The sequence below is a fragment of the Triticum aestivum genome, chromosome 1A (assembly GCF_018294505.1).
Source record: "Triticum aestivum cultivar Chinese Spring chromosome 1A, IWGSC CS RefSeq v2.1, whole genome shotgun sequence".
Classification (NCBI taxonomy): Eukaryota; Viridiplantae; Streptophyta; class Magnoliopsida; order Poales; family Poaceae; genus Triticum; species Triticum aestivum.
The window spans coordinates 349,911,430-349,983,518 of record NC_057794.1 but is presented as its reverse complement, the minus strand read 5'-3'; the positions used below and the strand labels follow the sequence as shown (position 1 = coordinate 349,983,518).

General features: G+C 45.9%; 1 protein-coding gene across 1 annotated transcript; it reads left to right on the top strand.

Annotated features, from left to right (window-relative positions):
• Positions 1-39,352: 39,352 nt before the first annotated feature.
• Positions 39,353-41,591, top strand: LOC123050176 (uncharacterized). Its single transcript, XM_044473013.1, has 2 exons — positions 39,353-39,662; positions 40,286-41,591. Exons 1-2 carry the CDS (start codon positions 39,603-39,605, stop codon positions 41,036-41,038), a joined length of 813 nt encoding a protein of 270 aa, XP_044328948.1. The 5' UTR covers positions 39,353-39,602; the 3' UTR covers positions 41,039-41,591.
• Positions 41,592-72,089: the final 30,498 nt, after the last annotated feature.

The following is a 72,089-nucleotide window of genomic DNA, read 5'->3' as shown; positions in this document are numbered from 1 at the left end:
AGACTATGCATCACCCCAGTACATCGGTAGATGCACGTGGTGCTAGTGTGTCCATTGTCCCGTGCAACTCTTTAGCTGTTGTTAATCTAAGGCCATGTTTGGTTAAAAACTTCCTAGTCCCTACCTGCTCGGTTCTAGGCACTAAACATGGACTAGAGGTTATTAAATGACATGCTAAAAGACCATGTTACCCCTAGTAATGAACTAATAGAGACAAGGTGCGATGCATGGCAGGGGTAACTGTTGGAAGAAGTCCTAAAAAGACTCTCCCTCGAGGTCTTCTTTCTTTTGTCCCAAATGCCCACTTTTAGTCCCTAAAAGTCCCTCCTGTTTGGTTTAGATGGGACTGACATGGAGTTTTTTTAGTCCCTCCCCCAATATGTCCCTGTAAAAAAGCACCCTCTAATAATGTCGTTGGAAAATTGGTGCAATGCCACAGTTAAAAGTAAATTACATGTTTAACGAATTTTATTGTTAATATAATCTCTCTGTTAATATTAATCAATGCCACCGTTTGAGAAATGCTATTGTCTTGCTTTCTTTCCCATTTAGATAAGGTAGATGCTTCTTTTTGTTGGCTTCTGTGTCATCCACCGTTATTGACCACTAGTTATTTCCTTTGCACCTCTGTGTAAACAGGGTTTTCTACTTCAGCTTGTTGCCATTGTGACCTTTTGTTGCACTGCACAAAACACTTTTGTTTTAAGAGTGTTTTGTGCAGTTCAACCAAAGTGTCACACCGACAATGTTGCTTGATTGCTTGATCTTAGTGGAACTGCACAAGAGGAGATCTTACATCCTATCCATGTTGGCAAATTTGGTTCAGATCTTCTTCTTGTGAGTTGTTTGAATTCCGCGCCATGAGAGGTCAGTACTAGCCTTCTTTCACATGATTCTGCAGTGTGCTTTCATATGTTGTGCTACTTGTACGGTAATGTTGCTTGATTTTAGTGAACTGCACAAATGGAGACAAGACTTCGAATTTGTATGTGCACCGCAATATCCCATTGAGGTAAGATAAGGATATTTCACAACTGTTGGCCTGTATTTTGCCACTTTCATCAGAAAATTAATGTCATTGTTTAGTGCTATACTTGTGCAACCTAATTGACATGCCAAATCTTACATTGAAGGCAAACCATGTCTGTTATTGAACCAAGTGATGAAGGGGACGAACAAGTGGAAGAAAAACAAAAATCAACTCCTGGTGCTGTAATGAAGTACTGGAACTGTGATGACACAACTAATGATATAGTTTTGCATCTTAATTTATTGCTATGGCTAGAACGAGCAATTGTTTTGCCACTGATTTGATGCCACTCTTAATGTAATACGTAATTATCTCTACTTGTGCAAATAGGGATCTTCTTTGAAGATACCATATATTTTGGTGGAACTGCACAAGAAGATGTTGGAACATTAATCTAATCGAGGAGTATATAGTAAGCATGGCCACCATAGTAGATAGCAATAGATGGTTCCGGAGAAGTGCTTCATCTGTATGCTCTACACAATAAGCCTCCTCACAAAAGTTGGTACTCGCCCACTGATTTCATCCATATGATTGAGCTTTGTCATCTCTATTGGTGTTGTGCTACTATTTAGATACTGTCATCAAAAAGTGGTATTGTCCTTGAGAAGTGCTTCATCTGTGTTGTTTTAAATATTTCCTTTCCTTTTTTCGAGCAAACAGGGATGCTAGTATTTAGTTATCCTCTTGTCTTTGCACAACAGGATCATCCTCCTCTGAAGAAGAATATGGAGTATGTGAAGTGACTAGTTCCGATTATGCCAGGATGAAGAAGCCATGTCTATCTTCTCATCAGAAGGAGCAGTTGAAGGATGGTTACATTACCCCCCACAAGACCAAACTAACTTCAGCTCAGAAGGACCGACAAATCTCCATTTTCTTAATGTGATGCACGAGTACAATGTTGTTCTAGGATTCTTTCCGGTGAGTTCCATTTTTCTAAAAGTGTGATCTACATGTACCATGTAGGTGCCTGTTTAAACTGTCAATTCATAGTACAGTTTTCTTTATACTAATCAATTTTTTTGTATTTGTGCAAACAGGGGTGCTTAGCTTAATTTCAATGGGAACTGCACAAAATGTTCATGAATACATCGAATCATTCATTTCCACCACAAGAAAGGAGGTGCCGATAAGTTCAAGGCGTTGCAACATATAAGGGCGAAATCATACAAGCTACGTGCGAATTTGGTTGATTTTGGTGGAACTGGACAAAAAGAACAGCTGGTTTATTTAGCACGAGGTGCCATGTCAATGTACGAACTGATGGCAAACCATGCCCATTCCACAATCGCAGGCATTTGATATTTTGGAATGGGAAAACCTTGCCAAATTTTGCTCATTGATTTTATCAAGAAGACATGCGTTTGATATTTTCAAATGGGACGCCCTTTGCTGTCAGCAGCGTCGGTCCATTTTTTCTTTATTCTTTAGTTGTGAAATAAATATTGGCTCTGACATGTGAATTCCTGAGATGCATAATCATCGATTGTTTTGAATGTTCTCTATGAATTGCCATACATGTGTGTCTGATTGCAATGTACAGGAATGCTAAAAAGCTGCTCAAACTCTTTGTACTCCTTCTGTTCCTTTTTACTTCGCACGTTGTGAAAGTGCATACTTTTTTCTATAAGATTGGTCAAAGTAGAGATACTTTGACTGCAGACAAAACTTGTATGCAGACTAGAAAGGACCGAAGGGAGTACATGTGAAACTGCCGCAAACGAGGTGATCACCCTGGGAATAATGCTAGTATGTATTGTTTTGCATGTTCATCCAATGCTGGTGATACAAGAATTTGAACTAATCGAAATAAATTCATTCATACACGGTCAGATTTCATATAAACATGCCGGATTTTATTACATTTCATACATTCTTCAACTAAAATGGGGTGCGCTGGAGGTATAATTAATTAACCGAAGCTACCCACCTGTGTCCGGCTGAGCCGAACAGAAGCTTCAGTGACTTAATTGCAGGTGCGGTTGCGTAACTGACATGTGGCCCGGATGCCTATTGGACCCACGTGTCAGTCAGCCAACTGCACCAGTAGTTAAGTAGAAGCAGCGTCTTTCTCCAACATAGCTCTCCGACTGCACGTCACCGCCAAGAAGCTAACTAGCCGTCAGTGGTCAACCCGCCTAGCTTGTCATAGCGATTAGGGCAACTAGGAGCCCAATGATCAGGATCCCCACATGACAAACACCTTTCTTCTTGTCATTCTTATTCTTGAAGTTCGTGTGTTGCACAACCTTGTTCTTCCCATCAAACTTTGCTTTACCACCAAACTTTGCTTTACCATCAAACTTGCCCTTGTTCTTGAACTTGTGGGGCTGGAAGTTCTTCTTCTATACCAGATTGGCACTAGATCCTCCCTCAATTCCTCGAGCATGTGTGTCCTTTTCTATCGCCTTTTCTTCCACATCAAGAGTGCCAATGAGATCCACGAAGGAGGAAGCTTAGTGATGATACCTCCGGCAACAAACTTGTCTGGTAGCATACAACTGAAGTGCTCAAGTTCTCTAGAAAATGACTGTATCTCATGAGCTTGCTCAACCACAGAGCGCTCTTCAATCATCCTGTAATCATAGAATTGCTCCATGATGTACAGCTCAGTGCCAGCAACCGGAGGGTAGCAGCGGTGGCCTTACTTGGACCCGAGCGGCGGCGACCTACTGTGTTCTACTCTTTCTCACTTTCTATGTAGCGCGGCCTCGTTGGTAGTGGGGCGGGGCCTTGGCGGAGCCGGCGATGTCCTCTGTCTCGTTGTCGGTGGGCGGCGCCTCGACGGAGCGGGGGAAATCCTCCCCCTCGTTGCCGGCAAGGTGGGGCCTCGGCAGAGCTGGCGCTGTCCTCTGCCTCGTTGTTGGCGCCGCGGGGCCTCGGTGGAGCAGGGCCTCGTCGACGCCAGCGAAGCGGGGACTCATCGGCGCCGGCATTGTCCTCTGCCTCATCCTCGGTCTCGCCAAACAGCATCTCGCATGCTTCATCGCCCTCTTTGTAGGCGGCTGCACCCTCCGCCACCCGCATGCGGTACCGCCAGTGCTCGAGGCGGCCCTCGCGGGCGGAGAGGTACGAGTCGAGCAGCGCCTCTTGCTCCGCCCGCTCCGCGGCGATCTACTCCTCCGCCTGTAGGTGCTCCTGGAGGAGATGGTGGTTTAAGGCGGCGGCGGCATGCGCCTCCTGGAAGTGCTCCTCACGCTTCTGCCTCACCGTGTCCATATATTGGGCACAGGCCTCGCCGATGGTCATGGTGCAAATGCACCGGTGAGGATGGCGCGGAGGAGGGGGTTGGCACCGGATCATCGACTACCATGTTCTCCATTGGGATGTCGTCGTCCTCCGGTTGCCTGCCGGCCAGCCAATCGGCAGCAATGGCTGCCATCTCCTTGTGGTCCGTCATCCGCCCATCACGAAGAGCGCAGGAGCACGAGGAAGCCATGGTGGGCAGTAGTGGTGTGGACGGGAGAATAGGAACGGACGCGGATGACTGCGGCTATGAAAGGCGCATCAGTTTATATAGCAATGGCGGGCAGCGGAGGGACGGACTTGTGGCGCCGGAGTAGCCGCCTCAGCAACCACGTATCATTAATGTGGGCGGCAGAAGAACAGACGGACGGCACTTCTGTCATTTGAAGGCGGAGCAATCGCATGCACCGGGAAGCGGGGCGGACGACGCTGACCGTTTTGGGCGGAAAGCGCGCGCGGGCGAGGGAGGCGGTCTGGGTGGGCCAGGGCAGTCGGACTCATGCTTGGCAGTGGGTCGGTCCAGCAGCCGGACATGTGATACGTCTCCGTCGTATCTATAATTTTTGATTGTTCCATGCCAATATTCTACAACTTTCATATACTTTTGGCAACTTTTTATACTATTTTTGGGACTAACATATTGATCCAGTGCCCAGTGCCAGTTCCTGTTTGTTGCATGTTTTTTGTTTTGAAGAATATACATATCAAACGAAGTCCAAATGGGATAAAAAGTGACAGAGATTTTTTTGGAATATATATGATTTTTTGGAAGAAAAATCCACGCGAGACGATGCCCGAGGGGGTCACAAGGCAGGGGGGCGCCCCTGACCCTCGTGGCCACGCCGTAAGGCATTTGGTGCTCTTCTTTCGCCGCAAGAAAGCTAATATCCGGATAGAGATCGTGTTAAAATTTCAGCCCAAATGGAGTTACGGATCTCCGGGAATATAAGAAACGATGAAAGGGTAGAATCTAAGAACGCAGAAACAGAGAGAGACAGAGAGACAGATCCAATCTCGGAGGGGCTCTTGCCCCTCCCATGCCATGGAGGCCAAGGACCAGAGGGGAAACCCTTCTCCCATCTAGGGAGGAGGTCAAGGAAGAAGAAGACGAAGGGGGCCCCTCCCCCCTTCTCTTCCGGTGGCGTCGGAACGCTGTCGTGGCCAACATCATCATCACCGCGATCTACTCCAACACCTCCGCCATCTTCACCAACATCTCCATCACCTTCCTCCCTCTATCTATAGCGGTCCACTCTCCCGCAACCTGTTGTACCCTCTACTTGAACATGGTGATTTATGCTTCATATTATTATCCAATGATGTGTTGCCATCCTATGATGTCTGAGTAGATTTTCGTTGTCCTATTGGTGGTTGATGAATTTCTATGATTGATTTAATTTGCTTGTGGTTATGTTGCTGTCCTTTGGTGCCCATCATATGAGCCCGCGCGTGGATCACACCATAGGGTTAGTTGTATGTTGATAGGACTATGTATTGGAGGGCTAGAGTGACAGAAGCTTCAACCTAGCATAGAAATCGATGCATACGGGATTGAAGGGGGACCAATATATCTTAATGCTATGGTTGGGTTTTACCTTAATGAACGTTAGTAGTTGTGGATGCTTGCTAATAGTTCCTATCATAAGTGCATAGAATTCCAAGTCAGGGATGACATGCTAGCAGTGGCCTCTCCCACATAATACTTGCTATCGGTCTAGTAAAGTAGTCAATTGCTTAGGGGCAATTTTGCAACTCCTACCACCACTTTTCCACACTTGCTATATTTACTTTATTGTGTATTTACTTACAACAGCCCCTACTTTTTATTTACTTGCTCTTTATTATCTTGCAAATCTATCCAACAACACCTACAAAGTACTTCTAGTTTCATACTTGTTCTAGGTAAAGCGAACATCAAGCGTGCGTAGAGTTGTATCAGTGGTTGATAGAACTTGAGGGAATATTTGTTCTGCCTTTAGCTCCTCGTTGGGTTCGACACTCTTACTTATTGAAAACTGTTGTGATCCCCTATACTTGTAGGTTATCAAGACCTTTTTCTGGCGTCGTTGTCGGGGAGCAATAGCGTGGGGTGAATATTCTCGTGTGTGCTAGTTTGCTTTATCACTAAGTAATTTTTATTTTCTGTTCTTAGTTGTTTTCTATCTTTAGTTATGGGTAGGAAACGCAAAATACCAAGAAAAAATAGTTGTACCTACTAAACCAATGGTTGAAGAACCACTCAAAATCTATCACACTGCTGAAGCTTATTATTTGGATCATCTTCGATCCCTATGTGCTCGTGCTGAAACCCCAACTAGCTTAGTTGAGGGCAAATCTTTATATGAGCATGCTTGTTATGTGCGACACCGAATATCTGAAAAAGGGAATTTTTACTGGGTCAAATTCATCTTTTGCAATGCTATGCTTGGAATTTATGCGAAATATATGATATTACTTGTTGTTCTGAAAACCCTAAGAAACACCTTCCCTATCAATGTGAGTTTAGTGATAATGGAATCGTATCTTCGTATTCTAAGGGTGTTTATAGTTACTATGATGTTCAACAAATTGAAGAATTTTTTGCTTTTAAGGGTGCTTATGAAATTGCTTCTTTGATTGAAATGTATGATGCTACTCTTTACAAATCAGAAAATTTTGACATACTTAAATATTGCTATGATAATTATGCTTCTAATGCCTATGTTGAACCATATATTGAGGACTACCCCGCTGTCCAAGAAGAGTGTAATATTTTGCAGGAGTCTATGGAAGAAGAAATTGATGAAACTGTGAGCTCATTGGATGAAAAAGATGAGGAGGAGAGCGAAGAACAAAAGGAGGAAGAGTGGATTAGCTACCCGTGCCCACCTTCTAATGAGAGTAACTCTTCAACTCATACATTGTTTAATTTCCCTTCGTGCTTACCGAAGGATGATTATTATGATCCCGTTGATTCTCCTGAAATATCCCTTTTTGATGATGCTTGCTATGCTTATGGCCAAGATGCCAATATGAATTATGCTTATGGAGATGAACTTGCTATAGTTCCTTATGTTAAACATGAAATTATTGCTACTGCACCCACACATGATAGTCATATTATCTTTTTGAATTCTCCCGACTACACTATATCGGAGAAGTTTGCCCTTATTAAGGATTATATTGATGGGTTGCCTTTTACCGTTGCACATGATGATTTTGATGAATATAATATGCATGTGCTTGCTGCTCCTACTTTCAATTATTATGAGAGAGGAACTATATCTCCACCTCTCTATGTTTCCAATACAATAAAATTGCAAGAAACTGTTTATATTATGCATTGGCCTTTACTTTGTGTGCATGAATTGTTCTTTTATGACATGCCTATGCATAGGAAGAGAGTTAGACTTCGTCACTGCATGATATATGTTACTTTGTGCTCACTACTAAATTACAAATCATTGTTAATTAAAATTGGCTTTGATATAGCTTGGGATCCGGGTGGATCCATTACTTGAGCACTATATGCCTAGCTTAATGGCTTTAAAGAAAGCGCTGCCAGGGAGACAACCCGGAAATTTTATAGAGTCATTTATTTCCGTTGAGTGCTTTCATATAGTTTAAAAACAACAAAAATAAAGAGGGGAACCCAAAACTTTTTCAAAAAGGAAAGTGAAAGTGAGAAAGACAAGCATTGTTGAAGTGGGAGAGCTCCTTGAACTTTGTTCATGCTCACGGCAACTTTGTGAATCTTGATTACAGAAACTTTTCAACAAAAATAATTATCCCCTTGTACAATTCCATTGTATTATAAAAATAATGTACCAAGGTTTGCCTTTAGGATGTTTACATTTGCTTGATGGTCTATATGGTGCAGGACAGAAAATTTGGCTGTAGTGCGCGATTTTACATTTTTAGCTGGAACGTCAGATGGTTCTGATTCTTTTTTAAATGCCTTTCTATATAATTTTTTTATTTTTCCTAATTTTTGCAGAATTTTTCAAGCATCAGAAGTATGGTGAAAGTTCTGATTATTACAGACTGTTCTGTTTTAGACAGATTCTGTTTTTGATGCATAGTTTGCTTGTTTGGATGAAACTATCAATTTATATTAGTGGATTAAGCCATGAAAAAGTTATATTACAGTAGACACAATGCAAAAACAAAATATGAATTGGTTTGCAACAGTACTTAGAGTAGTGATTTGCTTTATTATACTATCGGATCTTACCGAGTTTTCTGTTGAAGTTTTGTGTGCATGAAGTGTTCGATGATCGAGAAGGTCTCGATGTGAGAAAAAGGAAGAGAGGCAAGAGCTCAAGCTTGGGGATTCCCGAGGCACCCCAAGTAAATGTTCAAGGAGACTCAAGCGTCTAAGCTTGGGTATGCCCCGGAAGGCATCCCCTCTTTCTTCAACAAGTATCGGTATGTTTTCGGATTCGTTTTTTTCATGCGATATGTGCAATCTTGGAGCGTCTTTTGCATTTAGTTTTCATTTTTATTTTATGCACCATGCAGGTATGAGATAGTACTTGGTTGATTTATAGAATGCTCTATGCACTTCACTTATATCTTTTGAGTATGGCTTTATAGAATGCTTCATGTGCTTCACTTATATCATTTGAAGTTTGGATTGCCTGTTTCTCTTTACATAGAAAACCGCCATTTGTAGAATGCTCTTTTGCTTCACTTATATTTGTTAGAGTGTGGGCATATCTTTTGTAGAAAGAATTAAACTCTCTTGCTTCACTTATATCTATTTAGAGATATGACAGGAATCGGTCATTCACATGGTTAGTCATAAAATCCTACATAAAACTTGTAGATCATTGAATATGATATGTTTGATTCCTCGCAATAGTTTTGCGATATAAAGATGGCGATATTAGAGTCATGCTAGTGGGTAGTTGTGGATTAGTAGAAGTACTTGTGTTGAGGTTTGTGATTCCCGTAGCATGCACGTATGGTGAACCATTATGTAACGAAGTCGGAGCATGATTTATTAATTGATTGTCTTCCTTATGAGTGGCGGTCGGGGACGAGCGATGGTCTTTTCCTACCAATCTATCCCCCTAGGAGCATGTGCGTAGTACTTTGTTTCGATGACTAATATATTTTTGCAATAAGTATGTGAGTTCTTTATGACTAATGTTGAGTCCATGGATTATACGCACTCTCACCCTTCCACCATTGCTAGCCTCTATAGTACCTTGTAACTTTCGCCGGTACCATAAACCCACCATATACCTTCCTCAAAACAGCCACCATACCTACCTATCATGGCCTTTCCATAGCCATTCCGAGATATATTGCCATGCAACTTCCATCATCATCATATACATGACTTGAGCATAGTTGTCATATTGCTTTGCATGATCGTAAGATAGCTAGCATGATGTTTTCATGGCTTGTCCGTTTTTTGATGTCATTGCTACGCTAGATCATTGCACATCCCGGTGCACCGCCGGAGGCATTCATATAGAGTCATATCTTTGTTCTAGTATCGAGTTGTAATATCGAGTTGTAAGTAAATAAAAGTGTGATGATCATCATTATTAGAGCATTGTCCCATGTGCTATGTCCATGGCTCACGCTCATGTATTGCATGAAAATTGAAAAGGTTTGAGAACGTCAAAAGTATGAAACAATTTCTTGGCTTGTCATCGGGGTTGTGCATGATTTGAATATTTTGTGTGGTGAAGATGGAGCATAGCCAGACTATATGATTTTGTAGGGATAGCTTTCTTTGGCCTTGTTATTTCGAAAAGACATGATTGCTTTATTAGTGGGCTTGAAGTATTATTGTTTTTATGTCAAATGATAGACTATTGCTTTGAATCACTCGTGTCTTAATATTTATGCCATGATTAGATTACATGATCAAGATTATGCTAGGTAGCATTCCACATCAAAAATTATCTTTTTTATCATTTACCTACTCAAGGACGAGCTGGAATTAAGCTTGGGGATGCTGATACATATCCGTCGTATCTATAATTTTTGATTGTTCCATGCCAATATTCTACAACTTTCATATACTTTTGGCAACTTTTTATACTATTTTTGGGACTAACATATTGATCCAGTGCCCAGTGCCAGTTCATGTTTGTTGCATGTCTTTTGTTTCGCAGAATATCCATATCAAACGGAGTCCAAACGGGATAAAAACTGACGGAGATTTTTTTGGAATATATATGATTTTTGGGGAGAAAAATCCACGCGAGACGATGCCCGAGGGGGCCACGAGGCAGGGGGGCAGGCGCGCCCCTGACCCTCGTGGCTACCCCGTAAGGCGGTTAGTGCCCTTATTTCGCGCAAGAAAGCTAATATCCGGATAGATATCGTGTTAAAATTTTAGCCCAAATAGAGTTACGGATCTCCGGGAATATAAGAAACGATGAAAGGGTAGAATCTGAGAACGCAGAAACAGAGAGAGACAGAGAGACAGATCCAATCTCGGAGGGTCTCTCGCCCCTCCCATGCCATGGAGGCCAAGGACCAGAGGGGAAACCCTTCTCCCATCTAGGGAGGAGGTCAAGGAAGAAGAAGATGAAGGGGCCCCCTCTCCCCTTCTATTCTGGTGGCGTCGGAAAAATGTCGTGGCCATCATCATCATCACCGCGATCTACTCCAACGCCTCCGCCATCTTCACCAACATCTCCATCAACTTCCTCCATCTATCTACAGCGGTCCACTCTCCCGCAACCTGCTGTACCCTCTACTTGAACATGGTGATTTATGCTTCATATTATTATCCAATGATGTGTTGCCATCCTATGATGTCTGAGTAGATTTTCATTGTCCTATTGGTGGTTGATGAATTGCTATGATTGATTTAATTTGCTTGTGGTTATGTTGCTGTCCTTTGGTGCCCATCATAGGAGCGCGTGCGTGGATCACACCATAGGGTTAGTTGTATGTTGATAGGACTATGTATTGGAGGGCTAGAGTGACAGAAGCTTCAACCTAGCATAGAAATCGATGCATACGGGATTGAAGGGGGGCCAATATATCTTAATGCTATGGTTGGGTTTTACCTTAATAAACGTTAGTAGTTGCGGATGCTTGCTAATAGTTCCAATCATACTCAGAGGAAGTAACAGCCCTACGTCTCGGAGCCCGGAGGCGGTCGACTGGATATACGCGTGTGAATTACAAAAGGTGTGAACCCTTGTCCCAGAGGAGAGGGGTGGCTTATATAGAGTGCGCCAGGACCCCAGCTCCCCTCCGTTACGCAGGGTTCAATGTTCATAAAGGAGGAGCGTTACTGGTAACGTCCAGAGTAAAGTGCTATAAATGACCATAAAGCTATGACTTAAATCTCGACCGTTGCGGAGTGAGTGTCTTCACATCTTCTGACGGTCGAATGGTTGTTCGCATGGCCGAGTGTCTTCAAGGCTGTCGAGTGGGACATAACTTCATGGTCGAGTGGATGATGATTTCTCTCTGACTGCTTCTGGTTCTTTTAGAGATGTCCTTGGGGAGGGCATCTTGGACAGATCCATGACCCTACCCTAGGTACATAGCTTCGTCAGTGTGTACAGAAAGCATGATTATGGTAAACTAAAAAGCAAAGACTCAAATCATACAAGATGCTCCAAGCAAAACACATATCATGTGGTGAATAAAAATATAGCCTCAAGTAAAGTTACCGATAGAAGAAGACGAAAGAGGGGATGCCTTCTGGGGCATCCCCAAGCTTAGGATGTTGGTTGTCCTTAAATTTTACCTTGGGGTGCCTTGGGCATCCCCAAGCTTAGGCTCTTGCCACTCCTTGTTCCATAATCCATCAAATCTTTACCCAAAACTTGAAAACTTCACAACACAAAACTTAAAAAGAAAATCTCATGAGCTCCGTTAGTATAAGAAAACAAACCACCACTTAAGGTACTGTAATGAACTCATTCTTTATTTATTTTGGTGTTAAACCTACTGTATTCCAACTTCTCTATGGTTCATAACCTCCAATACTAGCCATAAATTCATCAAAATAAGCAAACAACACACGAAAAACAGAATCTGTCAAAAACAGAACAGTCTGTAGTAATCTGTAGGTTTAGAATACTTCTGTAACCCCAAAAATTCTAAAATAAATTTCTGTACGCGAGTAATTTATCTATTAATCATCTTCAAAAAGAATCAACCTAAGAAAACTCTCCAGTAAAAAATGGCAGCAAATCTCGTGAGCGCAAAAGTTTCTGTTTTTTACAGCAAGATCGCAAAGACTTTCCCCAAGTCTTCCCAAAGGTTCTACTTGGCACAAACACTAATTAAAAGCATAAAACCACATATAAACAGAGGTTAGATGAATTATTTATTACTAAACATAACAAAAAAGCAATAAACAAAAATAAAATTGGGTTCCCTCCCAACAAGCGCTATCGTTTAACGCCCCTAGCTAGGCATAAAGGCAAGAATAGTTCTATGTATTATCATCTTTGGTATGCAATCCATAGGTAGCTCTCATAATAGATTCATAAGGTAATTTAATTTTATTTCTAGTAAAGTTTTCCATGCCTTTCCTTAACATAAATTGGAATCTAATATTCCCTTCCTTCATATCAATAATTGCACCAATCGTTCTAAGGAAAGGTCTACCAAGAATAATAGGACATGTAGGATTGCAATCAATGCCAAGAACAATGAAATCTATGGGCACATAATTCCTATTTGCAACAATAAGAACATCATTAATCCTTCCCATAGGTTTCTTAATAGTGGAATCCGCAAGAGGCAAATTTAAAGAACAATCGTCAAATTCACGAAAAGCTAACACATCAGACAAAGTTTTTGGAATCGTGGAAACACTAGCACCCAAATCACATAAAGCATAGCATTCATGATCTTTAATTTTAATTTTAATAGTAGGTTCCCACACATCATAAAGTTTTCTAGGCATAGAAACTTCCAATTCAAGCTTTTCTTCATAAGATTGCATTAAAGCATCAACGATATGTTTAGTAAAAGCTTTATTTTGATTATAAGCATGCGGAGAATTTAGCACGGATTGTAACAAGGAAATACAATCTATTAAAGAACAATTATCATAATTAAATTCCTTGAAATCCAAAATAGTGGGTTGATTGCTATGTAAAGTTTTGACCTCATCAATCCCACTTTTACCAGTTTTTGCATCAAGATCTAAAAACTTTGAATCATTGGGACACATTTTAATTAAAGTTGACTCATCTCCAGTCCCATCATTATCAAGATTCATAATCCAAAACAAAGATTTAATAGGATACACATCAATCACTTTTAGATCTTCATCCTTATTATCATCAAAACTAGAAGAACACGCTTTTCTGAAGCAATCTTTTTTAGCACGCATCCTAGTGGTTCTTTCTTTGCACTCATCAATGGAAATTCTCGTGGCTTTGATATACTCACTGATATCATGCTTAGGTGGAATAAATCTAAGTTTCAAAGAATCAACATCAAGAGAAATTCTATCCACGTTCCTAGCCAACTCATTAATCTTAGGCAATTTTTCTTCAAGCAAAGCATTGAAATTCTTTTGAGAAATCATAAATTCTTTAACACTAGTCTCAAAATCAGAGGGCATATTATTATAATTTCCATAAGGATGGTTGTAGGAATTACCATAATTATTGGAGGAATTACTAGGAAACGGCCTAGGATTAAAATTACCTCTATACGAGTTGTTACCAAAATTGTTCCTACCAACAAAATTCACATCCATAGATTCATTATTATTCTCAATCATAGTAGGCAAAGGCATATCATTAGGATCAGAAGAAACACTCTTATTAGCAAACAATTTCATAAGTTCATCCATCTTTCCACTCAAAACATTAATTTCTTCTATTGCATGCACCTTTTTACTAGTAGATCTTTCAGTGTGCCATTGAGAATAATTAACCATAATATTATCTAGGATTTGGTAGCTCTCCTAAAGTGATTTCCATATAAGTGCCTCCCGCGGCCGAATCTAAAAGATTTCTAGAAGCAAAATTCAATCCGGCATAGAAATTTTGTATAATCATCCAAAGATTCAAACCATGTGTAGGGCAATTATGAATCATTAATTTCATCCTCTCCCATGCTTGTGCAAAATGCTCATGATCTAGTTGCTTAAAGTTTATAATATCGTTTCTTAGAGAGATGATCTTAGCGGGAGGAAAATACTTAGAGATAAAAGCATCTTTGCACTTGTTCCAAGAATCAATACTATTTTTAGGCAAACAAGAAAACCAAGTTTTAGCACGATCTCTAAGTGAAAACGGAAATAGCTTCAATTTAACAATATCATTATCCACATCTTTCTTCTTTTGCATATCACACAAATCAACAAAGCTATTCAGATGGGTAGCGACATCTTCACTAGGAAGGCCAGAAAACGGATCTTTCATGACAAGATTCAGCAAAGCAGTATTAATCTCACAAGATTCAGCACCAGTAAGGGGAGCAATCGGAGTGCTAATAAAAACAGTATTGTTGGTATTGAAAAAATCACACAATTTAGTATTATCTTGAGCCATCATGACAAATAATCCAACACACAAGGACACAAGAAGCAAGCAGAAAAGAGGCAAACGAAAAAGAGGCGAGCAGAAAAGAGGGTGAATAAAATGGCAAGGGTGAAGTGGGGGAGAGGCAAATGGAAAATAATGTAATGCAAGGGATAAGAGTTTGTGATGGGTACTTGGTATGTCTTGACTTGTGCATAGATCTCCCCGGCAACGGCGCCAGAAATCGCACGTTGGCGGCAGATTGAATCTTGACTTGACTTGGTGTAAGCCTCCCCGGCAACGGCGCTAGAAATCCTTCTTGCTACCTCTTGAGCACTGCGTTGGTTTTCCCTTGAAGAGGGAAGGATGATGCAGCAAAGTAGCGTAAGTATTTCCCTCAGTTTTTGAGAACAAAGGCATCAATCCAGTAGGAGACCACATGCTAGTCCCTCGTACCTACACAAACAAATAAGAACCTCGCAACCAACGTGATAAAGGGGTTGTGAAGCCCTTCACGGTCACTTATGAGAGTGAGATCTGATAGAGACAATAATAATAAGATAAATATTTTTGGTATTTTTATGATATAGATTGAAAGTAAAGATTGCAAAGTAAAATAGATTGGAAACTTATATGATGGAAAATAGACCTGGGGGCCATAGGTTTCACTAGTGGCTTCTCTCAAGATAGCATAAGTATTACAGTGGGTGAATTACTGTCGAGCAATTGATAGAAGAGTGCATAATTCTGAGAATATCTAGGCATGATCATGTATATAGGCATCACGTCCGCGACAAGTAGACCGAAATGATTCTACATCTACTACTATTACTCCACACATCGACCGCTATCTAGCATGCATCTAGAGTATTGAGTTCATAAGAACAGAGTAACGCATTAGGCAAGATAAAATGATGTAGAGGGATAAACTCAAGCAATATGATATAAACCCCATCTTTTTATCCTCGATGGCAACAATACAATACGTGCCTTGCTGCCCCTGCTGTAACTGGGAAAGGACACCGCAAGATTGAACCCAAAGCTAAGCACTTCTCCCATTGCAAGAAAGATCAATCTAGTAGGCCAAATCAAACCGATAATTCGAAGAGACTTGCAAAGATAACCAATCATACATAAAAGATTTCAGAGAAGAATCAAATATTGTTCATAGATAAACTTGATCATAAACCCACAATTCATCGGATCTCGACAAACACACCGCAAAAAGAGTTACATCAAATAGATATCCAAGAAGATCAAAGAGAACATTGTATTGAGATCCAAAGAGAGAGAAGAATCCATCTAGAAAATAACTATGGACCCGAAGGTCTGAAGTAAACTACTCACATATCATCGAAGAGGCTATGGTGTTGATGTACAAGCCCTCCGTGATTGATTCCCCCTCCGGCGGAGCTCTAGAAAAGGCCCCAAGATGGGATCTCTTGGGTACAGAAGGTTGCGGTGGTGCAAATAGGGTTTCGTGGTGCTCCTGGATGTTTCGGCGTATATGGATATATATAGGAGGAAGAAGTATGTTGGTGGAGCCACGAGGGGCCCACGAGGATGGAGGGTGCGCCCAGGGGGGGTAGGCGCGCCCCCTACCTCATGGCCTCCTTGTTGGTTTCTTCACGTCCACTCCAAGTCCTCTGGCTCACGTTTGTTCCAAAAATAACTCTCCCGGAGGTTTCATTCCGTTTGGATTCCGTTTGATATTCATTTTCTGCGAAACACTGAAATAGGCAAATAAAACAGCAATTTGCACTGGGCCTTGGGTTAGTGGGTTAGTCCCAAAAATAATATAAAAGTGTATAAATAAGCCCATTAACATCCAAAATAGATAATATAATAGCATGGAACAATCAAAAATTATAGATACGTTGGAGACGTATCATCGAGCAGCTCCTGGACTTGACGCATAATCTCCTTCATCTCCTCTGAATTGGTACGGTATGGTGCACGGACGGGTAGCGAAGCACCAGGAATTAATTCAATTTGATGCTCAATCCCTCTAATAGGTGGTAATCCCGGTGGCATGTCTTGTGGAAAGACGTCAGCGAACTCCTGCAGAATGTTAGTAACAGCAGGAGGCAAAGAGGAAGGCACGTCCTCGAATGAAAATAATGCCTCTTTGCACACAAAAGCATAGCAAACATATTTGTTGAAATCTAGATCATCAATATCAGATTTGGTGGCAAGTAAACATGCACTTTTCAATTTTATTTCAGAAGCAACACTAGATGGTTTATTATTAGGCTTCATTTGTTGCTCAAATTCTTTTGCCACAATCTGATTTTCACTCTTACTTTTCTCCTATTTTTATTTATTAGCTCTATTAATATCATCTTTCAAAATGGAATCAGGAGACATAGGAAGCAAAGTAATATGTTTATCCTTATGAACAAGAGTATACTGATTGTTTCTACCATGGTGTACAATTTTTTTATCAAATTGTCGTGGTCTACCAAGTAATAACGAACATGCTTGCATGGATACCACATCACAATCAACATAATCAGCATATGTAGAGATACTAAAATGGACACGAACAGTATGTGTTACCTTAACCTTGCCGCTCTTATTGAACCATTGGATGTAGTAAGGATGTGGATGTGCTCTTGTGGTGAGAGATAGCTTCTCCACCATCTCCATGCTAGACAAGTTGTTGCAGCTCCCTCCATCTATGATGACGCAAACAGAACATTCCTTCACAACTCCCTTTGTATGGAACAAATTATGCCTCTGATTTTCCTCAGCTTGTGTGACCTGCACACTCAAAACACATTGAGCAACTAAACATTCATACCTGTCAGCATCTTCAGGAGCCATGTAGTGCGTCTCATGTTCAGAATCATCTCCACCATGTTCTTCACGTGTAAGAAGAGCCAAAGTCTCCTCATCATAGTCACTAGCGGACTCATACCCACTATCCTCAGTAGTAATCATCACACGCTCAGATCTACATTCTCTTGCATAATGACTTGTTACCTTACAACAACGACAAATAATATCACTTGTGAAAGGATCGATATGGTTGACTAGAGGGGGGGTGAATAGGCAACTACCAATTTTTTACTTTTCTTTACCAAATTAAACTTTGCATCAAAGTAGGTTGTCTAGATGTGCAACTAGGTGAGCAACCTATATGATGCAATAACAACAAGCATACAAGCAAGCAAGAGAAGTAACACTAAAGAGCTTGCACAAGTAAAGGTAAGAGATAACCAAGAGTGGATCCGGTGAAGACGAGGATGTGTTACCGAAGTTCCTTCCTTTTGAGGGGAAGTATGTCTCCGTTAGAGCGGTGTGGAGGCACAATGCTCCCCAAGAAGCCACTAGGGCCACCGTATTCTCCTCACGCCCTCACACAATGCGAGATGCCGTGATTCCACTATTGGTGCCCTTGAAGGCGGCGACCGAACCTTTACAAACAAGGTTGGGGCAATCTCCACAACTTAATCGGAGGCTCCCAACAAAACCACGAAGCTTCACCACAATGGACTATGGCTCCGTGGTGACATCAACCATCTAGGGTGCTCAAACACCCAAGAGTAACAAGATCCGCTAGGGATGAGTGGTGGAATCGAAAATCCCTTAGTGGAAGTGTAAATCGAGGCCTTCTCAACCACTCCCGAGCAAATCAACAAGTTTGATTGGCTAGAGAGATAGATCGGGCGAAAATGGAGCTTGGAGCATTTAATGGAGCTTGAGCAATAAATGGAGCTTGAGGAGGAAGAGGTAGGTCAAAGGGAAGAAGAGGACCCCCTTTTATAGTGGGGGCAACAATCCAACCGTTGCCCCTCACCAATCAGCCCCGCACAGGGCGGTACTACCGCGAAGAGGGGGCGGTACTACCGCTAGGTCAGCGGTACTACCGCACCAGCCAGCGGCACTGCCGCGCAGAGGAGACTAGTAGGGAATAGGACCCAACACGGTACTACCGCGGTGGTAGGGGCGGTACTACCGCTCCTGAAACGGTACTACCGCCTCTACAACCGCAACTAGTGCCGCAAAACCCGACATGAGAAAAAGACCCCTCGAGTCGAGGTGGTAGAAGCCAGACAGCCCAGCGGTACTACGGCAGCGGGGTCACGGGCGGTACTACCGCTGTGGAGCGGAACTGCCGCTTGTGACCCTTCGGCCGTACTACCGCTGGTAGTGCGGTACTACCGCTGGGACACGGAAGAGAGAGAGAGAATTTCTCCAAAGAGGCTGAGGACGAGGCAGTGGTGCCAGGCACCCCAGCGGTACTACTGATGTGGAGTCACGGGCGGTACTACCGTTGTGGAGCGGTACTGCCGCTTGTGGCTCCTCAGCAGTACTACGGCTGGGTTGCGCGATACTACCGTTGGGACCCAGACAAGGACAAAGAAAAGTGGAGAGATCTCTACAAGGGAATGGAAAAGCTCGGAGGGCGAGAAGCTGATGTGTACGTGTTGATTCCACCCATGCAGTACCCCAGCAGACCCCCTCTTGATAGTACGGTGCCCTCTACGCAACTAGTCCACCGAGAAAGAAACGAAAGAGCTACACCGTCTTGAAAGACACTCCGAAGGGAAGAAAACATCTCGTGCCAGGGGTGAATCTGTGAACTATTCAAAGCACATGATTAGTCCGCAAACATGTTGTCATCAATCACCAAAACTACCTTGAGAGAGGTATGCCATAACAGTCTCCCCCTTTTTGGTGGATTGATGACAACTAGGGATTTGCGCAAGGAAAAGAAATAAATGTAAGAAAAACTAAGAACTACAAAATATAGACGGGCTCCCGCAGAATGTGTGCACCTAGTTAGAGGAGCATTCGGAAAGCAAGACCCACACATCCGGATCAACACTCCCCCTATATTTTATAGTCCAACAATACTAAGCACAAGATAAATGAGAGAAGACTATAAAACAGGACAAGCATGCAACTCATAATAAACTACAGTACTGAAAAGACATAAGTAATAAGGTGGCGATAGGGAGCATATGTCTCACACCATATGTCTAGAACTTAGGTCTCACAGGCACCAAACCAAACCAAACAAAGACACCGAGAGAACACACAAGAAAACACAAGACGACACACACACTCAAAGCACGGCAACAACACAAATCCCTACACTCTCTCCCCCATTGGCAGCGAGACACCAAAAAGGGCAAAGAGTGACGCTACGACTCCAAGTGATGGGAAGATGAGGATCTCGAACATCACATCTCAGCATGATCGTCTGCATCTTCATCGTGGGTCGAAAACTGCTCGGCGTCGGAGTCGGTCCAAGGGCAATGCTGATGAATCCATTCCTCCTCTTCAGTGATCTGATCCTCAGAACCACTGGCAACTGTCGCTCCCATCTAACGCATGAGCTCCTTGTGGCGCATCCTGGCATGCTTCTCCACCACATGAGTCATGTATTGACCATGAGACTCCATGCATAAAAGCTTCTTCATCTTGTGTTTAAGCTTCTGTGCCCATGACGGTTCTGTACTAGAGGGCCCAAAGTCCTCCTCGTGAACATCAGTGGCAGCCCCACCCTCGGTCCCCATGGCAGCAGCAGCAGCAGCAGCAGACGGACCCCCTGTTTGAGGCGCTGGGGTGACCCAATTGTCCTTCTTCCTTAGACGCTTGATCTCATGAGAAACCAAGTCTCCAGTTTCTAGCAGCACTCTGGGATAGATCTGTGCCCAGGCCCTCTCAATGAGCCCCGTGATGAATGGACCATATATCGGGCACTTGCGCTCAGACATGGCAGAGAGAAGTTCAGACCACATGACATGAGAAATATCCAGGCTCTCTCCAGTGTTTGCTTCCTTCTCATGCTGACAGAACAGAAGCATGTCCACGAGATAAGAGTGGACCATATCCAGATTCCCGATGCGAGGAAAGAGAGTCTCATGGAAGATACGATGAAGAATGTCCAGATACGGAGACAACTCATAGGTTTTCTTCTCAGTCACTGGGTAAACTTTCACAGTGCAGTAGGGCCAAAGGGCTTGCTTGTGGGTGGACGTATCATTGCGGTCAGGGCGGAAACCGACTGGAGTCTCAAGCCCGTGATCCACCACATCAAGTAACTCCATGAAAGCCTTCCACTTGACGGAAAGTAGCTTGCCATTGGTCATCCATGTCAGAGTTCTATCGACATCTGTCCCAAGATGAACGGTGGCAAAGAATTGGGCCACCAAATCTGCATCGAAATCCTTGTTGAATTGCATGATCCAGAGAATGTTCAGCTGAGTGCACATCTGAAGGGCTTCGCCAAAGTACTCCGGGTCCTTCTCCATAGCATCAGTGTCAATGGAGCGAACATCAACAAAGAGATTCTTCTTGGCCTTGATCACATCAAAATAGATGGCAAACTGAAAACGGTTCCAGAACGGGCGGTTGACCAAAGTGGGTTCTTGGTCCACCTCATAGGGATTGCGGCGACGCTTTTCCCAAAACTCCTTGTTGGTCATCTCAGTCACAGTCTTCCCCTTTGGCTTGTTGGCGGATCTCTTCGATTTCTAAGGAGGTGGAGGAACACTTGCGGATGCACTTGCTGGAGGCGGTTGGGTGCTCGAGGAACCACCGGCTGGCTTAGAGGTGCGGTAGCATTTTGATGTTGCACGCCCGGGGTTGATACGGCGAGCTTGATGCTCAGAATGGTCATCACCTGGAGCCAAACACAAGAACACGCAAAACAACCAGAAAGAACGAGCATAAGCTAACAAACACAACAAAAGGATCAAGGTAAGGCAGGAATATGATGGAATTTGGCATGCAGCGATAGTACCATGACATGCCCGTGGTAGTACCGCCCAAGCGGTAGTACCGCACCAAAGAGAGCGGTAGTACCGCTCGAGGTCAAGTGGTAGTACCGCTCCAACGAGAGCGGTAGTACTGCTCGAGGCGGAGAAACAGCGGTTTCCTACATCACGAGGCGGAGAAACAGCGGTTTCCTACTACCGTGGTCAGATCCGGCACTACCGGCCTGCCAAATTCAAAAATATTCCTACCAAACTCTAATCGAGATAGTCTAGTTGCCTTCTCCAACCAACTCAAGCCTAGATTTAGCCAAAAATCTAGAGATGCAACCACCATTGCCCCTAAGAAACAAGATATGAAAACGAGACAAAAGGAGAGAAAGAACGGGGGCAATACCGGCATCCATGGCAAGAGGACGAGGTGGGAATCGACTCCACCAAAGGAAATGGAGAGGGAAGCCCTGGAGACGGAGATCCGCCGGAGCCCTCCCGTGGCGAGTTGAGGCTGGAGAGAGGAAGAGGAAAGAGGGGGCGAAGCGAATGGGTATGGGGGAGAAGAAACCTCCCCCTGCCCCGATATAACCCCCTGGTCCCGTCCCTCAGTGGTAGTACCGTGCTGGGGGCGGTAGTACCGCTTATGAGTGGTAGTACCGCGCACCACCAGCGGTAGTACCGCCTAGCACGCCACGGCAACCTAACAACATGGCTTTTGCTCGAAGGAAAAACAAAAAACGGCAAGAAAAAAGAGCACACCAGCAAACGACCAAGACACACCTCTTCAAAAGAGGGCGGTGGCCGAGGCCACCTATGTTTGAGTCAAGAGGTATGGCGTCGCGAAGATTTTAACCTTGGGCCCATGACCAAAACTCGTCTTTGAAACACAAGTACCATCAACAATGGCTAAAGTGAAAGACTTGATCAATTTATGCATAATGGGGCAAGGGAGAGTTCATTGAGAGAACAGCACTCCCCCTATGTCCATGCCTACACCTAAACTAGACAGTAAATCGAGCGTGGTGGGGTGTGCAAGGGTTCAAGCCACATTGCTCGAATCAATGATATTTAGCTCATGCCTTAACTCGCGAAATCTTGCTTCATCCAAGGGCTTCGTGAAAATATCTGCAAGGTTGTCATGAGTGTTGACATAGTTGAGCTCGATCTCTCCTCGCCTAATGTGATCCCGGATGAAGTGATACCGAATCTCAATATGCTTCATCTTGAAGTGTTGCACCGGGTTGAGAGAGATCTTGATGGCACTTTCATTGTCACACCAAAGAGGCACTTTGTCACAAGTGACACCATAATCCTTTAAAGTTTGCCTCATCCATAGGAGTTGTGCACAACAACTACCGGCTGCAACATACTCCGCCTCAGTGGACGAGAGAGACACACAACTTTGCTTTTTGGAAGACCAACTTACCAAAGAGCAACCAAGGAATTGGCACCCTCCGGAAGTGGACTTCCTATCCACTTTGTCTCCTGCCCAATCGGAATCCGAGTACCCTACAAGCTTGAAGTTTGATCCTCTTGGGTACCATAAGCCAAAGTTTGGGGTATGCGCCAAATACCGAAAGATTCGTTTGACCGCCACATAGTGACTTTCCTTAGGTGCGGCTTGAAACCATGCACAAATTCCCACACTCAACATGATGTCCGATCTAGATGCACAAAGGTAAAGCAAGGATCCAATCATGGAACGATATACCTTTTGATCCACCACTTTACCATTGGGATCTAAGTCAAGTTGTCACTTGGTGGGCATTGGAGTGGAAGCCGGCTTGACGTCACTTAGCTTGAATCTCTTGAGCATGTCTTGAGTGTATTTGGATTGATTGATGAAGGTTCCTTCTCTTCTTTGCTTCACTTCGAACCCTAGAAAGAACTTCAACTCTCCCATGGAGGACATCTCGAACTTTGAGGTCATGAGAGCAGCAAATTCCTCATTGAAAGCTTTGTTAGGAGAACCAAAGATAATGTCATCAACGTATAATTGGCACACAAACAACTCCCCTTTGACCTTCTTGGTAAAAAGAGTGGGGTCGATTAGCCCAACTTCAAAACCATGGTCTTGTAACAACTCGGTAAGGTGGTCATACCACGCACGTGGGGCTTGTTTAAGGCCATAGAGTGCCTTATCGAGTTGATACACATGATCGGGAAAGTAGGCATCCTCAAACCTAGGGGGTTGCTTGACGTAAACCAACTCATTAATAGGACCATTAAGAAAAGCACTTTTCACATCCATTTGTTGTAACTTAAAGTTATGATGAGGAGCATATGCAATCAACATGCGAATGGATTCAAGACGAGCAACGGGAGCAAAGGTTTCACCGTAGTCGATACCCTCGACTTGGGAGTAGCCTTGTGCTACCAAACGAGCCTTGTTGCGAATGATAATCCCATGGGCATCTTGCTTGTTCTTAAATATCCACTTGGTTCCTATGACATTGTGATTCCCGGTTGGTCTTGGCACCAATCTCCACACTTTGTTGCGCTCGAAGTTGTTGAGTTCTTCATGCATGGCATTGAGCCAATCCGGATCTTCTAGTGCTTCATAGACCTTGTGGGGTTCCACACAAGAGACAAACGCGTGATGCTCACAATAATTTGCTAATTGTCTACGAGTGCTTACCCCCTTTCTTAAGCTTCCAAGCACATTCGTCATGAGATGATCCTTGGTGGAGAGCTTGGAAGCAACCTTGGCGTCACGACGCTCTAATTCCTCCTCGGGGGTGAGACGAGGAGTAGTCACTTGATCATCTTGAGTGTCGTCTTGGGCTTGTTCTTGTTCTTGAACTTGCTCGGAGGAGAGAACTTGACCTTGGGCATCACTTGATGAGTCAACCCCGTCTTGAGCGTGATCTTGCCCTTGGTCATGTTCTTGAGGATGAGGGCCTTCATGTTGTTCTTCGGAAGCGTGTGGGCCTTGGGTTGGTGATGGCTCCACTTGAGTGGAGCTTTGTCCTTCTCCTTCGGCCACAAGGGGTTCCTCAATGGGTAGGATAAAGCCAACACCCATTCTTCTTATGGCTTGGGGAGGAATTTCATCACCTACATCACAAGTGCCATTTTGCTCCACTTGGGAGCCGTTATTCTCATCAAACTCCACGTTACACGTCTCCTCAATAAGTCACGTGGATTTATTGAGGACACGGTAAGCATGAGAGTTTGTAGCATAGCCAACAAATATGCCCTCATAAGCTCTAGCCTCAAATTTAGACAACCGAACACCTTTCTTGAGAATGAAACACTTACACCCGAATACCCGGAAGTACTTGAGATTGGGCTTGTTACCGGTGAGTATCTCATATGGAGTCTTGTTCAAGCCCTTGCGGAGGTAGAGCCGATTGGATGCATGACACATGGTGTTGATGGCTTCGGCCCAAAAGTTATACGGAGACTTGAACTCCGCCATCATGGTCCTTGCCGCATCCATCAACGTCTGGTTCTTCCTCTCCGCAACACCGTTTTGTTGAGGGTGTAGGGTGCGGAATATTGATGCTTGATTCGCTCATCACTAAGAAATTCATCCAAGGTGTAGTTCTTGAACTCGGTGCCGTTGTCACTTCTTATTGTCAAGATCTTTGCATTGTGTTGATGTTGTGCTTCATTTTCAAAGTCAATGATGGTTTGTTGGGTCTCGCTCTTCCTCTTGAAGAAATACACCCATGTGTACCTTGAGTAGTCATCCACAATCACCAAGAAATACTTCCTCCCTCCAAGACTATCGAAGGAAGGAGGCCCAAAGAGATCCATGTGAAGGATCTCCAAAGGCCTCTTTGAATAAATGACAGTCGTGGGAGGGTGAGCCTTCTCATGTAGCTTTCCTTCGATACAGGCACTGCAAGCACGATCTTTAGCAAAACTAACATTCGTTAGTCCACGGACATGGTCCCCCTTGAGGAGACTTTGCAAAGATCTCATATTGACATGGGCTAAACGGCGATGCCAAAGCCATCCCACATCAACTTTAGCCATTAGGCATGTCGCGGTTGTAGTGGGTCGCTCCGAAAAGTTAATCACGTATAGACCGTTCTCGACATGCCCAACAAAGGCTACTTTAAGAGTCTTGCTCCACAAGAGGGCCACGGTATCGATATCAAAGAAAGTGGCAAAGCCCATGATTGCAAGTTGACAAACCAAAAGTAAATTGTATGCAAGGGACTCAACAAGCATGAACTTCTCGATCGTTAGATCATGAGATGACCACCTTGCCAAGTCACAATACCTTAGAAGATGAGGCGTCACCCCACTCGACATTGGTGGGCATAGATGGAACCTTGTGCACATCCACCACCAAGTCCTTGCTTCCGATCATATGATTTGTAGCTCCGCTATTGAGCAACCATGATCCCCCACCGGAAGCAAACACCTACAAGAGATCAATGCTTGGTTTTAGGTACCCATTTTGTAATGGGTCCTTTGATGTTAGTAACAAGGGTCTTTGGAACCCAAATAGACCATTCAATGTACTCATGAAGAGAACCAACAAATTTGGCATAAACATGCCCATCACTAGCACAGCATAACACACAAGAAGGGTTAAAATCGCCGGCTTTGTTGGGAGGGGTGGCATTGCCCTTCTTGACATTGCCGCCCCTTGTAGTGCTCTTTTTCTTCTCCTCGGAGGCACTCTCTCCCTCCTTCACAAAGGTTTGCATGAGAGGAGGTGGTCTTTTGGTCTTGTCATTCTTCTTCTTGTTCTTGGAGTCGGGCACGTACCCAACCCCTTCCTTGGCCACAACTCCCTTTTGGTGATCAAGAGATCGTTGAGGTTCTTATTGCCTTGTATGCAAGTCGCAAGACCTCTCTCAAGTTGCTCCTTCAACTTAGCATTTTCCTCAACAAGATGTATATGCTCACAACACGGGTTAGTAGCATTTGCATTGTCAATTAAAACCATATGAGGAAATGTTGCTTTCTCCTTAGTTAGCTTCACTTGGAGTTGATCATGAGACTCCTTGAGACTAGCGTGAATACCCTTCAAGGCCTTGTGGTCCTTGTCAAGTATATCAAACTCCTCTTTGAGTCTAGCAAGATCAACCCCGAGTTTGGCCTTCTCGGAATTTAGCACACGAGAACCAATGAGGACATGATCATAAACTTTCTTTAACTTAGCATGATCAACGTTGTGTGACTCCTCAAGAGCCAAACGAAGACCCCGCTCTTCCTCAAGAGCATTGGAAAGATCCGAAATCTCATCGGCATAGTCACGACTATGCCCTTCCATCTTAGTGATGGTATTTTCCTGAGCCTCGATCATGTCATTGGCTTCACCAAGTTGTTCCAAGAGAGCAACAAAGTGCTTCTTGGATTTTCCCTTGAGTTTTCCCATAAAGGCCTCAAACTCATTAGCCTCCACATTATCTTCATCAAGTTCATTAATGCTATCCGCCGGAGAAGGATGATTAATGATGGTAGTTTTGATGTTGGAGGTTACCTTGTTGGTGGCTTTAGCCATGAGGCACTTGGCGGTGATGCTCTCATTGGGTGAGTTGAAGAGAGATACCCGTGGAGTCGTCGCAATGGCAACGGAGGCCATGGCAACCGACTCATCACTTTCATCACCATCATCATCCTCATTGTACTCTTCTTGTACCACCAATGCCTTGGGAGGAGTCTTCTTGGTGAAGTTGCTCTTGTTGGGGAACGACTTGGCCTTGTCCTTTCGGATGAGCTTTCCACCATTGTCTTCCCTCTTCTCATATGGGCATTCCGCAACAAAATGACTCACGTTGCCGCAATTGTAGCAAGTCCTTACATGTTGCTTGCTTTTCGTGCCACTTGAGTTGTTTTTGCTAAAGTTTGGCCTCAAGTTTTTCTTGCTCCAAAATTGCCTTGAAGCAAGTGCCATGTGTTCATGATATGCATACTTTGTATCTTCGGGGTTGCTCTCCTCTTCTTCCTCTTCTTCTTCTTCAACGGTGAGCTTGGCCTTCAATGCAAGGCTAGGCCTCTTTGCCCTTTGAGAATGAAGCACCGCATTGTCGGCGGTCTTTTCCAAAATGTTCATGGCCACAAACTCATCCAACACTTCGCTTGAGGTCAAAGTGTGGAAGTCCGGTCTTTGACGAATGACGGAGGACATGGCCTTGTGATAGGGCATCATTGCCTTGAGGAATTTTCGCTTGATCCAATTGTCATCCGTGTCCTTGCTCCCGTGATCTCGTAGTGAGACCGCGAGTTTGGTTACTCTCCGATAAAGCTCACGAGGTTCTTCATCTTCTTTCATCGCAAACTCATCGGCCTCATCTTGTACCACTTCATAGTTGGAGAGTTGAATGCTTATGCTTCCCCGGTAGAGAGAGACAACACAATGCCATGCATCTTTGGCCAAGGCGAAGGGACGAAGATGAGGTAGGTCTTCGGGTGGAATTGCATCTTGAATGATGAAGAGAGCATTCTCATTGAATTGATTGTCCGCGGCTTCTCGAGGAGTGAATTTGCTTGGATCATGTGGATAGAAACCTTCTTCAATGATTCTCCAAAGGTTAGTGTTCACATGATTTAAATGACGTTTAAAGCGATAAACCCAAGAATCAAAGTCCTCATTTTTCACAATCTTAGGGGGAGGACCGGCATGATTCAAATGAGTGGAAGGAACCAGTCCACCATAAACAAGTGGTGGTTCCACATGGGCAAAGATGCCGGTGCCATTCTTACCACTAGAAGAATGAGCCTTTTCACTACTAGCTTCCCCCTTGTCGGGGATAGCATCCGTCACCTTGTTGGCGGGGTCACCCACTTTCAACAGCGCGGTGGATAGTTTAAGCCCCTCAAGAAATTTAGTAAACATACTTTCAACTTCGGTCATCATGGAGGTTTTCAATGTCTCCAAGGCCACATTGAACTCCTCACGAAAGACTGAGGTTCCCCCATCGCCCGTAGACGAGATCGGATTCACACCGGAGTGTTCCTCCACACCGTCTACGGTATCAACCATACTCTTTGGACGGTAAAGTCCTTAATAAAGAGATGATGCTCTGATACCAATTGAAAGGATCGATATGGTTGACTAGAGGGGGGTGAATAGGCAACTACCAATTTTTTACTTTTCTTTACCAAATTAAACTTTGCATCAAAGTAGGTTGTCTAGATGTGCAACTAGGTGAGCAACCTATATGATGCAATAACAACAAGCATACAAGCAAGCAAGAGAAGTAACACTAAAGATCTTGCACAAGTAAAGGTAAGAGATAATCAAGAGTGGATCCGGTGAAGACGAGGATGTGTTACCGAAGTTCCTTCCTTTTGAGGGGAAGTACGTCTCCGCTAGAGCGATGTGGAGGCACAATGCTCCCCAAGAAGCCACTAGGGCCACCGTATTCTCCTCACGCCCTCACACAATGCGAGATGCCGTGATTCCACTATTGGTGCCTTTGAAGGCGGCGACCGAACCTTTACAAACAAGGTTGGGGCAATCTCCACAACTTAATCGGAGGCTCCCAACAAAACCACAAAGCTTCACCACAATGGACTATGGCTCCATGGTGACCTCAACCGTCTAGGGTGCTCAAACACCCAAGAGTAACAATATCCGCTAGGGATGAGTGGGGGAATCGAAAATCCCTTGGTGGAAGTGTAGATCGGGGCCTTCTCAACCACTCCCGAGCAAATCAACAAGTTTGATTGGCTAGAGAGATAGATCGGGCGAAAATGGAGCTTGGAGCATTTAATGGAGCTTGAACAATAAATGGAGCTTGAGGAGGAAGAGGTAGGTCAAAGGGAAGAAGAGGACCCCCTTTTATAGTGGGGGCAACAATCCAACCGTTGCCCCTCGCCAACCAGCCCCGCATAGGGCGGTACTACCGTGAAGAGGGGGCGGTACTACCGCTAGGTCAGCGGTACTGCCGCACCAGCCAGCGGCACTACTGCGCAGAGGAGACTAGTAGGGAATAGGACCCAACGCGGTACTACCGCGGTGGTAGGGGCGGTACTACCGCTCCTGAAACGGTACTACCGCCTCTACAACCGCAACTAGTGCCGCAAAACTCGACACGAGAAAAAGACCCCTCGAGTCGAGGCGGTAGGAGCCAGACAACCCAGTGGTACTACGGCAGCGGGGTCACGGGCGGTACTACCGCTGTGGAGCAGAACTGCCGCTTGTGACCCTTCGGCCGTACTACCGCTGGTAGTGCGGTACTACCGCTGGGACACGGAAGAGAGAGAGAGAGAGAATCTCTCCAAAGAGGCTGAGGATGAGGCGGTGGTGCCAGGCACCCCAGCGGTACTACTGCTGTGGAGTCACGGGCGGTACTACCGCTGTGGAGCGGTACTGCCGCTTGTGGCTCCTCAACGGTACTACGGCTGGGTTACGCGGTACTACCGCTGGGACCCAGACAAGGACAAAGAAAAGTGGAGAGATCTCTACAAGGGAATGGAAAAGCTCGAAGGGTGAGAAGCTGATGTGTACGTGTTGATTCCACCCATGCAATACCCCAGCGGACCCCCTCTTGATAGTACGGTGCCCTCTACGCAACTAGTCCACCGAGAAAGAAACGAAAGAGCTACACCATCTTGAAAGACACTCCGAAGGGAAGAAAACGTCTCGTGCCAGGGGTGAATTTGTGAACTATTCAAAGCACATGATTAGTCCGCAAACATGTTGTCATCAATCACCAAAACTACCTTGAGAGAGATATGTCGTAACAACTTGTGTGCCCTGTTGATGCCATGGAAGAAGAGGATCTCTGTGCAGGCCCGGCAGGTCTGCTCTTGGCAGATAGTGGTGGTTGTGCCTGCTTTCTTGTATCACGGCCGGAGGTGGCACCTGATGGAGGTGCTGGTGCAGTGGAAGTAGAAGATGCACACGGTGTCCATGATGAAGGTCGACCTGTAGAAAAGTTAGTTCGTGCCAATGTTTGTCGATCCTGCACTTCACGTTCAGCTTTACAAGCAAGATGGAATAAACGAGTGATATTATTATACTCCTTATACTCTAGAATGGTCTGAATCTCTCTATTTAATCCACCCATAAAATAGGCAAGCATAGCTTCATTCTCCTCAACAATACCACATCTAATCATGCCAGTTTGTAATTCTTGATAATATTCTTCTACAGAATTTTTTCCTTGTCTTAAGCGCTGCAATTTTTGAAGTAATTCAAGTTGATAGTATGGTGGAACCCAACGAGTACGCATAGCAGTTTTCAAAGCAGCCCAAGTAGCTGGAATAGGATATAATCTACAATGTTCAGACCACTATACACATGCAAAACTATTGAAATCACAAATAGCAGCAGCAACACGTCTCTCCTCGAGATATTGTAAACATGTAAAACGTTGTTCAGTTTCTAACTCCCAAGTAAGATATATATCAGGAGCATATCTACCCTCAAATGGTGGAATATCAATTTCATTTTAGGAAGATGGTCATGATCTCGTACCTGAGCTGGTAATGCAGCCCTACCATTGCGATTATTTGCATGTGGATGACCTGGTGCTATTGGTTGCACGTAGTTCTGATTTTGATCAACCTCATCCTCGTAATCGCCCGCATAATCGTCCTCCTCAGCGGCAGCAGCAGGAGCCACAGAAGCATCAACAGGAGGTGCAGCAACACCAGAACTTTGACCAGGCTCAATGGGAACGCGCAGTGCTCATCCCACTTGATTTGGAAGGCGACGGTGCTGTTGTTGTTGTTGTTGTAGAGGTGCGATAGGTGCAGCCGGCGGTGGTTGTGGAAGACGCGTGAGCAATTCATTAAACTAGTTATCGAGCTTTGTTTCGAACATCTTCTCAATTCCATCTATCTTCTCCATGGCCTCTTCAAATCTGTTTAGCACATCTTGCACCTGTCCACTCATCATTTGCTGAAATTTATCATGTAGCTCTTTGTTTGTCATGTTCTCCTAATCAGTCTCATCGGATTGTGATCCTGCCATGGTTAGCAGCAATAGAAACACACAAGAATATGATCCTACAGACTACTAGGAAGTGGTGGTGGTGGTGGTGTATCACAAATCCGGCAAGCGAATCTCAAATTCTTACCAGTTCTTACCCGACAGCAGGTGGTGATCGGCAACCGTTGTAGTCAAAACTCTCAAAGATTGGACAGAGCGCTTGCCATGTGGTGTCAAACGCACGATGTAGATGTATGTGGAGCTGGGAAGGCTTATGATATGGTAGCAAAAATGTCAGCAATAATCAATTCAGAGATGCAAAGTTTAATAAATGCTCAACGACGGTACTATGCTGGTCCTAGGCTAGACCGTACTAGAGACGCGAGCCTAGAACACGAACAAAATCACGGAGCGGCACGTAAACAAGGGAGGAGCACTCTCTGAATCTTTTCCCTTTTTCACCTTTATGCACTTTTCTTCCTCTCTTTTTTTGCTCCACAACATTTTTTCGAAAAAGTCTACAAATGGTCTAAAAACCGCCTAGCCAGAATTTTCCAGACTTAGTTTTTTTTAAATGGAACTATTTTTCTACTGCGGGTGGCACGGAAATAGGGGGGTCCTACTCTGTCACGAATCGGAGTATGGCGAGATCTGGAAATCAAAAACAAAGAAACAAATACTGGACTCGGACTGGTGGCGGAGATGAATCTGGTGGAATTCAGATTGGTGGTTGTATATGGCGATGGTATATCTGGACGCGGATTCGTGGTGGTATATGGCGATGGTATATGTGGACTCAGATTGGTGATTATATATAGCGATGGTATATGTGGACTCGGATTGGTGGTTGTATATGGCAGTGGTAATGTATATGGTGGGGTGGTGGTATATGGCAATGATGATGACGATGGTGCGACGGCGGCGTGACAACCTATGAACAGAACTCGAAACTCTAAGGGACTAGATGCTAAGACAAGCAACTCAACACGATGATGCAACCACAAATTCAACAAAGAAAAACTCTAAAAATACTATGCAAATGCTCAGATTGGTTCCGATATGATGACCTAACCCTAATTTTTTGGCTTTTTCGTGGACTACAGGTATGAAGAATAGACTCGACCTAAACTACGAAAAACTATAAAATCTCACCGAGCAACCTGGAAATCTGATACCACTTTATATAGGCGAAGGTGTCCCGTTTTTCGATGAGATGATGATTATCTTTTCGGAGGAGTAGACTTTGACGATCCGACTACGAACATGTGAAGACGTCTCGCCTTAGCAATCGCTAAACCAACTCCGAGAGGTTATTGACCACGCTGGAGCACGATCAACCTGACCACGAAGGTCTATTTCCTACAAGCAAATGAAGAACATGCAAGAAACTAAGATTGCAATCTGGATATTGCAAATATAAGATGAAAGCTTTATTGACGAAGGTGGGGTTTTGTGACGCCTTTGTCTGGTCGTTGAACACAAACGAAGTACATGAAGTTGTGGCTATGGTGAACTTTTAATCTAAACAAAACGCAAAGTCTAAACAACGCCCTAAGGGCTGTATATATGGAGGAAGAGGGGCGAATTTCATGGCCCTTGGAGGAGGGGTCCGAAAACAACCCTAACTCTTGTTTCCCCACACATACGGACTTAAAAATAGTCTATACTTAAGTATTTCGAAATTACATGGGCCTGGCCCAATAATAAGGTGACGCGGCACCTATAATAGTCTCTGGACGAAATTTATGAAGTGGCATCTTGTATATTTCGTCCAAGGCTTCATTCACTCCTTATGGTGGCTTCAAAGTCCTGAAATCATCACTTGTAACTCCGTTCTTGTTCCCCTTGCGCATGTCATCATCTCCATGTTTGGTCTTGCTCCAGTGTTCATCCCTCTTATCCATGACAGGCCCTTCATTTGTAAGCAAAACACATGTATCCAACTTAGGCAGCATCATATTCTCATGAACATTAGAATCATTACCAAGAAACGAAAGTACCTGATAATTTAATTGGCGTGCGCGAGCTCTAGTAATTGGTCTAGTATGTATAGCAACAGGGGTTGTGGGTGTAACAATGGTATTGATGTCCTCATCAGACGTGATCCAACCTGTGCGTGAGGAGGTTTCATCCTTCGGGATCTGGTCGAAGTGTGTTGCCGGCTTGGACCATCCTCAGGTCACCTCTGTCGACGTGGGGCTAGATGGCACATTTGGTCCTTGCTCCCTGATGTGGCTTGAAATTGTGACGGTATTTCCCCAAAGAGGAAGGGATGATGCAGTACAACTATGGTAGGTATTTCCCTCAGTTATGAAACCAAGGTATCAATCTTGTAGAAGAACCAACCAACACTATGTAAACGATACCTGCACACAAAGAACAAATCCTCACAACCCAACACGTAAGAGGGTTGTCAATCCCTCCTCAGAAAAAGATAGATCTGTTTGTATAAGTTTGGATAAATAGATCTCGGTAATACACGAAACAAAATAAATAAAGAAAAAGTGCAGGAAGGTAAAACACAAAAAATAGCAACGATAAATAAAACACCGCAAGATTGAACCCATCACAAAGCACCTCTTCCCATGGCAAGAAAAATCGATCTAGTTGGCCTAACTAAACCAAAGATTCGAAGAAGAAATACGAGGCTAGAAATAATCATACATATAAGAGATCAAAGAAGACTCAAATAATATTCATGGATATAGATCTGATCATAAACTCAAAGTTAATCGGATCCCAACAAACCGACCGCAAAAAGAGTTACATTGACCATTGTATTGAGAATCTAAAAGGGAGAAGAAGCCATCTAGCTACTACCTACAGACCCTTAGGTCTATGGTGGACTACTCACGCATCATCGAGAGGCATCAATGAGGATGATGAACCCCTTCGTGACGGTGCTAGATTGGATCTCGTGGTTCTAGAACTTGCAGTGGCTGGAATTATGTTTCGTCGACTCCCCTAGGGTTTCTGGAATATTTGGAAATTTATAGGGTGAAGAAGCGGTGCAGGAGACCTCCGTGAGGCCCACAACCCACCTAGGCACGCCTAGGCCTCCTGGCATGCCCAGGTGTCTTGTGGTCCCCACGGGGATCCCCTCTAGTGCTTTCTTGGCCCCCAAGGTGTCTTTTGGTCCCAAAAAATCTCCAAAATTTTTGTAGAATCTTCGACTTCCAAATTTTCTTGTTATTACTCAGCGATACCTCAAAATAATAAAGAGGTATGGTGAAAGGGGATCGCCTTGCCGTAGACCAATTTTGCCATTACTCCAAGGGCCTGGGATTCCATTTAGGAGGACCACAGTCTTACTTGAGACAAGTAACGTTCTGATCCACGCAACAGTTCTGGGCAGGAAACCCCTTGCGAGCAAGATGAGAAGAAGAGACTCCCAATAGATTGAGTTGAAAGCTTTCCAGAAGTCGAGTTTGAACACCATAGTGGGTGCGTTTCGAATGCGGCAGACGCTGAGAAGGTCGGTAGCGTAGATAAAGTTCTCAGCAATGCACCTCCCCGAGATAAAGCCAGTTCGATCTCCATGAACGAGGAGAAGGATGAGTGGTTTAATCCTGTTTGTGATAACTTTAGCGATCGCCTTAGGAGGGCAGTTTTGGAGAGATATGGGCCTGAAGGCATCGGGGGTTCTGACCAAGTCTTTTTCTGGGAGGAGGATCATGTGGGCTCGGTTGAAACGCTCAAGATCGACCCGAAGGTTGGCGAAGTCATCAAAAAAAAGGAAGATCACATGTTTGATGTTATGCCAGAATTTTTGGTAGAAACCTGGTCCAAGACCGTTTGGCTGAAAGTGCAACTAATCCCCGGGTGGTTTTGATAATTCATAGCAACATATATCTCATTGAACTAATGTCCATTCAAGTTAAAAATTTCAGGATGTTCAATGATTGGCATGACAAGGACTAGTGATTGTGGACCCCTCAAAATGCTAAGGACATGGATTGGCAAAAGCTCAAGACTCTATATTTTTGGTTAAGTGATCCAAGATCACATTGAGTCCAATAGAAAAGCCAATACTACTAAAAGGGGGTGAGGTTTTGATTATGATCTATTTGCTCAAGTGCTTAGTGATATTGCTCCAAAACAACCCTCAACTACTTTCTATATCCAAATATGTCAAAACCCCTACGTTTCAACTCGGCTCCACCGAAATTTCCTCATCCGGACCCACCGAGTTCATCTGGACACTGCCACTGCCAAACCCTAACAAATCGGATCCACCGATATGGTTCTCAGTCCCGCCGATCTTGCCTGCCCAACCTTCTGTAAACAGTTGCAATTATTTCAGTCTCACCGAGTTTTGCGACCGGTCCCACCGAGATGACTTGGCAAACCTTCTGTAACTTGTTGCAATAATTTCGGCCTCATCGAGTCTTAAAAATCGGTTTCACCGAGACAGCGTGCCAATCTTTCTGTTGCCTTATTGCTTCACTTCGATCCTATCGAGTTGATGCAGTCGGTGTCACCGTTGACAATGGTTTTTTTTTTGAGTTTTCGTCACTGTCGACAATGGCTTTGACTTTTCCCCTTTGCTTTTAGAAGAGATTTCAATATGAATTACATACGGATATTCCGATGTATATAAACATATTTTAGAGTGTTGATTCATTCATCTTGCTTTTTATGTAGTTTATATATATTGTAATCTCTAAAAGGATGTGCATTTAGAAACGGATGAAGTAATAAGGAGGGAGCGGTTATTAAACAAGTTGATTTTGCAATTGAATAATAAGATAAGAGATGACCCAGAATCACACGGCAAGGGGATCAGCAGCCAGCGAGCGCCCTCGAGCGTGTCGAGGCCGTCGCCTTCAAAGCTTTTGCGTCGATATTTCCCTGGCAGAATTGTCTCCCGTTGCCATCACATCACAGATTCCAGTTGCTACTAGCGCAGCGTACGTGCCCAACCAACCACGCGAGGGAGGCTGGAGGACCCTGCCGGACAACCAACAAAACTCCGTAACCTCCTCCCCAATCTTTCGAAAGTGCTCCGACTCATCATCATCACACTAACCGGCGATTGCCCGTGTGGGGAACGGAGGGACAGAGATCAGTCCGCGGCATGTCGGTCCGTCCGGAGACGATCCAAGTCGCCACACGCATCATGATGATCAACTGCATTTCTGCTGCCGCCTGGCCCTGCCCGGTCTGCACGCACCCTCAGACTTCCCACGAATTTACGGCGACGACGATTTTCGCGGAAACTACTTCACCGTGTCGCACGAGTCATACTTGTCACTGAGGCTAGAGCGCATTCATTCACTCGGTTGCTGGCACGGCAGGGAGCAGCGATGACATCTCATCTCGTCTCAGAGGTCGGTCCACGCCGACGCGAACCGGAGACGGAAACGGCACGAGCCTGCACGTACGGGCGTCCATGGACGGGTCAATTTATCTCGTGGCGACGCACGTCACGGCCCACGGTCGGCAACGGCGACGGCAATGTCGTCAGCCGCGCCTTCCCGCTGGTGCTGGTCGACTCGCCGCCCGTGGACGGATGGGCGGCGGCAGCGACTTGTCAAGCGCGTGCGTGCCCGCCGCCCATTCACCTCCGCTTCCTTTCCCTTCGAGAAAAGTCTCGCGCATTTCCTCGGGTCGTTTTCGGCTGAAATCCGAGCGATCCATCCAATCCACGGAGAAACTTTTGCCGCACAACGAAATCGATCAAAACACATACATAAAGCAGCATAACATGGTGTTGTCCCAGTGGCATTAAGATTAGCACCATCTATTTTTGCAGTTTGCTGATTAGGAGATGTATGTAGCCAGCGACATCACAGGGTTAACACAAGCGAAGAAGGGGCACGCTTGATTTGGCTGCACACACGCACACAGGGAGGGAGGGTTTTTGGGGAGGCAGGCAGGGCATGTGGCTGGCCCTGCAATCCGGGGGGTCGCTAGATGTGTATACAATAATAAGTACCTGACGAAGTGTGTCATTAAGGTTAACGGCTCCACTGCCTCCTCCCTGCTCCCCGCTAGCTTTTGTTAATCAATTAAGAAAAAAAAACAGAGAGAGAAAGAATCGATGCAGCGGCATGTGAATAAAGAAGGCGCAAAGCGGCTTTGGTGGATGATAGTATCATGATTGAGTGGCGGCAGAATCTTTTCAAAAACCCACACTTTCTGCCCCTTTCCAGTTTTATACTTGCTCCTCTCCTCCCTCCGATGCATGTTGGGAACAGCAAACGGAGCGTCCATTTGATCTGATCCCACGCAAATTCATCAGCTTCAACGAACAAACCAAGCTGCCCCCCCATTTCTTTTTTGTTTGGATAAAGCTGTTCGTGTGTGCTGTTTTTAGTAGCAGTGGTTGAATTGGTAGGGCGGCATTATTGGCGGTGGCAGGAGCTCAAGGCCTAGAAGCTGGAAACGAGCAATAAGTAATCCAAAGAATGGAAGGTGGCGAAACCGATGGTGCAACCGATCCAACCTAAGCACAATCATCAGCACACCCAATGGCACAAAGAAAGAACAAGAATTGACGTACTACACAACAGTTGGCAGCTACTATCACAGGCTCGTTTGTTTAATCACGCACCCTACACGAACACGAGGAAACCACACCGTTCAGCGAAAGATGAGGTGAGGTGAGGGCAGCTCAACTGCCAAATGCTGCGCCGCACCGGTGTTGGGTTAAGTTAAATGCAAATGTAAGCACAGTGTGCTAGCACTGGCCAAAGTCAGGGATATTAGTACCGGGAAAGTGCAAGTGCATTCCGTGCTATATACGGAGGAGCGCTTCTGAATTTGTCATGTCCCACAAAAGGTGAATTAACTTTAGGATGCCATTCTTAGTTGATTACCACTTGGATGCTTGCTCACCAAGCATTTACCTTGTTTGGAAATTAATATCTCTCTCTCTCTCTCTCTCTCTCTCTCTCTCTCTCTCTCTCTCTCTCTCTCTCTCTCTCTCTCTTCCTTAAGCATGCTACCCATACACTCTTGACCAACATTTTTTCCATCCTACCCGTAAAAAGAAAAAACATTGTTTTCACCCAGTACTAACATGCGTACCAAATGAATTCCTTTGCTTTCATCTCCATTGTTGGGTCATCCACTCATCCTCTCCTCGGGAGTTAGGACTAATGTAGTAGTAAGGTCTCTTCTAATGCATGCGCATGTGCTTAGATGAGATGCTAAACGAATTAAAGGGTTAAGCAACTAAAGTCTTTGCATAGTTTGTTTTGGTAGCTAAGCTTCTTCATTTATTCCTTTAGCAACTAAACTCTTTTACACCACGTGATACATGTGGTAAGCAATCCAAACAACTCAAAAAAGAAAACTAAACTCTTTTATGTTTACGTGACATGTTTACCATCTGCGCACCGTGGAACATTGGAAGGGTCTGACGCGCGAAACTCTACTCCCTGCACACACACAAATGAGGAGACTTTTAGCCGTCATAAACCGTAAAAAAGATATTAAAAAAATGTAAAACCAGCCGTGACATATATTTATTCGAACTGGCTTAGCTATATATAGCCGCCGCCTAAACCTGCCAAGCACGGACAAAGCGTGACCCAAAGAGAAACGCGCCGTGGAGGAGCCAGCACTATACCAACACATGCGGGGCTAGGGCATCAGGACCACCACAAAGCACAGTGCAAGTGTTGCAACTCAATCAGATCAAGTGGGGCGGGGTGAAATGCCCGTCCGTCCGTCCGTCCAAGCAGGGAACACGTGCCCAAACCCGGACGCACAAGGGGCCGGGGTGCACCGCGCCGGGTGCCCCCTGCATTTCGCTCAGACCATAACCTGAGGTCACAGAGCAGGAGGCTTAATTAATCAATCAATTGATTAATCCGGCACTTCGCTTTCAATCCCTGTTATTATTAATCAAATGCGAGAGGGGAATTGAAGGCCGCTTTGCGAATAACGCATCTGGCGCTGCTAATTAAGCCTGATCGATTGATTAATCCGGGGTTTAGGAAGAGCGGCTACCAGGGGAGGGGGGAGACGACTTGGTTTGGTTGGGTCTGGCGGCCCGGGTGGACGACTGACTGACTTGGTACGATAAGAACGAGACACGCGCGAGAGACCCCTCCCATTCCCCTGCCGTTCCGTTCTACTAAACCCCTCCCTCCGTCGTCTACTTCTAGACTCCCAGCCCATCCGCCCATATATCGCTTCTTCCGCCGCTCCGCTCCGCTTCCCTTCCACGCGCACCAACCGCCGCCTGCCTGCTCTTCGATTCCCCCGAGGCCCCAGCAGGACAAGGAGCAGCAACCCCTTCTTCTGCTTCTGCTTCTTGTTCTTGGTGCGGTGCGGTGCGGTGCGCGGGCATGGCCATCGACCACGAGTCGCCCTTCAAGGAGCTCCGCCTCAAGAACAGGAGGATCATGGTAATTGATTGATTAGCCCACCCTCCTTCCCTCTCCCCTAGCTGCTACCGCGACGGCGTATCGCCATTCCTCTCCTGCTTGATTGGTAGTAGTAGTAGTACTGGTTTCTTGGCTTGTTTGTACGTTTCTTTTTGCTTCGTCCGTGCTTGCTGCTGTCTGGGGTGAGGGAATGAGGGGGAACTGGTTGTGTTACTGTTGCATCGGGCGTGCGGATTGCTGTTGCTGGTGCTGCCGGAGCGGGATCAGTTCGTTCGTCAATCCTGCGAGGAATGACGGTCAAAGCATTGATTGATTCTTGAGGTTTCCCTATCTTGTGCGTTAACCCACCCACCCTTCTTCTCCCCCGCCCCCTGATTAATGGTGGTGTTCCTCTTTTGGTTCCGCGTCGTCTCTCTGCTCCAGCATTTGGATGCGTTGGGATTTGGCACCAGTCCTCGCCTTTATGTTTTCTTTTGTTTCTTCCTTTTGATTGATTGATAGAGTACTCGCACTAGATTGTTTTCTGGCAATCTTGTCAGCGTTCAGACGAGATCGATTTCTTGATTGTCAGGATGCCAATGTTTCCATCGCTGGACGTTTCTTGTTCAACTGACCAATCTTTATCTTGTGGTTGTTGTGTGCAGGGAGGCGGCGCCCCCGAGCCGGACGAAGAGGAGGCGGAGGCGCAGGTGGCGGCGCCGGCGGCGGCGGGGGAGGAGGAGCAGTGGCCGCAGTGGCTGCGCCCGCTGCTGTCCGCGCGCTTCTTCGCGCAATGCAAGACGCACACCGAGTCGCACCGCAGCGGCGAGTGCAACATGTTCTGCCTCGACTGCGCCGCCGGCGCGGCCGCCGGCGCGGCGGCGCTGTGCTCGCTGTGCCTCGCGCACGCGCACCGCGGCCACCACACCATCCAGATCCGCCGCTCCTCCTACCACGACGTCATCCGGGTGTCGGACATCCAGCGCTTCATGGACATCGCCGGCGTGCAGACCTACGTCATCAACAGCGCGCGCGTCGTCTTCCTCAACGAGCGCCCCCAGCAGAAGCAGCCCGGCAAGGCAGGCGGCGGCGGCGCCGGCAGCGCCAACCTCTGCGAGGTCTGCAGCCGCAGCCTGCTCGACAACTTCCGCTTCTGCTCCCTCGGCTGCAAGGTCACCGGCTGCTCCTCCGACGGGGGCGGCAACGACAAGGCGAGGACGATGATGCGGGCCAGCAGGCCCGGCCGCGCCAAGGGCTCGTCAGACTCGGAGGCGGCCTCCTCCTCCTCTCCCCTGCGCAATGCCGGCAGGCAGAGCTTCACGCCGTCCACGCCGCCGCCGCCGCCGCCCCCAGCGGCCAAGCGGCGCAAGGGCATCCCGCACCGGGCGCCGTTCGGCAACCTCATCATCGACTACTAGGCGGCGCGCACCGCCCGCCATTGACAAAGCTGCGACCCGCACGCCCAGTTGCAGAGTGAATGGAGCGAGAAAGCGGCCACCACTTCGGTGCCCGCCATTGCCTTCGGTTGTGCTTCTCGATGTGGATTCCACCATTAGCTTTTCAGGGAGAAAGCAGGCAGGCAAGAAAGGGAGGTGGATGGATGGAAGCACAGCTGAAAAAGTACCAGCCTTTTCTTACCGCTTATAATCATCTTCTTCATCATCATCATCGTCACTAGGACAGAAACCAAAAATTACCACACCACAGAGAGATTATTACAGTATATGATTATGGCCCTGCTCTACTACTATTTCTACCACCACACTAGACTTGAGTTTTGTGATAAATGTTTCTAGGTAATACCAGGCAATGCGCCGGTGGTAAGCTAGCTAGCTAGGGTAATAAGCGATTGCTACTTGTTAATCAGGTTTTGTGATAGCTTGTGCTTTCTTCATCTGTAAATATGGAGTGCTGGGAGAGGATGGACGACTGCTTGTTAAGAAATATGGTGTTGCTCAACCTTCAATCTTCTTTCCGTATGGGTCAACGTCTGATTCTGAATTGATTATTATCATCATTATTACTCCCTTCATTCCACAATGTAGTGCTTCCTTTATCCTCGTGTTTCAAGTTTGACCGTAACTTTAACTATCAAGACCGATTGCGGCGGGAGCAAAAATTATATCAGTGAATTCGTATTTGAAAGAAGTTTTTAATTATATAATTTTTTTCTCCCGCCGCTTGGTCTCGTTGGTTAAATTTATTGTCAAAATTGAACCTTGAAAAGCGTGGACGCACTATATTTTGAAATGGAGGAAGTATTATTCATCTCTCTTGCTGTTCCTTGCTTAACTGCGAGGCATCTGCAAAATTGCTTGACGTTGATGTTGGCAATTAGCTGACGCCGTCACGTTAATGCCGCCCCCAGCAAGCAAAGCCGCACGGCTTGCGTCGATGCAGGGGCAGCACGAATGCGACGGCCTGATTAATTAATCGGCTTCTTGTTCTTGCTCCTGTGGCTGCGGTTGCCGCATTAAACTAAGCGGAATTTGAACGCTTCTGATACGACGGCGATCCGCCGGTCGACCGAGCAGAGCAGCCGTATATTATTGCTGAGGCCGACGCGGAACGAGAAGGAGAAGGAGAATTGTTTGCGCCCAAGAGGGGAGATGCCGCATTTTTCTTGAGTTGGAACCGAGTAGTAATCGCACGAGCATCTTGCCGTCTCCGTAGTGCTGCAGCTTTGCATCGGCCTTTGCTGCCGCGAGAATCGCCCGTCTTTGGTCTCGCTGTCTTCAGAGAATACGGACACATTGTGGCAGTGGGCGTTGCAAATTGCAATGTGTTTGTGCGAGTTGGACCGAACATTGGGAGGCAGCAGGGACTTTTTCCTTTGGTTTTTTATATACGTATATGAAAGCAGCAACGAAAGCCCTCTTTCAGTGGGGTGGATGTCGACGTTGATTGATCAGGACGTGGATTGGGCAGAAAGATGCTCTGCGTTTTGGGATTTGGTTGGTTCGTGCCCATCTTCGCCGAGTCAAAACCAGGAACGGTGCAAAATCGAGCGGAAATTTGATGTATCGGGCATGGGGCATCGTCAAACGTGACATGATTTGGTCTGGAATTCTCTGCCCTTGCTCCTCCTAGTCATGTCTTGTGAACTTTGAATATCATGAAATGTCCGTAATTATCCTCTTGGTATGTCCTGTGAAGTACGAGTGTGCCATGAAAGTAGGATTCTAAAAACGCAAGAGTAAAAACGCAAGAGTAGGAGAAAATGCTTGATTTAGTAAGAGAAAAGGCTTGATTCAAATGTTACAGTTGTATTGAAAGGAACTTGGGCGCGGATTTTATTTTAGAACTGATGATACGCCGGCTTTGGATGTCAGCCTCTCACCCCAATGCCGGTGGAGACACAAAAACAAGTCCCTCACATCAAGCTGCTTTTGTTTCTAGTATATGACCACAGCTATATTCTGCACCAAAAGCGTAAGAGTTTGCAAACAATAGCTGTTTTTTTTTTTGCAAGCGGTAGCTCTTTAGGAGTATATTTTTCTCAGAAAGACCTTCGAACATTTGCCCTCAGTTTCGAAAATCTCAATTCTTTTTTTTTGAGGGAAAAATCTCAATTCTTTTTGGTTAGCAGTGGTGAAGTGAACACCTGCATAAAAAAGGGAAAAAAAGAAGAAAAAAACATGTTGAAGTGAAGGAAACATTTGCTGCCGTTGGATGTGCGCGTAGCAACCTGCGCGTGCGAGCTGCTGCACGGGTGAATGTCCTAGTCAGCACGCCCCCACGCCGTACGGCGGGTCCACATGCGTGTGGGTGGGCCGTCGCGTCGACGTGTTACAGCCTCATTTGCTGGAGCCGGCGTGTGTCGCGCGGGCATCCGTGCAACGCAGCAGAAGGCGGCTTCGTTGCGAGCGGGGCTTTGCGCCAGCCGCCGGCCGCCCCCCTTGCTTAACGCTCCTTTGTTCCTAAGAGCATCTTCAGCCGTAGCCTTTCACGAGGCTTTTTTTTCGTCGCTTGGGGGCTGTCGGCGGAAATTTTGGCCTTGTGGTGAAAAACTCTCCAGCCGTGTCCACCCCCAAATCGTGCCTAGGCCGCGCCACGCCTCCTGCCTGCTCGCATGCATCGCGACACCTCATCAAGCCGCCGTTCGCTCGCTCTCGCTCTCTCCCGCCTCCCCGCGCCACCACCACCTCTTCGCCCGCCTCGACGCCGCGGCGCGCCCAGCCGCGTCCTCTCCTCTCTCCCCTCCCCGCACCCCTCCCTGCCCTCGCAGCAGCATGGGACTCCGCACGGCGCGCTCCCTCGGCGAGCAGCAGCCTCACTCTAGCACAGGCCCGACCCTCCGCCGAGCAGCAGTCTGGTCGGGCCGCTCCGCCGCAACAGCAACAGCGACACCGACACGCGAGCTCGGGAGGGCAGGAGGAGGTGTCGGGTTGCTGCTCTGCTGCACGAAGCCGACGACGTATGCGGCAGTAATCAGCCGGACGGCGCACCACCTCCGCTCCCCGGCGTACTTCTCCAGGGCCGCCTCGGCGAGCTCCGGGGTCATCGGGTGGTCACCGGCCACGCACACGCCGCGCCTGGAGATGCTGCCCCGGACCAGCGCCAGCGGGGACCGGAACCGCAGCGGCGATGACACCACCTCGCTCATCTCGCCCCGCTCGACCACGTCCAGCGCCTTCGTGGGGATCTTGTGTGACGCCCGGGTAATTAAGCTACATTAACCCCCTCGTAATGATGCCACGTCACCTCAGTTACTAATGATAAACTCGCGTTGATTAGAAACCAATTCAAATTCAAATTTAAATTCAGCAAATGATCAAAGTTTTCAAAACATTAAAACAAAAATGTTCAGTGTGTGACAAATATTGCTATGGTAATTATAGTAAAGCAAACATAATTTTACAAGGTGCCTAATTGCTTTAAACTAAATAAAACAGAAAAGAGAAATAACTAAAAGAAGAGAAAAACTAAAACTAAAAAAAAGAGAGGAGAAAAGCAATCAACCCCCACTAGGCTTCGGCCCAGCAGGCCGGACCCAACTGGCCCAACCGGCCACTCCCCCCCACTCCTCCTTATCCCCTCACCCACCGAAACCCTAACCCACTACCACCACTCACTCGCCTTTCCCCTCCCCCGATCTGGATCGAGATCTGGGCGTGGACTCGAAGCCGCCCGACGCCACCCCACTGTGGTCGCCGTCACCTCGCCGCCCGGCGCCGCCCGGAGCGTCCTTGCCGGCCTGCCTCCTCCTCCACGCCGGCCTGCTTCCTCGTTGGACGCCGTCCCCGTCCTCCCCCTCAACAACCGCTGCCCTTGTCCCTGCACACCATCGTGAGCTCCCTCCCTTCCCCTCTGTCGTCGGCGCCTTCCACAACACGCACGCACGCACCGCCCCGCACGCGACCGAGCCTCACCTAGTCGCACCTCGCCCCGGAGGCGCCCTGCCGCGCCGGACCGCCCCGCCCCCGTCTCTCCTTCCCCGACCGGCTCCACCACCGGACTTCGTCGAGCTTCGCCGCCCCCGTGCCCCTACAAACGCCCGTGAACACGTCGCCTGCTTTCCCCTTCTTCCCCCAGGTCGCCGTGGTCCCCACCGATCTCGCCCGCGGTTGACGCACTCCGGTCGCATCCGTTGCGCGCTCACTGCGCCACTTCCGCGGCCCCTCACAGTCGCCCGGAGCGCCCCTACTCGCCCTTCGACTACTCCGCCCTCTGTCGCGGCCACCGCCTGCCTGCACAGCGTCCGCGCCGTCTGCTCCTGCTCTGCGGCCCAGCCGTGTGTGCTCGAGCACCCCGGCGCCCGCGCCTCGCCTGGTCACGCCACCTTCGTCCGCGCTCGTTGCGTGCTCTCGCAGCTGCGGCCCTGCTCGCGTGCCGCGCCCGGGGCAGCCCTCGCCTACACACCCGTCTCCCGTTATCGCCCCGCCCCATTAGGCCCCTGGAGCCACTGGTGGTTGGGCCCTGCCCTGTGTGCCAATGACACATGGGGCCCGCCCCTGTTAAAATGAAAACGAAAATATAAATGTAAAAAAAGGGATGTTTAAAATTGTTAATTAATTAATTAGTTAATTAATTAGATAATTAGTTAATTAACTTTGATTAACTTTGATTAATTAGCCTAATGAACATATTTAGTCTAATTAAACCTGCTTAATTAAACTAGATAATGACACTTGGGCTCCACTGCCCCTTTGACCAGTCAACCCGGTCAAAGTTGACTGTTGACCCTGCTGACGTCTTGATGACATCATGCTGATGCAGTAATGCCGTTTTCGAATTTATTTTTTAATAATAATTTATAAATTGATTTAAGTCTTTAATAATGAATATAAAATAAACCGTAACTCGGATGAAAATACTTTATACATCAAAGTTGCTCAGAACAACGAGACGAATCCGGATACGCAGCCCGTTCATCCGCCACACACCCCTAGCATACCGAACACGCAACTTTCCCCCTCCGGTTCACCGGTCCGAAAACGCGGAACACTGGGAATACTTTCCCGGATGTTTTCCCCCTTCCTCGGTATCACGTACTACCGTGATTGGGCACACCTAGCATCGTTACTTGTCATGTCATGCATCAATATGCATCTGTTTGCATGGTATTCATTGTTTCTTCCCCCTTTTCTCTCCGGTAGACTACGAGACCGACGCTGCTGCTGCCCAGTTCGACTACGGTGTTGACGACCCCTCTCTCTTGCCAGAGCAACCAGGCAAGCCCCCCCCCCTTGATCACCAGATATCGCCTACTCTTCTCTATACTGCTTGCATTAGAGTAGTGTAGCATGTTACTGCTTTCCGTTAATCCTATTCTGATGCATAGCCTGACCTTGTTGCTACATCTGTTGGTACCTTACCTGCAATCCTAAATACTTAGTATAGGATGCTAGTTTATCATCATTGGCCCTACGTTCTTGTCAGTCTGCCTTGCTATACTATTGGGCCGTGATCACTCGGGAGGTAATCACGGGTATATACTATACATACATACATACTATACAGATGGTGACTAAAGTCGGGTCAGCTCGAAGAGTACCCGCGAGTGATTCACGGATTGGGGGCTGAAAGGACCTTTGTCCCGATGGCCCTCTGTGTGGATCTTTGTGGCGGAGCGACAGGGCAGGTTGAGACCGCCTAGGAGAGAGGTGGGCCTGGCCCTGTTCGGCGTTCGTGGATACTTAACACGCTTAACGAGATCTTGGTATTTGATCTGAGTTCGTTACGAGCCTATACGCACTAACCATCTACGTGGGAGTAGTTATGGGTATCCCGGCGTCGTGGTATCAGCCGAAGCACTTCAGACGTCAGCGACGGAGCGGCGCGCGCCGGATTGGACTGGAACGCCTGCTAGGCTAGGTCTGCTTCCGGCCGCCCACGCAACGTGCAGGTGTGCTCAGGGCGATGGGCCCAGACCCCTGCGCGCTTAGGTGTAGACTGGCGTGCTGACCTCTCTGTTTTACCTAGGTGGGGCTGCGACGTGTTGATCTTCCGAGGCCGGGCATGACCCAGGAAAGTGTGTCCGGCCAAATGGGATCAAGCGTGCTGGGTAAGTTGGTGCACCCCTGCAGGGAAGTTAATCTATTCGAATAGCCGTGATCTTCGGTAACAGGACGACTTGGAGTTGTACCTTGACCTTATGACAACTAGAACCGGATACTTAATAAAACACACCCTTCCAAGTTCCACAGACAACCCGGTGATCGCTCTACAGGGCGACGAGGAGAGGATCGCTGGGTAGGTTTATGCTATGCGATGCTGCTTGGAGATGATACTTGGAGATGCTACTTGGAGATGCTACTTGCAGATGCTACTTGGAGGACTTCAATCTACTCTCTTCTACATGCTGCAAGACGGAGGCTGCCAGAAGTGTAGTCTTCGATAGGATTAGCTATCCCCTTCTTATTCTGGCATTCTGCAGTTCAGTCCACTGATATGGCCCTTTACACATATACCCATGCATATGTAGTGTAGATCCTTGCTTGCGAGTACTTTGGATGAGTACTCACGGTTGCTTTCTCCCCCTTTTTCCCCCTTTCCTTTCTTTCTGGTTGTCGCAACCAGATGCTGGAGCCCAGGAGCCGGACGCCACCGTCGACGACGACTACTACACTGGAGGTGCCTACTACTACGTGCAGCCCGCGGACGACGACCATGAGTAGTTAGGAGGATCCCAGGCAGGAGGCCTGCGCCTTTTCGATCTGTATCCCAGTTTGTGCTATCCTTCTTAAGGCAAACTTGTTTAACTTATGTCTGTACTCAGATATTGTTGCTTCCGCTGACTCGTCTATGATCGAGCACTTGTATTCGAGCCCTCGAGGCCCATGGCTTGTATTATGATGCTTGTATGACTTATTTATGTTTTTAGAGTTGTGTTGTGATATCTTCCCGTGAGTCCCTGATCTTGATCGTACACGTTTGCGTGCATGATTAGTGTACGATTGAATCGGGGGCGTCACAAGTTGGTATCAGAGCCGACTGCCTGTAGGACTCCCCCTTCCACACTCCTTGGCCGAAGTCGAGTCTAGACATTGCAAAAACTTTTACTAACTTGGTTGTGTGCATTACGGGTCCACGTCGCCATCGGGTGGTATTAGGATCTTTTACTCCTCGATCTTTACTCTGGGACTCTGACCTCTCTTCTATTCGGGTTAAATGAATTTTACTAAAGCTAACTCTAGGTTCTCGATAATACTTTCTCCCGGAGAGCCCCTTCAGTCCAGATGATCGCCGGCTGCACCAGAAGATTTTGAAGATACTCTCCGATTTTCTCTCGAGACCTTGTGCCCGTTGCTTTTGCAATTCCCTTCCACCGAAATATCCCTATGGATAAATACTTACACATGTCGTGCTTACCTTTATTCCCAGTCGATCTTGTTATTACAAGATACCTCGAAATTCTCTTTAATGTTCCGAGAATACTTTGTGCCTACTGCCTAGCAGTTCTTTGCTACACGAATACCACTACGGATAATTTCTCGCACTTACCGAGTATCCACTCATCCCCAGTTGATTCATGTATGTCACCAATCCTCGAAATATCATTCGATCTTCCCAAAATCTTGAGCATCCTATTGCTCTCGAAATTCTTGATTGCTTGCATTATGGTTAATCCCATAAGTCTAGTAATCTTGTTGACATCCATTGTCATTGTCATTTTGAGTCCGTTGATTCGATTTGTTGCGAAAGCTCGCAATCCTCAATCAGATCCTAGAATTCATCCTTCCGGCTCAGACGTCGTTTTAATCATGAGATGGTTCTCGTCAGTTAAATTGTCGTCGATTGTGCCCCTAAGTCTATTGAACTTATCCATCCTTGATCAGAACGTCTACTTCTGATCCTTCGCTTTGTAAATCATAATTCCTTAGCAATTGAGCTCTAAGTTATTCAGTTGTTTCTATAATCCAATGTCTTTGCCTTGCTTCTTCCTCTGGTTGTGTGTCGATACTCACCCCAGATCCTTTGTTGGATTTTATCCGACAATGTCCTTCATTTGGATATATACCGCATTTGGTAAATTGTATCCTCTGCTTTGTCAACCATGCTCTGCTATCGAGCTTGTGTCATTTACTCCTGAAGTTTGTGGTATATGTTCCTAAGAGGCCCCGATGGGTTGGACACCTGCCTTCTCTAAACTGTGTGAACCCGGAAACTACTATAGGTCATACTCTACTAGTGTTATGTCAGATAGAATTTCAACACACAATTTCGTTGAAGGCGAGAAGTGAATGAAAGGTTATGCATTAAAGAAGTGGGAGTCGACCTTGAACTTTGTGTTCATGCCCATGGACACGATGTAGATCTTATCATTAAAAGCTTCTCTTAAATTAATTATTCCCTTGGTATAAGTTCATCTTATATCTGGGATCTGGCCTTTTGCAATCGTGGTTCCGACCATATGTTCTTCCTTGATCCCATTTCTTGGGCAAGTTTAAACACTTGTCCTCTGCAAAGCAATACCCCAGACCAACCTCTACTTTGGTCTGTCGTCGAGTAACCCCTGGTATCTCGAGGATATCACGCCATTGCACTACATTACCCTGTCCTTTGATGGAGTACTACCTTTACCCTGTCTTTGTCACTTCATGCTTCTGGGTTGTTTGTTAACTGAGAACACCGATAAGTGAATCGATTCAGCACTCCGATTCAATAACTCTAAGTAATTTTTGTTGCTTACGAGTTTAATAATCCTTTGGGTCATTCCTATCCTGATCAGCTATATCATCATCATACTAATTTTTTTTAACTATGCTACCTGGTCCTTATTCCCGGAGCACAACTTTCAACGATGAACTAGCTTGCATCGATTTTCATCATCATATCATTTCTCCTTGAACAACAAACTTGAATTCGAGTTTGTGTCCTAACCGTGGTTCCAATAATCTTTCGCTTCATCATTCATTTGACTTGATGTCATCGTCGATCGATTACATCTTCGTGTAACCTCTCGACAAATGTGTCGTGATCATCATCAACCTTATGAGCTCTTCCAAGATGTCAATCGGATTCATGATGAGAAATACCATCCTTGCCTCGATGATTTGTGTTATCATCAACCACTTTATTGCCTTCCCTCCAACACAAACTTGTTCGTGTTTTGTGTTATACCTTGAGTTCCTTGCTACCCAGCATTGTTCTTCTTTACATTGGAATATTACCACCTTTTATGTTAAGAATGTCGTGAGAATTTCACCACCTCTTAAGAAATTCTTGTTGCAGCGATGCTTCTCGCCATCACCATTCTTTCTTGGTCCCCGTGTTGGTTCTAACCAGGATACCAACAGATGAACGGTGCTATTTGGATTCTTCCCTTCTAGCAACCCTATTGCTTTGAAGTTAATGGTTGGCCGTTCATTCTTAGACATTTGATTATTGAATCACCATTCTGACGTTGGTTGTGCAACCCAACCCATATTTCGGGTGCACCTTTCAACCAATGTTTAATTGTGTATGTTTTCCTCGAGCATACATCCATTATACCATTTGATCTGACAAATGTTATCTCCTTGTTCACATAATTGTGGAAATCCATCTTTTGTTAATCTTGATGAATTGTCGCTGATTCCATCAGCCACCTCCTCATCCTCTCGTTGGTTTACCGATGAACTCTTGTTTCGGAACTGGCTTCCATGGTTCATCTCCCGAGAATCTTCGATGTCATCTCGTCAATTTGTATCGCACCTTTTCTCCTCAAGCATCGTGAGTTTGAGGTATCCTAACACCGATCAGATCTGAATCTCGGTCAGATATGATGGTTGGAACATTTTTCCAAGAGTTATAACACTGGTCTTTTATGACCCGGTAAGGTGATGGCATGCCCAGCACACCTGGCCGGATGACCTGCTGTTATAGTTTCCTTATTAGCAAGGTTATCCATCCTTCCATGAGGAAATTGTAAGATTTATTCTACAAGTTGTTCCTGATGGGCCCTTCCTGTATCCAAAGTCTGACCTTTGCTTGAAGACCATGTCAATACTATCTCGAAGCATGTCTGTGGTACTCCGATTTTCAACAAGAACATTTGAAGCCCAATGCTAAATGTTTCCTGCTCAATTATCCAAACACCGCTGTATGGGTAATGTCATGAAATTCCTCTCCCCTTACATAAATGGTTTTCTACTTTCTATCCTGTCATGGATATCATGCTCTGTTTGTCCTTGGGAAGGATATACCCCTGAAATATGTGTTTAAACACATTCTTCCTTTCCATTGTTTGTTTAATCTGATAGTCATATTTCCTTCCTATTGGTTTGTTTAACCTTTCTCGTGATCTATATGATCTCAGCAGTAATAATTCACTACTTATGTAGACACCTCGGAGTACAACTTTGTCAGTGAAACCCTGTTTCTACTGTTGATGACATTCTGGTAACCACCGATGGACGAGAACTTTGCCTCTTGGCCCGCCTCATTTCAACAAGCACAAAAATGGTTCTCTTCGTCCCTTGCCCTTGGTACCGACGTTGTTGCCGGCATACCCGACAAGCTATTCACTGACATGCCTCCCTAACGCGGCTGTACAAGATGTCACCAACCTTCCTACTTTCAACCCACATGGTGGGCCCATAACCCACAGGTCCACTGGATCGAAACCTGACTCTTCTTTACAACCTGAATTCTAATGTATCCTTTGCACCCGGCTTCGTATGTGATTCACGAGCTAAATGTTATACCATTGAACATCCTGGAGCCAAACACCATGTTATTCTCGTTGTTCAAACCCCCATTCCAGCTTCTGTCTAGTCATTGAATGATTGCCTACCCGTTTGAAACTTTGGTACAATCGTATATTGCACTCAACGAATTCACTGAAATACAACTCGTGGGGTACCTTATGTATTTCCCATTGAGTTCACCGTCAGATGCCCAGCTTTGTGCAAATGCATTCTTCCGGAGTTTTTCCCCTTGGTCGCGTTCGTAGGACGATGGAGGTCCCGAAGAAAGGATGACTACTTGATCATGGTGACTTGAAGCAGAGAAATGAAGACATCAATGAAAGGGATCAACCTCTTCGAAAGGGCAGCCAAGACCGAGAATACTCGTTAGGTTTTTCGCTACCAGCACCTCCCCCCTTACTCCAACGCTTAAATCTCGGGACGAGATTTCTTGTAGTGGAGGAGAATTGTGACGCCCGGGTAATTAAGCTACATTAACCCCCTCGTAATGATGCCACGTCACCTCAGTTACTAATGATAAACTCGCGTTGATTAGAAACCAATTCAAATTCAAATTTAAATTCATCAAATGATCAAAGTTTTCAAAACATTAAAACAAAAATGTTCGGTGTGTGACAAATATTGCTATGGTAATTATAGTAAAGAAAACATAATTTTACAAGGTGCCTAATTGCATTAAACTAAATAAAACAGAAAAGAGAAATAACTAAAAGAAGAGAAAAACTAAAACTAAAAAAAAAGAGGAGAAAACCAATCAACCCCCACTAGGCTTCGGCCCAGCAGGCCGGACCCAACTGGCCCAACCGGCCACTCCCCCCACTCCTCCTTATCCCCTCACCCACCGAAACCCTAACCCACTACCACCACTCACTCGCCTTTCCCCTCCCCCGATCTGGATCGAGATCTGGGCGTGGACTCGAAGCCGCCCGATGCCACCCCACTGTGGTCGCCGTCACCTCGCCGCCCGGCGCCGCCCGGAGCGTCCTTGCCGGCCTGCCTCCTCCTCCACGCCGGCCTGCTTCCTCGTTGGACGCCGTCCCCGTCCTCCCCCTCAACAACCGCTGCCCTTGTCCCTGCACACCATCGTGAGCTCCCTCCCTTCCCCTCTATCGTCGGCGCCTTCCACAGCACGCACGCACGCACCGCCCCGCACGCGACCGAGCCTCACCTAGTCGCACCTCGCCCCGGAGGCGCCCTGCCGCGCCGGACCGCCCCACCCCCGCCTCTCCTTCCCCGACCGGCTCCACCACCGGACTTCGTCGAGCTTTGCCGCCCCCGTGCCCCTACAAACGCCCGTGAACACGTCGCCTGCTTTCCCCTTCTTCCCCCAAGTCGCCGTGGTCCCCACCGATCTCGCCCGCGGTTGACGCGCTCCGGTCGCATCCGTTGCGCGCTCACTGCGCCACTTCCGCGGCCCCTCACAGTCGCCCGGAGTGCCCCTACTCGCCCTTCGACTACTCTGCCCTCTGCCGCGGCCACCGTCTGCGTGCACCGCGTCCGCGCCGTCTGCTCCTGCTCTGTGGCCCAGCCGTGTGTGCTCGAGCACCCCGGCGCCCGCGCCTCGCCCGGTCACGCCACCTTCGTCCGCGCTTGTTGCGTGCTCTCGCAGCTGCGGCCCTGCTCGCGGGCCGCGACTGGGGCAGCCCTCGCCTGCACACCCGTCTCCCGTTATCGCCCCGCCCCATTAGGCCCCTGGAGCCACTGGTGGTTGGGCCCCGCCCTGTGTGCCAATGACACATGGGGCCCGCCCCTGTTAAAATGAAAATGAAAATATAAATGTAAAAAAAAGGGATGTTTAAAATTGTTAATTAATTAATTAGTTAATTAATTAGATAATTAGTTAATTAACTTTGATTAACTTTGATTAATTAGCCTAATGAACATATTTAGTCTAATTAAACCTGCTTAATTAAACTAGACAATGACACTTGGGCTCCACTGGCCCTTTGACCAGTCAACCCGGTCAAAGTTGACTGTTGACCCTGCTAACGTCTTGATGACATCATGCTGATGCAGTAATGCCATTTTTGAATTTATTTTTTAATAATAATTTATAAATTGATTTAAGTCTTTAATAATGAATATAAAATAAACCGTAACTCGGATGAAAATACTTTATACATAAAAGTTGCTCAGAACGACGAGACGAATCCGGATACGCAGCCCGTTCATCCGCCACACACCCCTAGCATACCGAACACGCAACTTTCCCCTCCGGTTCACTCGTCCGAAAACGCAGAACACCGGGAATACTTTCCCGGATGTTTTCCCTCTTCGTTGGTATCACCTACTACCGCGATTGGGCACACCTAGCATCGTTACTTGTCATATCATGCATCAATATGCATCTGTTTGCATGGTATTCATTGTTTCTTCCCCCTTTTCTCTCCGGTAGACTACGAGACCGACGCTGCTGCTGCCCAGTTCGACTACGGTGTTGACGACCCCTCTCTCTTGCCAGAGCAACCAGGCAAGCCCCCCCTTGATCACCAGATATCGCCTACTCTTCTCTATACTACTTGCATTAGAGTAGTGTAGCATGTTACTGCTTTCCGTTAATCCTATTCTGATGCATAGCCTGACCTTGTTGCTACATCTGTTGGTACCTTACCTGCAATCCTAAATACTTAGTATAGGATGCTAGTTTATCATCATTGGCCCTACATTCTTGTCAGTCTGCCTTGCTATACTATTGGGCCGTGATCACTCGGGAGGTGATCACGGGTATATACTATACATACATACATACTATACAGATGGTGACTAAAGTCGGGTTAGCTCGAAGAGTACCCGCGAGTGATTCACGGATTGGGGGCTGAAAGGACCTTTGTCCCGACGGCCCTCTGTGTGGATCTTTGTGGCGGAGCGACAGGGCAGGTTGAGACCGCCTAGGAGAGAGGTGGGCCTGGCCCTGTTCGGCGTTCGCGGATACTTAACACGCTTAACGAGATCTTGGTATTTGATCTGAGTTGGTTACGAGCCTATACGCACTAACCATCTACGCGGGAGTAGTTATGGGTATCCCGGCGTCGTGGTATCAGCCGAAGCACTTCAGACGTCAGCGACGGAGCGGCGTGCGCCGGATTGGACTGGAACGCCTGCTAGGCTAGGTCTGCTTCCGGCCGCCCACGCAACGTGCAGGTGTGCTCAGGGCGATGGCCCAGACCCCTGCGCACTTAGGTTTAGACCGGCGTGCTGACCTCTCTGTTTTGCCTAGGTGGGGCTGCGACGTGTTGATCTTCCGAGGCCGGGCATGACCCAGGAAAGTGTGTCCGGCCAAATGGGATCAAGCGTGCTGGGTAAGTTGGTGCACCCCTGCAGGGAAGTTAATCTATTCGAATAGCCATGATCTTCGGTAACAGGATGACTTGGAGTTGTACCTTGACCTTATGACAACTAGAACCGGATACTTAATAAAACACACCCTTCCAAGTTCCACAGACAACCCGGTGATCGCTTTTCTACAGGGTGACGAGGAGAGGATCGCTGGGTAGGTTTATGCTATGCGATGCTGCTTGGAGATGATACTTGGAGATGCTACTTGGAGATGCTACTTGCAGATGCTACTTGGAGGACTTCAATCTACTCTCTTCTACATGCTGCAAGACGGAGGCTGCCAGAAGCGTAGTCTTCGATAGGATTAGCTATCCCCTTCTTATTCTGGCATTCTGCAGTTCAGTCTACTGTTATGGCCCTTTACACATATACCCATGCATATGTAGTGTAGATCCTTGCTTGCGTGTACTTTGGATGAGTACTCACGGTTGCTTTCTCCCCCTTTTTCCCCCTTTCCTTTCTTTCTGGTTGTCGCAACCAGATGCTGGAGCCCAGGAGCCGGACGCCACCGTCGACGACGACTACTACACTGGAGGTGCCTACTACTACGTGCAGCCCGCGGACGACGACCATGAGTAGTTAGGAGGATCCCAGGCAGGAGGCCTGCGCCTTTTCGATCTGTATCCCAGTTTGTGCTAGCCTTCTTAAGGCAAACTTGTTTAACTTATGTCTATACTCAGATATTGTTGCTTTCGCTGACTCGTCTATGATCGAGCACTTGTATTCGAGCCCTCGAGGCCCCTTGCTTGTATTATGATGCTTGTATGACTTATTTATGTTTTTAGAGTTGTGTTGTGATATCTTCCCGTGAGTCCCTGATCTTGATCGTACACGTTTGCGTGCATGATTAGTGTACGATTGAATCGGGGGCGTCACATCTTGGCGGCCCGAAGCCTGGCCAGCATGTGCCGCCACATCTTGTCCACGCTCTCCTCCGCGTCCCCGTCCACCGTGGACGGGTACCAGGTGTAGTTCCACTACACGGAGGTGTCGGAGCGGGGGAGCATAGCCGGAGCAGAGAGACTGGTAGTGGTGGAGCGCAAGATCTGCAGAGGCGCGGCGACCCGACGCGAGCAGGCGACCGGGCGAGGCGACCGGACATGCCGGAGGTGCGGCCGGGCACGGAGGCGATGCTGCGGGCCGGAGCGAGGCAAGGCGTGAAGCCTTGGCCAGGGTGAGAGAAAAGCGGACGGGGAAAGGGGAGGTGGGGGCGGAGAAAGCGACGGGGAGAGAGAGAGAGATGTGGCTGCAGGTGGGGCACAAGAGACGAAAAAGCAGCACCGGCGTTCCCGGCTGCCCCCCGGGGGGCTGGTTTTGGGGTGAGAGCGCCGGCTGTGTTTTTCATCAAATCCGGCGAAAATGGGATGTTGAGGGTGTGGCTGGGACGTTTTTTATGCGTCGGTGTCGAAAAAGTGGCCTGGGGGGCGTTCCTGGGGGCTCGGCCGGAGATGCTCTAATAACGCTAGGAGATGCTCGTCGTGCGATCGACATCGGACGATAGCTATGGTGTGCTGTGGTGTGGGATTGATAGCAATAGGGCGACGTCATCCGGTGCGTCGGGGTTTATGTGGGCCGGAGGGGTGGACAGGGCGTTCGGTCGGCAGGAGGAAAAATACGTTGGCTGCTCGGAGTTAGCCCACTGATTTTGAGGAAAATCGATTGGCTGACCTGCCATTGGATCTTCCACGTGTACATTAATCACACCATCCAAATATAGTAAGTTGATCCGTCGTCTCTGCGGCGCCTCAAGCCCTGCACGGCCCGTCGCGACAACTGGTCATCTCCCACCCTCTCCCGCAACACCCGACGATGGTGACACGCAACACCTTCGCTTTTGCTTGTGTATCCAGTTACGCCCTTGCAACACGGCGACAACACAACCTGTCTTGCAACACCGTCAGCTGCCACGACCACCTCCTTGCAGCACCGATGAGACACTGAAGTTGAGCAAGCGTTGCATTCCAGCATCCTCGCCGCCGGCGAGATCCAGAGTTGCATCACCATGGGAGGCATGGACAAGTGATGCATTGTAGCATCCCCATCTGTCGATGATATCTATAGTTACAAAACCATAGGCAAGCGCTTCATTGCAGCATCCCCATCACCCCGATGAGATCCACGGTTGCAGCAAAACCAAGGGAATTACATATGTTGTCATAACGGTTCGACCGATAAAGATCTTCATAGAATATGTAGGAGTCAATACGGGCATCCAGGTCCCGCTATTGGTTATTGATCGGAGAGGTGTGTCGGTCATGTCTACATAGTTCTCTAACCATAGGGTCCGCACGCTTAACATTCGTTGTCGATATAGTATTATATGAGTTATATGATTTGGTAACCGAATGTTGTTCGGAGTCCCAGGAGAGATCACGGACATGATGAGGAGTCTAGAAATGGTCAAGAGGTAAAGATTGATATATAGGACGATGGTATTCGGACACCGGAAGTGTTTTGGAGGGTACCGGGTATTTATCGGGTCACCGGAAGGAGTTTCGGGCACCCCCAAGAAAGATATGGGCCTTATGGGCGATGTGAGGGAACACACCAGCCCACAAGGAGCTGGTGCACCCTCTATAGGGCTGGCCTATGGGGAGGGAAAGGAAAGGGGAGGAGGAAAGGCAAGTGTGGAGTTGGACTCCCTCTTCCTTCCCTCCCCTCCCCTTTCCTTTCCCCTTGTTCATACAAGGAAAGGGGCGCAGGGAAAGGCAGGGGCCCTAGGGGCCTGTGGCCAGCCCTAGGGAGCGCCTGGCTGCCTCCCCTCCCCTCCCCTCCCACCTATATATACATGGGGAGGGGGCGTCACACAAGGATACAACATTGTCTTAGCCGTGTGCAGCTCCCCGTCCACTGTTTACTTCCTCAGTCATATTTTTGTAGTGCTTAGGCAAAGCCTTATGGAGATCACATCACCATCACCATCACTACACCGTTGTGCTACCGGAACTCATCTACTACCTCATTGTCTTGCCGGATCAAGAAGGCAGAGGACATCATCGAGATGAACGTGTGCAGAACACAGAGGTGTTGTGCATTTGGTACTAGATCAGTTGGAGCGTGAACAGAGTTCGACTACATCAACCACGTTGTGAAATGCTTTCGCTTACCGTCTACGAGGGTACATAGACACACTCTCCCCTCTCGTTGCTATGCATCTCCATGGATAAATCATTGCATGTGCGTAGATTTTTTTTGTTTTCCATGCAACATTCCCCAATAGTGGCATCATGAGCCAGGTCTATGCGTAGATGATATGCACGAGTAGAACACAAAGAGTTGTGGGCGGTGATAGTCATACTACTTACCACCAACGTCTTATTTTGATTCGGCGGCATTGTGGGATGAAGCTGCCCGGACCAACCTTACATGTCCACACACATGAGACCGGTTCCACCGACTGGCATGCAACTAGTTTTGCGTAAAGGTGGATGGCGGTTGTCTGTTTCTCCTACTTTAGTTGAATCGAATTTGACTACGGCCGGTCCTTGAAGAAGGTTAAAACATAAAAATTGATGAATCACCATTGTGGTTTTTGCCATAGGTAAGAATGGTTCTTGCTAGAAGCCCGTAGCAGCCACGTAAAACTTGCAACAACAAAGTAGAGGATGTCTAACTTGTTTTTGCAGGGCATGTTGTGATGTGATATATGTTATTGTATGAGATGATCATGTTTTGTAAAGTTACTGGCAACCGGCAGGATCCTTATGGTTGTCTCTTTATTGTATGAAATGCAAACACCATGTAATTGCTTTACTTTATCACTATATGTTAGCGATAGTTGAAGAAGAAATAGTTGGCGAGGCGACCTGTAGCGACCAGACCTCAAACAGTCTGATCTCTATGCTCAGGTGTCATCCATGGATCAGTAATGCTGACACCACACAATACTCGGAGGATTTATAACAGAGTAGCAATCACACACTTATTACATCGAGTGTCTCAATAGAGAACTTATTACAATAAATATGGCTTAAGGCCATCTAATAACTATAACAACGGAAGGCTTGGAAGATAAGTGAGTCCATCAACTCCAACGGCATCACTGAGTATAGAACCACGACCTAAAAACTCCTTAATCGTCGTCTGAAAAGTCTGCAACATTAACGTTGCAGCCCGAAACGGGCCAGCACATGGAATATGCTGGCAAAGTAACACATAGAGAGTAATGGAATGAAACAACTATACTATATGCATATTTGGCTGGTGGAAATCTCTATGGTTACAGTTTTGCGTAAAGCCAATTTTTCCCTACTACAAAGGAATAAATTTATTTAACTATCATGGTTATTGTTAAACATTGAGAATGGTTGACAGCATCCTCAATCCCAATTAAGCATCATCATTAAACAAAACCCAACAAAATTAATTTTTTGAGTAACATGTTGAGATTCACATGATAATCCAAGTACTAGATACTCAAGCTGTCCATAACCGGGGACACGGCTAACCATGATTAGTTTATACACTTTGCAGAGGTTTGCGCACTTTTCCCCACAAGACTCGATCGCCTCCGTTTGGTTTCTCGCACTACATGGTGTTTGAGAAACGAATGACCGAGACATAGTCTTTCAGAAGCGCTAGCACCTTATGATGGATAGACCGTTACACCTACTTTCCCCTACATCTGCTAGTCTACCCTGTAAGAGTTCGCACGACTTAATCAACTATGCTAGAGCCCATAATAGCTTGTGGTTGCACACGAAAGTTTCTAGTATGAAAAATCTCATGATCCCTTTGGGCCTGGGTGGCGGTCCATAAAGAAAAACAGGCAATCCTGGAATACCCAGGTACCTCAATCCACCCAGATGTGTGTTTAAGTTGCCACCTTAGATAAACCATTAATTAACAAACTCACATCTGTCATGGATATCACTCACCCAATCCACGTCTACTAGCATAGCATGGCATAATAGGCAAACGTAGAAGTAACTCCCAAAGGTTTGATAACACAACAGGTAATAGGTACTACCTCAACTACTTCCCATCCCATAATTTAATTAGATGCTAATCATGCAATGTTTGAGGATTGATCTAATGCAATAAAACTGGGTAGTAGGAGGTATGATCAAAGTGTTACTTGCCTTGTTGATGATCCACGAAACCTAGAGATTCGAAGTAACAGGCGGCGCACTCCGGGTATTCTATCGCAGACAAACAAACAAGCATACAATAAGTATTCATCTAATGCATGGGTAAAACTCAAATAAGAGATCTAACCAGAAGGTTCAACTTAAGAACTCCGGTTTGCAAAAAGAATCAAATCAAACAAAGCAACGAAAGTCAAACGGCAAAAGAAAACAGGCTTCGTTTACTATTATGTATCTAGGGCAATTTTTACAGTGGCAAAAACTTGTTTAAGTTGGTTAAACGGATAGAGGGTTTCGAGACGAAACTCCAGGCGCTTGAATCACCTGATTCCGATAAACGAGCGAAAAGTTATACTAAAACGAAAATCGGATCAAGAATCGCGATCAGAAAAATTGCGGATTTAATCCGAGAAAAAGAAAAACGACGAACATTCGCTAGAACGAACGAACGAACGAACGCTCGCTAAATAAATAAACCGGAAAAACCAATCTATTTAAAAAAACTGAAACAAAAAGAACCGCGACCCCTTTTTTCTCTTTTTTTTACCTCGGGAGGCGGGTCGGTGGCGGCGGCGGCTCCGGCGGCGGCGGCGGGCGCGCGGATCGAGGCGCGGCTAGGTTTAGAGTTGGCGGCGGCTCTGGTGGGCTGGGGCGGCTCAGGCGGCGGCTATTTAAAGGCTGCCCCCGGGCGGAGTCCCTCTCGGGTATGGCCCAAAGTCGGTTCGCGTTTTTTTAATTATTCCACGCAGAAAAATAAATAAAAGAAACACTAAACGGACTCCAAAAATCCTGAAATAAATTTTCTCGGGCTTCTAAAATCAAGCCGCACAAGGTGAACATTTATTTGGGGCCTAAATGCAATTTTGAAAAATGCACATTTTCCTAAATTCAAATAAAATACCGAAAACTCCGAAATAAAATCTTATTTGATTTTATTATTAAATCCTCAATATTTTTTTATTTTGGGAAAGTCATTTTATTCCCTCACTCATATTTTTGTAATTGAAATAATTGATGATAAAATAATTAAAATCAAATGATCCTATTCGCAAAATTTGAGAAAACTCAAATATGAAAATAACGAAATCCCCAACTCTCTCCGTGGGTCCTTGAGTTGCGTGGAATTTCTAGGATCAAAACCAAAAGCAAATAAATTATGGTATGCAATGATGATCTAATGTATAACATTCCAAATTGAAAATTTGGGATGTTACAAACCTACCCCCCTTAAGATGAATCTCGCCCTCGAGATTCGGGTTGGCTAGAAAATAGGTGAGGGTGGTCCTTGAGCAAATCTTCCTCTCGCTCCCAGGTGGCTTCATCCTCCGTGTGGTGGCTCCATTGAACCTTGCAAAACTTGATAACCTTGCTGCGGGTGACTCGACTGGCATACTCTAGAATCTTAACCGGTTTCTCCTCATAGGTCAAATCGTTATCCAACTGAATTGCTTCCAATGGCACTGTGTCTCTCAAGGGTATGTCAGCCATCTCCGCGTGGCACTTCTTCAACTGAGAAACATGGAACACATCATGAACTCCTGACAATCCTTCAGGCAATTCCAACTTGTAGGCCACTTCTCCCATACGTTCCAATACTCGGTATGGTCCTACAAATCGTGGCGCTAACTTTCCTTTAACACTAAAGCGCTTTGTTCCCCGAAGTGGGGATACTCAAAGATAAGCTCTATCTCCAACTTTGTAATCTGTCTCCTTGCGTTTAGAATCTGCATAACTCTTCTGTCTGGACTGGGCTATCTTGAGCCTATCGCGAATTAATTTCACCTTCTGTTCAGACTCCTTAATCAAGTCAGGTCCAAACAACTGGCGGTCTCCAACTTCATCCCACGTCAACGGTGTCCTGCACCTCCTTCCGTACAAGGCTTCGAAAGGGGCCATCTTTAAACTGGATTGATAGCTGTTGTTGTAAGAGAACTCTGCATACGGTAAATTCTCGTCCCAACTAGATCCATAATCTAGCGCACAAGCTCTCAGCATGTCCTCCAAAATCTGGTTGACTCTCTCGGTCTGTCCATCTGTCTGCGGATGAAAAGCTGTGCTGAACTCTAGCCTGGTACCCAAAGTTTCGTGCAACTGATTCCAGAACTTTGAGGTAAACTGGGTTCCTCTATCTGATACTATACTCCTCGGAACTCCATGTAAGCATACAATCCTGGTCATGTATATCCTTGCCAACTTAGCACTGGTGTAAGTGGTCTTTACCGGGATGAAATGAGCTACTTTCGTCAACCGATCAACTACAACCCAAATCGAGTCATAGCCTGAACGAGTCCTGGGTAATCCTGTGATAAAATCCATGCTTAACTTATCCCACTTCCATTCGAGTATCGGCAATGGTTGTAGCAATCCTGCTGGCTTCTGATGCTCTGCCTTTACTCTCTGACATACATCACAAACTGCTACATACTCCGCAATATCTTTCTTTATTCCGGTCCACTAGAAAATATCCTTCAAATTCAAATACATCTTGGTATTTCCTGGGTGAATCGAATATGGTGAATCGTGTGTCTCTTGCAGAATCAACTTCCTGATCTCCGGGTCATTGGGAACATAAACACGGTCTTCAAACCATAGGGTGTCGTGCTCATCCTCACGAAATCCTTTAGCCTTTCCTTCGCTCATTTTCTCCTTTATAGAGGCAATCTCCTTGTGAGTCTTCTGAGCTTCTCTGATTCTATCCATCAAAGTTGACTGAATCTCCAATGCTGCTACATAGCCTCTCGGAACTATTTCCAAACATAGTTCACGAAGATTTTCGGCTAACTCCCTTGGTATTTCTCCCGTCATTAGTGTATTGACATGGCTTTTGCGGCTCAATGCGTCAGCTACTACATTAGCCTTTCCGGGATGGTAATGCAATCTCATATCATAATCCTTGATGAGCTCCAACCATCTCCTTTGTCTGAGGTTCAACTCCTTCTGCGTGAAAATGTACTTCAAACTCTTGTGGTCCGTGTACACCTCACAATGATTTCCAATGAGGAAATGTCTCCAAGTCTTCAGTGCATGCACTACGGCTGCTAACTCCAAATCATGTGTAGCATAATTCAACTCATGAGGCTTAAGCTGTCTTGAGGCATATGAAACAACTCTCCCTTCCTGCATAAGCACTGCTCCAAGTCCTCGACGTGAAGCGTCGCAGTACACCTCATAATCCTTGGTCTGGTCTGGCAAAATCAACACTGGTGAAGTAACCAAGCGTTTCTTCAACTCCTGGAAACTAGCCTCACACTCCTCAGTCCATATGAACTTGGTATCCTTCTTTAATAACTCCGTCATAGGCTTCACAATCTTTGAGAAATTCTCAATGAATCTCCGGTAGTATCCTGCGAGTCCAAGGAAAGTCCGGATCTCTCCAACTGTTGTTGGTGCCTCCCACTTGGTCTCGGTATCATCTTTAGTGGGATCTACTGATATACCTTCTCCGGATATAACGTGTCCGAGGAATCCTACTTCCTTCAACCAAAACTCACATTTTCTGAACTTGGCATACAACTGATGTTCTCTGAGCTTCTCAAGTACCAATCGCAAATGCTCCTTATGCTCCTCTTCACTTTTCGAGTAAACCAGAATATCATCAATGAACACCATGACAAACTTATCCAAGAACTCCATAAACACTTTGTTCATCATGTTCATAAAATAGGCAGGTGCGTTAGTCAGACCAAATGACATAACGATATACTCGTACAACCCATACCTAGTGGTAAAAGCTGTCTTAGGTATATCCTGTTCTCGAATCTTCAACTGGTGGTATCCTGATTGCAGATCAATCTTGGAAAATACCTTAGCTCCTTGCAATCGATCAAACAGATCATTGATCATTGGTAGTGGGTACTTGTTCTTGATGGTTACTTCATTCAATCCTCGATAATCAACAACCATCCTTAATGTTCCATCCTTTTTGTCCACTAGAAGTACTGGCGATCCCCAAGGCGACGAACTTGGGCGAATGTAACCTTTATCCAGTAACTCCTTAATCTGTTTCTTAATCTCCACCAAATCCTTTGCAGGCATCCTGTATGGTCTCTTTGATATTGGCCCTGTGCCTGGCAATAGCTCAATCAAACACTCAATATCTCTATCCGGTGGCATGTCTGGCAACTCTTCTGGAAATACTTCAGGGAAATCCCTTACCACTGGTACCTCCTCCTGCACAACTCCTGTTAAACAATTTACTTGAGTCCCTTTTGGCACATGTCGGGATACATACTTGATCCTTCTCCCTTCTGGGGTGGTAAGCAAAATTGTCTTACTGGCACAATCGATGTTTCCTCCGTACATCGACAACCAATCCATACCCAGAATTACATCCAATCCTTGTGATTCCAAAATGATTAAATCCGAGGGAAACACATGCCTACCTATACTCAATGGCACTTGAAAACATCCTTGACTGGCCATATACTCCGCTCCTGGTGAGCTTACTAGCATAGGTGTTCTAAGAACCTTAGTGGGCAGGTTATACTTATCCACAAATCCCCTTGATATGTATGAATGCGATGCACCAGTATCAAAAAGAACGAGTGCAGTAATTGACTTAACCAAAAACTTACCGATTACGGCATCCGGCTGCTCTTCAACCTCCTCCACGTTAACGTGGTTCACCTGTCCACTGTTGAAAGGGTTCGGCTTCTTCCCAGAGCTTCCATTGCCATTCCGGCCTTCAGGACATTCATTAGCATAATGTTCGGTCTTCTGGCACTTAAAGCAAGTGACTTGGCTCAGGTCCTTCTTGGTTGGGGTTGATGGGTTGGTACGGTTTTGGCCGTTGCTTCCTCCATTGCCATTACCATTCTTGGTGCCGTTGTGATTGTGCGAGCTACCTCCTTCATGGGTATACTGAAAATGTCCTCCCGATCTAGGGGTAAAACGTGGCTTCTGCTGAGCTCCAGAATTGTACTTCCCTTGTCCATACTTCCTCTTACGGTTCTTAATTTGCTGCTGCTTGCCTTCAATCATAAGAGCATGGTCTACCAACTCCTGGTAGTTGTTGAAGGTTGCTACCATCAACTGCATGCTCAACTCATCATTCAGTCCTTCCAAAAACTTCTCCTGCTTAGCTGCATCTGTAGCAACGTCATCTGGGGCATAACGTGCTAATTTACTAAAGTCCTCCACATACTGGCCAACTGTCCGTCCTCCTTGGCGCAAGTTGTGAGCCATAGCTCCTGCTGAAACATGGGCAGTTTGAAAAGCCTGCTGAAACTGGTCCCAAGTGATAGTGTCGACAGGGAAAGTGGCTGTGAAATTCTCCCACCATGATGCTGCGGGTCCTTCAAGCTGATGTGCGGCAAACTTCACCTTCTCCGCATTTGTGCATCCTACTGTGGTCAACTCTCTAGCTGTCTTGCGGAGCCAATCATCTGCTACTATCGGCTTGGTGCTACTGGAAAACACCGGCGGATTCAGCCTAAGAAAACGGGCTAAGTGATCAACAGGTGGTGGTGGTGGGTTGTTGTTGTTGTTCCCCTGATTCTGATTCTGAACTAGCAACTGCATCAATGTGTTCTGCTGCTGGATCAACTGAGTGAGCTCCGATGGAAAGGTAAATCCGGGGTCACGTCTCGGAGGCATCTGAGGGTTTTGAAATGATGAGAGTTAAGAATAGAGGGGGTCTAAAGAGAAAACACTACCCATATGCACATGAGGCAAAAGCAAACAATTCACTTCATTCATTCAAACAAGGGCATACAACCGATCTAACTATCGCAAAAGTGCTCGGACTACTGTATTTACATGGTGGACTACTACTACTGATGAGGTGGTCTACTAGAAATATTCTTCGATTGTAGACTCCATGATATCTGCTCCGGCTTCATCAACATAGTCATCATCGCTATCATCTGGATCCGAGTCGGTGTCGTCGATGATGATGTAGTCTTCTAGGCAAATCTCCTTGGGTTCTTCGTCTTCATCTACTGGTGTAGGGCCTCCCATAAATACTCCGATCTTCTTGATCAGATCGTCATTCTTCTCCACCAATACTTCAATTTCCTCTTCATAATCTTCACGTGTAGCCTTGAGTTCTTCCTCCAGTTCCTTGATTCTTGTCTTTGCCTTCTTCAGGTCTATCATGTCGGCGCACATCTGGTTCTCCTGTCGTCGAATGTGCTAGTTTAACTCCTGGATAAAAGCTGCAACTGATCTATCCTTCCTGGTGCTGATCATCTCCCAGTGTTCATCTCGGCGCCCATAAATCTGGTAGATAGTATCCTTGAGATCATTGCGATAGACTTCTCCAGTGCGTCCCATGGCGATGTGAGCTGCCATGCTCTTTCCTAGACTCCAAGTTGGTGCATCAAAAGAAAACTCTATGGCTCAGTGACTGGCATGAACGTCCTTCCTGGAATTTGAACTTGAATCATCCAGCGCTCCTCTTCAGGTAAAGTGGCATTGTAGGTTCCCGTGAAGCTTGGTACTCCTATGTTCAGGTATCTAGTGACGTCGAAAAGGTGTATCGTCATCCGGTTGCGTGAACTTGTTCCTTGCATCCGCCATCCTAAAGAGTAGAAAAGATGAGAGGTCAGAAGAGAAGAGAGTGAATAGTGATCTAGGTCTTTAGCTTAGTGGTCGTGTCCTACAGTCAGCGTGTGCTCTGATACCATCTCTGTAGCGACCAGACCTCAAACAGTCTGATCTCTGTGCTTAGGTGTCATCCCTGGATCAGTAATGCTGACACCACACAATACTCAGAGGATTTATAACAGAGTAGCAATCACACACTTATTACATCGAGTGTCTCAATAGAGAACTTATTACAATAAATATGGCTTAAGGCCATCTAATAACTATAACAGTGAAAGGCTTGGAAGATAAGTGAGTCCATCAACTCCAACGACATCACTGAGTATAGAACCACGACCTAAAAACTCCTTAATCGTCGTCTGAAAAGTCTGCAACATTAACGTTGCAGCCCGAAACGGGTCAGCACATGGAATATGCTGTCAAAGTAACACATAGAGAGTAATGGAATGAAACAGCTATACTATATGCATATTTGGCTGATGGAAAGCTCTAGGTTATAGTTTTGCGTGAAGACAATTTTTCCCTACTACAAAGGAATAAATTTATTTAACTATCATGGTGGTTGTTAAACATTGAGAATGGTTGACAACATCCTCAATCCCAATTAAGCATCATCATTAAACAAAACCCAACAAAATTAATTTTTTGAGTAACATGTTGAGATTCACATGATAATCCAAGTACTAGATACTCAAGCTGTCCATAACCCGGGACACGGCTAACCATGATTAGTTTATACACTTTGCAGATGTTTGCGCACTTTTCCCTACAAGACTCGATCGCCTCTGTTTGGTTTCTCGCACTACATGGTGTTTGAGAAACGGATGACCGAGACATAGTCTTTCAGAAGCGCTAGCACCTTACGATGGATAGACCGTTACACCTACTTTCCCCTACATCTACTAGTCTACCCTGTAAGAGTTCGCATGACTTAATCAACAATGCTAGAGCCCATAATAGCTTGTGGCTGCACACGGACGTTTCTAGTATGAAAAATCTCATGATCCATTTGGGCCTGGGTGGCGGTCCATAAAGAAAAATAGGCAATCCTGGAATACCCAGGTATCTCAATCCACCCAGATGTGTGTTTAAGTTGCCACCTTAGATAAACCATTAATTAACAAACTCACATCTGTCATGGATATCACTCACCCAATCCACGTCTACTAGCATAGCATGGCATAATAGGCAAACGTAGAAGTAACTCCCAAAGGTTTGATAATACAACAGGTAATAGGTACTACCTCAACTACTTCCCATCCCACAATTTAATTAGATCCTAATCATGCAATGTTTGAGGATTGATCTAATGCAATAAAACTGGGTAGTAGGAGGTATGATCAAAGTGTTACTTGCCTTGCTGATGATCCGCGAAACCTAGAGATTCGAAGTAACAGGCGGCGCACTCCGGGTATTCTATCGCAGACAAACAAACAAGCATATAATAAGTATTCATATAATGCACGGGTAAAACTCAAATAAGAGATCTAACCAGAAGGTTCAACTTAAGAGCTCTGGTTTGCAAAAAGAATCAAATGAAACAAAGCAACGAAAGTCAAACGGCAAAAGAAAACAGGCTTCGTTTACTATTCTGGATCTAGGGCAATTTTTACAGTGGTAAAAACTTGTTTAAGTTGGTTAAATGGATAGAGGGTTTCGAGACGAAACTCCAGGCGCTTGAATCGCCTGATTCCGATAAACGAGCGAAAAGTTATACTAAAACGAAAATCGGATCAGGAATCGCGATCAGAAAAATCACGGATTTAATCCGAGAAAAAAAAATGATGAACGTTCGCTAGAACGAACGAACGAATGAACGCTCGCTAAATAAATAAACCGAAAAAACCGATCTACTTAAAAAAACCGAAACAAAAAAACCGCGACCCCTTTTTTTTCTCTTTTTTTACCTCGGGAGGCGGGTCGGTGGCGGCGGCGGCTCTGGCGGCGGCTCCGGCGGCAGCGGCAGGCGTGCGAGTTGAGGTGCGGCTAGGGTTAGGGTTGGCGGCGGCTCTGGTGGGCTGGGGCGGCGGTTATTTAAAGGCTGCCCCCGGGCGGAGTCCCGCTCGGGTACGGCCCAAAGTCGGTTCGTGTTTTTTTAATTATTCCGCGTAAAAAAACAAATAAAAGAAATACTAAACGGAGTCCAAAAATCCCGAAATAAATTTTCCCTGGCTTCTAAAATGAAGCCGCACAAGGTGAACATTTATTTGAGGTCTAAATGCAATTTTGAAAAACGCATATTTTTCGTAAATTCAAATAAAATACCGAAAAACTCCGAAATAAAGTCTTATTTGTTTTTATTATTAAATCCTCAATATTTCTTTATTTTGGGAAATTCATTTTATTCCCCCACTCATATTTTTGTAATAGAAATAATTGATGATAAAATAATTAAAATCAAATGATCCTATTCGCAAAATTTGAGAAAACTCAAATATGAAAATAACGAAATCCCCAACTCTCTCCTTGGGTCCTTGAGTTGCGTGGAATTTCTAGGATCAAAACCAAAAGCAAATAAATTATGATATGCAATGATGATCTAATGTATAACATTCCAAATTGAAAATTTGGGATGTTACACGACCACGACGCAACGATGGAGATGAAGGTGTCGAGCCGATGACGATGGAGATCATGACGATGCTTTGGAGATGGAGATCAAAAGCACGAGATGATGATGGCCATATCATGTCACATATTTTGGTTGCATGTGATTTTTATCTTTTATGTATCTTATTTTGCTTAAAACGGTGGTAGCATTATAAGATGATCCCTTCACTTAATTTCAAGATAGAAGTGTTCTCCCTGAGTATGCACCGTTGTTACAGTTCATCATTTCGAGACACCACGTGATGATCGGGTGTGATAGACTCTACGTTCATGTACAACGGGTGTAAGACAGTTTTGCACATGCATAATACTTGGGCTAAGCTTGACGAGACTAGCATGTACATACATGGTCTCGAAACAATGGAGACCGAAAGGTCGAACATGAGTCATATAGTAGATATGATCAACATAGAGATGTTCACCATTGATGACTACCCCATCTCACGTGATGATCAGACATGGGTTAGTTGATTTGGATCATGTATCACTTAAATAACTTGAGGGGTGTTTATTGAAGTGGGAGTTCTTAAGTAATTTGATTAATTGAACTTAATTTATCATGAACTTAGTCTTATAGTTTTGCATATCTCTGTTGTAGATCAATGTCCCGAGCTACCGTTCCCCTGAATTTTAATGCGTTCCTAGAGAAATCTAAGTTGAAAGATGATGGTAGCAACTACACGGACTAGGTCCATAACTTGAGGATTATCCTCATTGCTGCACAGAAGAATTATGTCCTTGATGCACTGCTAGGTGAAAGGCCTACTGCAGGAGCGGAAGCCGATGTTCTGAACGTCTAGCAAGATCGATCTGATGACTACTCAATAGTTTAGTGTGCCATGCTTTACGGCTTAGAACCGAGACTTCAAAGATGTTTCGAACATCATGGAGCACACGAGATGTTCCAAGAGTTGAAGTTAACATTTCAAGCAAATGCCCGGGTTGAGAGATATGAAGTCTCCAACAAGTTCTATAGCTGCAAGATGGAAGAGAACAGTTATGTCAGTGAACACATACTCAAAATGTCTAGGTATTATAATCATTTGACTCAACTAGGAGTTGATCTTCCAGTTGATTATGTTATTGACAGAGTTCTTCAATCACTGCCACCAAGCTACAAAGGCTTTGTGATGAACTATAATATGCAAGGGGTGACAAAACAATTCTCGAGCTCTTCGCAATGCTTAAGGCCGCGGAGGTAGAAATCAAGAAGGAGCATCAAGTGTTGATGGTTAACAAGACCACTAGTTTTAAGAAAAAGGGCAAGGGAAAGAAAGGGAACTTCAAGAAGAATGGCAAGCAAGTTTCCACTCTCGGGAAGAAGCCCGAAGCTGGACCCAAGCCTGAAACTGAGTGCTTCTACTACAAAAGGGACTGGTCACTGGAAGCGGAACTGCCCCAAATACTTGGCGGATAAGAAGGATGGCAAAGTGAACAAAGGTATATTTCATATACTTGTTATTCATGTGTAACTTACTAATGCTAGTAGTAGCGCCTGGGTATTTGATACTGGTTCGGTTGCTCATATTTGTAACTCGAAGCAGGAGCTATGGATTAAACGAAGATTAGCTAAGGACGAGGTGACGATGCGCTTCGGGAATGGTTCCAAGGTCGATATGATCGCCGTCGGAATGCGACCTCTACATCTACCTTCAGGATTAGTTTTAGACCTGAATAATTGTTATTTGGTGCCAGCGTTGAGCATGAACATTATATCTGGATCTTGTTTAGTGCGAGACGGTTATTCATTTAAATCAGAGAATAATGGTTGTTCTATTTATATGAGTAATATATTTTATGGTCATGCACCCTTGAAGAGTGGTCTATTATTGTTGAATCTCAATTGTAGTGATACAAATATTCATAATATTGATGCCAAAAGATGCAAAGTTGATAATGATAGTGCAACATATTTGTGGCACTGCCATTTAGGTCATATTGGTGTAAAGCGCATGAAGAAACTCCATGCGGATGGACTTTTGGAATCACTTGATTGTGAATCATTTGATACTTGTGAACCATGCCTCATGGGCAAGATGACTAAAAATCCATTATCCGGAACAATGGAGCTAGCCAATGACTTATTGGAAATAATTCATACCGATGTATGCGGTCCTATGAGTGTTGAGGCACGCGACATGTATCATTATTTTTGACCTTCACAGATGATTTGAGTAGATATGGGTATATCTACTTAATGAAACATAAGTCTGAAACATTTGAAAGTTCAAAGAATTTCAGAGTGAAGTAAAGAATCATCATAATAAGAAAATAAAGTTTCTATGATCTGATCACGGAGGCGAATATTTGAGTTACGACTTTGGCCTTCATTTAAAACAATGTGGAATAGTTTCACAACTCACGCCACCTAGAACACCACAACGTAATGGTGTGTCCGAACGTTGTAACCGTACTTTATTGGATATGGTGCGTTTTATGATGTTTCTTATCAATTTACCACTATGGTTTTGGGGTTATGCATTAGAGACAGCCACATTCACGTTAAATAGGGCTCCGTCTAAATCCGTTGAGACGACACCGTATGAACTATGGTTTGGCAATAAACCTAAGCCATCATTTCTTAAAGTTTGGGGTTGCGACACTTATGTCAAAAGGCTTTAGCCTGATAAGCTCTAACCCAAATCGGAGAAGTGCGCCTTCATAGGATACCCTAAGGAAACAATTGGGTACACCTTCTACCACAGGTCCGAAGGCAAGATCATCTTTGTTGCCAAGAATGGAACATTTCTAGAGAA

Excerpts from the sequence above, each read along its gene's own strand:
- LOC123050176 (XM_044473013.1), top strand. The coding sequence starts at position 39,603 with ATGGCCATCGACCACGAGTCGCCCTTCAAGGAGCTCCGCCTCAAGAAC. Across the intron at positions 39,663-40,285 it reads TCAAGAACAGGAGGATCATG|GGAGGCGGCGCCCCCGAGCC; the intron begins GTAATTGATTGA and ends TGTTGTGTGCAG.